At 45.7% G+C, this 71,841-nt stretch overlaps 1 protein-coding gene across 3 annotated transcripts; it reads right to left on the bottom strand.

The window, feature by feature from the left end:
- Positions 1-22,406: 22,406 nt before the first annotated feature.
- On the bottom strand, positions 22,407-59,093 carry EHF (ETS homologous factor). 3 transcript variants are annotated; one of them, XM_015537503.2, is made up of 9 exons: positions 58,938-59,093; positions 38,475-38,574; positions 34,481-34,726; positions 32,230-32,292; positions 29,555-29,623; positions 29,369-29,437; positions 24,220-24,282; positions 22,780-22,975; positions 22,407-22,690 (listed from the first exon to the last, which is right to left on the bottom strand). In XM_015537503.2, the coding sequence occupies exons 2-9, from the start codon at positions 38,569-38,571 to the stop codon at positions 22,591-22,593; spliced, it is 903 nt and encodes a 300-aa protein (XP_015392989.1). In that variant the 5' UTR covers positions 38,572-38,574; positions 58,938-59,093; the 3' UTR covers positions 22,407-22,590. The 3 variants fall into 3 exon arrangements, with proteins under 3 accessions (XP_015392989.1, XP_042814553.1, XP_042814554.1); XM_042958619.1 differs by having other exon boundaries at positions 24,220-24,279; XM_042958620.1 differs by lacking the exons at positions 38,475-38,574; positions 58,938-59,093 and adding an exon at positions 35,269-35,331.
- Positions 59,094-71,841: the final 12,748 nt, after the last annotated feature.

Raw genomic sequence — 71,841 nt, 5'->3', positions numbered from 1 at the left:
GTCTCGGAAACCAATATCTAAAATTTTCAAGGAAATTCAATAAAAGACAAGAGCCCTAATTAAGAAAAAAATAATAGGCCAAGGGTATTAAAAGGCAATTTACAGAAGAGGAAACATAAAAGGTTCCTTAGTATTTGAAAGACTCAAAATTATTAGTGACCAGAGAAAGCAATTCAAGGCAAGATATCACTTTACTTCAAATACTTATTCCCAAAGTATCGGGACATAATGGCAAGACTGGACAACGGTGGCCTTGGTGAGGCCCAGGAGCCACAAGAATTCTTTGCGCACTGTGCCATTTCTCCAGCAATTCCATTCCTAGGTATATATCTCAGACGAATTCTTTTCCCAGGCCCGTAAGAGCCCACGTATGATAATGTTCACTGCGGTGTGATTGCAGTGGTGGTAAAGCCTTGGAGACAACCAACACATCCATGAGTAGAAGAGGAGAGCAGGTCAGCCGATTGCCCCTGGGGCATTGTGTAGCAATGAGAAGCAATGGATTACGTGTAAATATGGTAACATGGAGAGGCTTTTTAAAAATGTTTTACCCAGGATTACAAGGGGAAAAAAGCAAAAAATAGAATGAGGTATATAATTTATATAACATCAAAAACATACCCACAAAAACATACAGTTGAGGAATGTATATTTAGAAAAGACCTAGAGGTGCCTGGGTGGCTCAGTTGGTTAAGCGGAAGACTTCGGCTCAGGTTATGATCTCGCGGTTTGTGGGTTCGAGCCCTGCATTCAGCTCTGTGCTGACAGCTCAGAGCCTGGAGCTTGCTTCACATTCTATGTCTCTCTCTCTCTCTCTCTCTCTCTGCCCTCCTCTGTTCTCAGTCTGTCTCTGTCTCTCTCGAAAATAAATAAATATTAAAAATATAAATAAATACATAAATAAATAAAACCAAAAAAGACCTAAATGTGTACCACAGCAACAAACACATTGAGTGGAGTAGAATGGTTGCCCATAAAAGTGGAAATGAAAATAAAACATTAATGGCACAGTTTATTCTGGAAATCTGAGCACACACTACATGAGGCATCACATCACAGATGCGGATATAGGCATTGATGGACGTGCATTAAGGGCTCTGCCTTCACCGCCATTTTCATCAGCGCTTTGCACTATGCATTGATAATTGAGGGACAGAAAGAGGAACATATTTATTGTATATAATAGCAAGAAGCCATCTGTTATGTATATCTGCCTACGTTTCTAGATTTTAAGATGACCCTGTAGAAGAACAAAGTACTGGGGGAAAAAAGGAACACTTCCCCTTCTGCCCTTTCTTCCCCCTTTCCTCAAACCCCTCCCCTGTCATCGTTGAAACACTAAAATAACAGGCATGCTCAGGGGACAATCCGGGGACAATCGAGTCAATCATTTCGCCCACCTGATAGAATCGTATAAAGTCGTGGCAATTATGTTGAAGGAGAAGAGGAAGACAGAGCACTACAGAGGACATTGATGCACCTCGGCTAGGAACACGAGTTCACAATCCAGCTCCGTTTCCCCCCCAGCGAGTTGCTTTGCTGGTATCCTAGAGATTTGTCTCATCTGCTTTGCAAGTAGCGTTTAATTTAACAAATTCCACACCTCTACTAACCCTTCGGGAGTTCAGAATGATCATGGCTGACAATGGCAGGTCACACTTGAATAAAAATATATAATAAAATATTTTTTCAAAATTGTTTGGGTGAGGGTGTAGAGATTTATAGAGGTATAGTGAGTAATCCTGGCATAGTGCAACTAAATTTCATCTATGCTAATTGATTGTAAAGTGCTCCATTATTTTATGTTTCATTAAGTAAGAAAAAACGCTGTCGATTAAACTATGACATAATGGCATCCTTTAAAAAAAAGACAACAATACGTGTTCAGCAGCCTGGCAAGCCAGGGTTTATATCCCAGCTCTTTCGGGTCCAACCGTGTGCCTGTGAACAAATGAACTAACCTCTCTAAGCTTCAGTGTCGGCTTTTGTAATAGGAACACGGTAATAGTACCCACTAAACAAGATTTATGGGGGGATTAAATGCGACTGTGAATGCTAAGCGTCCAGCATTCTATCTAGCACATGCTTGCCCTCAATACTTAAAATATATATTAGCAACTTCAGGATTAACAAAAGGTGTGTAATAACATGGAATGTTCTCGTGGTATAAGGATAATAAAAAAACCGAGATACAAAATTACTATTATTTAATCTCAACGGTCTTCAAAAGAAGTAAGGCATGGAAGAAATGCCACAAAGAAACAGACCAAAATGTTAACACGCTATTAACATATGTAACACATATTTGGGGCACACCTGTGGATTATTCTTTTCTCTTTTCTGATTTTTCTGGCTTCCTAACTTCTCTATAATAGTCATTTTAATGGAGAAAAAATATTTGATTAAGTTTTGATTTACTCCTAGATGTTTCTTTCACACTTGAAAGCTTCTTTTCACACATCTGCCAGTGAATGCATAAACAAATGTACCTGTTGTGAAGCCAAAAAATGTGTCTACAAAGCCTCTGTCCTAGGACGTCTCATTCCAGCCACAGAATGTGGCCACTGCTAATCAAGCATGACCTCCTGTGATTCTTCCCCTGAATCCTACCGGAGATTATAATCCTTCCCAATACAATCATCCAGCTCTGTCTTTCTAATCAACTAAAATAGTACAGTGGGTGAAGTGTATCGGTGGTCTCATGTGTCATTCTTCCCCAGGATATTTACATGTTAACTACAAGCATATTTCATTACTAGATCAGAACTTCAGGCGAAAGCCAAAAAAACCCAAGGTGGAATTTTAGGTGCCCAATATTTGGGAGGGGAGATTTGGAAAGAAGAGCTTTTCAATCCCAAGAACTTCATTTTCCTTTACCAAAAGATTTTAGAAGTAATGGCAGAGTTCCGTGTCTTAAACCTACCACACAATTCCAGAGTTTCCTAAACAGTCATTATGTTGAATAGTCTGCTACTTGTGCTGGTTCAGGCAATGTGTTCCAACCTTGATTTTGCCTCCAAGTGCCCATCCCTTTCTGTAATCCAGGCATCTGGCTCTTCGCAGGTTCTAAATCAGCTAGTTGTCTAATGCTCAATTTCTCTTGGCAAAGAGAAGGCCTGTTTCTTTCCCAACAAAGACATGAATTCTCCTTGCTTTCAGGCCTTCAGATCTACTCTACCAGGACGGCACAGTGCAGGCGATTTGTGCATAAACTAGTCCTCACAGCCATGTCTGAAGAGCCAGCTTCCAGGAGACAGAACAGGTGGTCAGGGCCATGCCATGCCCAGGCTTTGGAAGTGACTGGTGGGTGACTCATGCAGCTGTGTCACTGCGTTTGTTTACAGGGACCAAAGCTACATTTGTGTCCAAGCTTGTAGATCCAGAGAAGAAACAATCTCATGAAAAAAACAAAGGCTCCTATTACTCCAAATTACCTGTAAGAGAGCGACAGGCTACATGCTGGGGGACGTGGGATAGCCCTTAAAACTCCATTGAAATTCAGCTGCAGGGTTTCGTTTCCAGTATAGTGGATAGTTCACAAGGAGATGTTTCCCTATGAAAAGGTTGAAGCAACGGGGAGACTTTTGTCCTTCTCTATCCCCGGAGTGGGGATGGGAAGCAGTTTCAGGATAGCCTTTGGAGTTGTTGGTTGGTATGGCAGAAGGAACATATGACTTGGTTTAAGAAAACCTGCATTCAAGGGGCACTTGGGTGGTTCAGTCGGTTAAGCGTCCGACTTCGGCTCAGGTCATGATCTCGCAGTTTGTGAGTTCAAGCCCCACGTCAGGCTCTGTGCTAACAGCTCAGAGCCTGGAGTCCACTTCGCATTCTGTATGTGTCTCTCTCTGCCCTTCCCCCCAGGCCATACTCTCTCTCTCTCTCTCTCTCTTTCTCTCTCTCAAAAATAACCATTAACATACTAAAAAAAAAAAAATGAAAACCTGCATTCAAGTTCCACTTCTGTCACCTAATGACAGTATGATCTTGGGTGAGTCTTAATTCCCCTGAGCCTCAGTTTTATCATCTGGAAAATGGTGACCACAATGACAGGGTGTTGATAGGAACGACTGAGATATGGATCTCCTGGCATGCACTAAATGCTCAGTGAACATTTCATTCCTTATCCAGTTTTGTGAGCTATGGAAACTAGGGCTTGGAGAGATGCTACAATTCGCCAAGGGTCTCCCACATCAGTGGTGAATGACACACATTGTTCTCCATCTGGGAGGTGGGAGAATTGGGATTCGAGTCCAGTTAGATTTCTGATTTCAAATCTTCTTTTCTGAAAATTCTTTTTGCCTTCCTGTCTGTCAATGCCAGCTGGTGAGGACTTGGTTGGAACTGAGGCTAAGGAGGGGCCAAGAGGGGAGAAATCCTAATAGGATGAGCCCAGGAGCTCCGTGGCAGTGTGGCCCGCCCCAGCCAGACAGCCAGGTGGAGGCAGCACATGGGAAGGGACAGCCAGGACCATGGTGCGTGGGAGTTCACCACAGTCATCTGGTTGCTGCTGACCCAACACCATGTCACTATAAAGCAATAACCATATAATGACAGCTCCCACCAACTGATTGCTTCTCAGGTGGCCAGTCACAGGCCAAGTACCCCTACCTCACACAGTTACCATAAAGATACGATAACGTAAACTGTCTAAAACACTTAGCAGAGCTTGTGGCATACAGTAAGTGCTCAATAAATGGTAGCTGCTGACACTATACACAAGGTCTCATTTCATCTTTGCAACAACTTGAAGCGATTATCACTTCTCTCTCTGTTTTACTAGCGAGGGTACGAAGGCTTAGGGGGACAAAAGAACGTGGCCACTGTCAAACAGCTGCAATCAAAGGAAATCGGGACTCAAACTAGGTATGTTGAGTCCAAAGCCTGCACTTTCAGCCTTTAGGATATGCTGGCTCTCAGCCTGTTAGTAGAAGTTGTGACCTGCTAAATAGTTTCAATATAACGTTGTCCAGGGTTCCCCTTTCCCACGAGACCTGAGCCCTGAAACTGAGCACAGCAGGAGGGCACAGAGGCTGCATTGAGCCAAAGGAGGTCTGGCTTCATACTCTTCATTGCCAGGAGCCTGAGACTGAAGAACTGATGGCTGAGAAGGAAGGAACTGGAGTGGGTTTTTGTAGTAGGGACCTTAGAGGTTACTTAATTGTTAAGGTCAGTGGAGCCATTTGTTCCAGGTGGACTCGGTTTGCTTTGGAAAGCTTTGCTCAAATGAAATGTTATAGAAAGGCCCAAAGTGTAAAGTCAGCAAAAGTACAACCGGTCTGTTGAAAATGAGTGGAAGGCCCAGAGCCTCACCTCCTCCAAGGAGCCCTGATATAGTCACCTCATAATTCAAGATGGCGGCCACGCAGCTGGTGACTAAAGAACTATGCCGTGGGTATGTGGACAGAGACACTACGGGCAGTGGAAAGTGCATGGGGCCCTGAAGTCCCTGGTTCATATCTCATCTCTGCCCTTTCTGACGTGTGTGGTTTGGGCAAAGGAAATAATCTTTCGGAGCATATTTCCTCCTGTGTAAAATGGAGCTCTGATCCAACCCAAGAAGGTCGATGAGGGAGAAAATGCAGTAATAGATGAAAATGGCCTCAGACAGTAAACCACACGCAGAACAAGAGAAACAACTATTAGGTCTCCAGTCTGAATTGTAGTTTTGGTTTGTTTTTGTGGTTTGTTTTGTTTTGTCTTGTGAAAAGAGGAAGAAATTTTTAAGGGTTAAAATGAATAAAGAAAACATCCTAAAACCAGCACACGTAATCACCAAGGCTGAGAAATGCACATCCTTGCTTTCATTCAACATTTACCTTGTTCCTAGAAGTGGGTGGTATTGACATGGAATAAACACTGTGACTATTACCTTGCCCTGGAGGAGCTTATAGTCATGTGTATGTATAATTGTACACACACACACACACACACACACACAGGAAATTTCCAAACTCTTTTCAGTGTGGCAGATTATGACAACACAACAGCTTGGAGTCCTAGACTCTGGGAATCCCTGTCCTGGTTCTTGCTGAAGCAAGAGAAACACCAGAGGCTTCTCATATAGGTCAGGCTTTGCTAAGACCTCAACAGGCTTGTGTTTTTCCTTCATCTGGTTTGACCCTGGGATTTGTTATCAACCTCTGCCTTGATTTTGCCCACAGCCTGGTATAACGGGGTGACCTGAAAAGCCTTTTTTCTTTCCCACAAGTGCTTCTTCCACCCTAGCCTACCTTCTGGAAAGAAACATGAAGATAAGAATGGAATAATCTTAAAGTAATTTAGGAGCTCAAACATAAGCTTTCTTCGTTAATGTGTTGACATTGAATGTAATGAAAACGAGCCTGGAGGTAAGTAAGTATTCCCATAGCTTCTGGATGTATAATAAGCTCAGGATTATTTTCTCTTAAGGAAAACGGGCCCAGTCACTGCAGTGGAGAAGGACCAACCCAAGTCAAGGGACCCATAGTCTAACCAGCTTGCCCCATCTGGCTGAAGGGAGGATCTGAGCAGGAGGAAGACCAGGGGAAATACCATGATCGAGAAGCAAAAGATGACTCATTGGAAAGAAAGAGGCAAGTGTAGGATCTTGGGAAAGTTACTTAGTACACTGAATTTAGGATTAGAAACCAAATACAGGGGCGCCTGGGTGGCGCAGTCGGTTAAGCGTCCGACTTCAGCCAGGTCACGATCTCGCGGTCCGTGAGTTCGAGCCCCGCGTCAGGCTCTGGGCTGATGGCTCGGAGCCTGGAGCCTGTTTCCGATTCTGTGTCTCCCTCTCTCTCTGCCCCTCCCCCGTTCATGCTCTGTCTCTCTCTGTCCCAAAAATAAATAAAAAATGTTGAAAAAAAAAAAAATTAAAGAAACCAAATACAGTTGCATTAAATTATTCCACAAATATTAGTAAGCACAGATAAGGTGTATATTAGTATCCATTGCCACATTATTCTAAAACTCAGCATCTTAAAATAACAAGCGTTTATCTTCTCACACAGTTTCTGGGGACCAGGACTAAGAGCTGCTGAGTTGGGTAGGTCTGGCTCATAATCTGATCCTGACTGGGGCCAAAGGATTCACTTCCAAGCTCCTTGAGGTGGCCATTGTCTGGAGACCTTAGTTCCTCACCATGTGGGCCTCTCTGTGAAGCTACTCATGACATGGCGGCTGACTCCTTTTAGGCTAACTAATCTGAAAGAGAAAGAAAGAGAATGCCCAAGATGGAAGGCTTGATGTCTTCTGTAGTCCAATGTTAGAAGTGACATGCCGTTACTCTGCCATCGTCTATTGCTTCCACAGACCAAACCTGGTATGTCGGTGGAGCAGAATATGCAAAGATGTGAATCCTGGGGAGTAGGGATCACTGGGACGCCATCTTAGAGACTGGCTACCACCAGGTGATACAATCCTCAATGCCTTTGCCCTTAAGCAGTGAACCAGACTATTTCCCTCCTAATTTAGACGCTGTAGAATTCTAAGACTTTTTCGTCTTAATGAAGACATTTTTTGTTATTGTTCATCCAACAAGAGCAGAAAGGTAAAGATTTTAGATTAAATCTTGTGACATGGCAAGTATCCCTTTCATTTAGTCAGTGGTCACTCTGTGTCAGGCAATGTGCAGACTTTACACAGATTATCACTGGGCTCCAAGCATCTCAAGATCAAGGAGTTTTGTGTTCCCAGAGACAGAGGAAAGGACTGGATGGTCTTATCAGGTCCCTTCCAGACTAGGATAGTTTTGCTTCTTCCCAAAGAGCTCCTTTTAGTATTCGTTTTACTGTAGGTTTGCCGGTAGCTAATTGTATTTATTTTTCTTGGTGTGAAAAGTCATTATTTGATCTTAACATTTGAAAGATATTTTTGATGGGTACACAATTTTAATTGGGAATTTTTTTTAGAACTTTATAGAAGTTATTCCATTGTCTTCTGGCTTCCATTATTTCTTTTTTTTTTTTTCAACGTTTTTTATTTATTTTTGGGACAGAGAGAGACAGAGCATGAACGGGGGAGGGGCAGAGAGAGAGGGAGACACAGAATCGGAAGCAGGCTCCAGGCTCCGAGCCATCAGCCCAGAGCCTGACGCGGGGCTCGAACTCACGGACCGCGAGATCGTGACCTGGCTGAAGTCGGACGCTTAACCGACTGCGCCACCCAGGCGCCCCAGGCTTCCATTATTTCTTTAGAAAAGTCACATACCTAATTTTTTTCTCTGCTTACTTTTAAGGTTTTCTCTTTGTCTCTTGTCTTTGTTTTTAGAGTGTAGCAATGAAAGCCTGAGTGTGGTTTTCTTCTGTTTCTTTCTTCTCAGAGTTCACAGGAATCACTGAACAGGTGGGTTTCATCCATTTTGGAAAATTCTTGCCTGTTACCTCTTCAATGTTGCTTTGGCTCACTTTCTCTTCTCACACTCTGCCACTCCAATTATACAGTTTTTAGGCCTATTTACTGCATCCATATATATTTTCTTTTGTCTAGTTTTTTCTAGGTTTTCATTATTTGGTCCTTGTAATGTATTGAAATATGTGTAAAAAACTGTCGAGATTTTGAATAGTGTTATCTTTCTCCTGAAAAGCTTTACTCTTTCTTTTGTGAGCCAGATTAGGCACTACCAACTTCCACCAATCAAGTACTAAGCTCATTTGAAGTAGATTTGCAATTGTGGCAAGGATTTATCCCATCGAGTTTATCTCTACCTTCTGGAATTCCTAATAAAAACCTCAGGTGCTTATGGAAGATTTTTCTAACCTTTTTGGTCCTGAATCTTAATCCTTATTCTTTTGGCATTATGTTCTGCTTTTCAGAGCCTAGGTTTATTCATCTCTTGCCATAAACAGTTTCAGAGTTTGGCAAATCATGAGGGGTGGGGAATCTGATGGAGTGTTGTGACCAGTTCTCTAGCCTTCTCTTCTCATTGTTATTCTGATTCCTTAAGCATCTGCTTTTTGTCTCACCAGCCCCACAAGACTTTCAAAACCTCTATGGTGTCTCTGCTTCTTGGCTGCCTCCTACCTGGGCTTTTTACCTCAGATCCAAAATTGAAAAATGACTTGAGATTAAAAAGTCACTCAAACTGTCAACTCACCTTGCATGATTCCCTCTTTCTTGGGATTTTGTCCCCTCCAGTCCTGGTTGCCTTCAGGTCTTCCAACCTTTCTGGTCCTTCTGGTGGGAGCTACTGAATTAGAGTTGAAAGTAGAAGCCTATAGTGTTATTAAACATTTGAAGAGTTGGACCATAATTTTATTTTTTTTGAAGGGTAAGGGTAGAAATATGCAGCTAGAGTTTGATTTGTAGATCTAGTGGGAAGATTTTGAAGATGTTAATGCCCGGTGATGGCATGACTGGAGCTGCATATTACTTAGAGTTTCCTGGCAGGAGTGTATGGGATCAAATAGAGGTGAGAGAGGCAGAAAATTAAGAAACTGGCAATTTTTCCCCACTTTGTGTCCCTGCCTGAGAAATGACTCAATCTTTTAGACTCCTGTTCCTTGCTCTAGAAAAATCAGAAAAAGGTGTTCTTCCTGCAACAGTGAGCTTATGGGTGACATCCCCTCCCGGAAGTGATAAAAGGTAGTTGAGGGATAAAAATAAAGGCTTTGAAGCCAGATTGACTTTAGTTTAAACACTATCTCTGCCACTAACTAATTGTATGAATTTGGTAAGTTCACAATATTTCTTTTTTTTTTAATTTTTTTAATGTTTATTCATTTTTGAAAGACAGAGAGAGACAGAGCACAAGCAGGGGTGAGGCAGAGAGAGAGGGGGACACAGAATCTGAAGCAGACTCCAGGCTCTGAGCTGTCAGCACAGAGCCCGATGCGGGGCTCGAACTCACGAACCGCGAGATCATGACCTGAGCCGAAGTCAGACGTTCAACCGACTGAGCCACCCGGGCACCCTAGTTCGCAACATTTCTGAACCTCATCTTTTAATCTGTACAATAAGAATACTAATAGCACATAGAGTCGTTTTATAGATGAAATGGAATTTCAGGATCATGATTGAGCCAGGATTCAGACTCAAGCAATCTGACTCTGGAGCCAAGTGTTTAAGTAGTACAATATATTGCCTCTCTAAGAATCAGAGATTGTTGTTGAGTTTCCCCAAGTCAAACATTTCCAAAGGCAATATTTTCCATTGTGCAGGTGAATTTGGAGGCAATAGAAATCCCTGCATGGTCACCCACGTCCTGCAGTTGTCCTGGCTCATAGTTTCAACCAGATCAGAGATCACTGGCGCCAAAGTTGGACTCTTTCAGGAGGTTGCAAAAGAGGACTTTGACCCGTAGATAAAAAACTACAGTCAGAATTTCCGATAAAAAGTTGTCACCTTCATTAGTATGAGTTAAGGTTTCTCTTACTCAGGATTCTGTCTGTACTTGTCCCAGGACTGGACTGTAACCAATGCCTTAAAATATTCCACAAGAGAATGAAACGAGCTTCATCTAATTGCCCGGATGATTCCTTTCCCCAATTTCCCCATTCCCCCACCAAGTTCTTCTTGTCTCCTTTGCATTTTCCCAGCACCAGGTAAGACCTTCCTATGAAGAAATAACTTATACTGTGACAGGCAAGTTGTCACTCCAAGGTTCTACTCCTCTTTAACCAGAAGAAGGATGCTTGTAACCGGAGGAAAAAACTAAACTCTCAAAGAGTAAGTCATGTGCTGTCTGTTCTCTGGCCTCTTAAGCTTTGTTGATGTCATTGCCTATACAGAAATACTCTTTCCACTAGCCCTTATCAGCAGCTACCTTCACAATTGCATTAACTAGTACTCTTCACTTTATAATTAATAGAAAACTCAGAAATCTAAAATAGGGACTTGTGGTTCTTGTAACTGAAGCCCGGTGGTCAGAGGACTTCAGTTGCAACCTGATCCAGGGTACATGATGTCATCAGGGGTCCAGTGCAACTCTCTGAAATCTGGCTTGCTCTGCCCCTCCTCAGTGTACTGACTTTATCCTCAGGCTAACTTCCCCAGTGGAAGCAAAAAGAAAAAGAAAAAGAAAGTTGCATTAGTTCTATCATTCACATCCTCACGTCACACAATCGCGAGGAAGAGAATTCTAGGTCTTCACTTTCCCAGAAAAAAGTGAGCTGAGACTCATTCTGAGTACAGCAGCCTAGGTCATAAAGATAACCCTCATCAAGGATAGAGAATGCTCTGATTTGCTCAGCCTGGGTCATGTGCTCCATACCTGGAGTTCAAGTAAGAGCTAGTTTCCTCAGAACTATGTAGATTCCCTAGAGCTACTAGAGAGAAGAATGTTTTCACAGGAGGGACCTACTAGAAAGAGAGAAGAAGGTAGACACAGGAGGAATCAATGGGAACCCATTACATTATGAATCCGGACCTCTGAGAAGTGAATCCAAAGAAAGAAAGAAATACAAAATGAAGAAGCAAGGTGGAAGGTCTGGTGGCAAACACTTAACACATTGAAATTTATATCTCAGACTAAACAACTTTGGAAGCTGGGTTTTGATTTTATCAAAAATAATAAAAGTATTGAATCCTCATATTTTCATATTTTCAATGTGACTCAGTAAATGAGGAAGTGGAGTATGAGGGACAGCACATGTTAATTTTATCATCTTTCAGAACAAGGAGTCAGCCAATAGTGTCTTAAGTGGAAACATGTACCCTCAGAAAGCATAATCACCCCAATGTCAATATTCTTTATTGTCATGAGCTTAGAAGTTTCTGGTTTGAACTAATATGTTTCATATTAAGGAAACATTTATCTGAATTCCCAGATCCCTTCCATTTCTTTTTCTTCAAGTTGAGTTCAAGTCAAATTGAATGGTATGTTTTCATTGTTAAGCAGTATTTAAGGTCACAGTTTTATAAAATTCTTTCTGTCTACACACCCATTTTTTACTGAGTAGCTAATACATTAATATGGTTCAGATATAAGGTTTTACAGTGAAATCTTGCTTTCACCCGTATTCTCCACCATTTTAGTTCCAGCTCTCAATCCGTCTTTTTATTTATTTTTTATTTTTTTTATTAACTTGTTTTACTTTTCATTTTTTTAGATTTATATCCAAATTAGTTAGCATATAGTGCAACAATGATTTCAGGAGTAGATTCCTTAGTGCCCTTTACCCATTTAGCCCATCCCCCCTCCCACAATCCCTCCCGTAACCTTCCGTTTGTTCTCCATATTTATGAGTCTCTTCTGTTTCGTCCCCCTCCCTGTTTTTATATTATTTTTGTTTCCCTTCCCTTATGTTCATCTGTCTTGTCTCTTAAAGTCCTCCTATGAGTGAAGTCATACGATTTTTGTCTTTCTCCGACGAATTTCACTTAGCATAATACCCTCCAGTTCGAAGGGACACACGCACCCCCATGTTTCTAGCAGCACTATCAACAAGAGCCAAAGTATGGAAAGAGCCCAAATGTCCATCAACGGATGAATGGATAAAGAAGATGTGGTGTATATATCCACCCATCTTTTTATTATTCTAGAGACCTGGAATGGTGTCTACCAAACACGTACACTGGTTATTTTGAGTGTTGGAATTTGAGGTATGTTTTTAACTTTCTGACTATTTATATATATAAAATAATGATTAGACACTTTTTAAAGTTGTCATATTAAAAATGAAAATGCTGTCTCTCCTCCAATGGCCAGTTAAATCCCACTCTTGTAAAGGTTTTGCAGGTGGTTGGGACCAGAAATTACCTTTCTCTTCTCTATCACTCTGTATTCCTTATTTGGCACCACTCAACTCACACAGCACACACATATGCTCTGAGACCAGCACTGTCTGTGGACGTAGAACGTCTGCCTCATGCAGCAGCTCCTTGGGAGTCCAATCTGTTGTTCCACCATTAGCATTACTGGGACCCATCAGCTCGAGGAAAGGTGGTATCTCTTGTAGGTTTTGAATTTCAGACTATACTCAACGCCTCAGGGTCCTGTTTATTTTTGCACTTTTGGCAAATTTTACTTCCTGCTTCTGAGCAAGCCTACTCAAAGAAGGGACTTAGCAGTTGAAAGCTCAGGCGGTGCTTCCCTTAGTGGCTCAGGAATTTATGTGATAGAAACATCATTGCTTGCGGGATGGGTTCACGTCCTAATTCTGCCATTTGGCAAACGCTCGAATCCTTCTGATCCTCAGTTTCCTCATCCAAAGGGAAAGACGGTAATAACGATATTACCTACCTCACAGGATTAAATGAGATCTTATAAGCACAGTGTATGGGACTCTGCCCAGCATAGTAAGCACTGAATAAATATATGCCATCACTGTCGTGCATGAGCCATTTCCCCAGGGAGCAGTCTCACCAGGCGAAGACACAGTTCTTGGATCCAGAAGGATGGCTTCTGCTGAAACTGGCTGCGTAAGTCCAGGGCTCCCGACTCTCCTGCTTTGTCACCAGCCTCCCCCTACTTCCACAGTCCTACAGAACCGCCAGAGACACCTCCATATTTACTTTAGCAACCCAACTCATCCCAGGGCAGACTCAAACATTTAAATAGAATTTGGACTAGACTCAAACTTATTTTCATAAATTCCTGGAACTTTCTATTTGGAAACGACTCTGGAGATGATCTAGTCCAACCAGCCAATTAATAGAGGAAGAAGCCAAAGCAAGAGAGTTTAAGACACTTCCTGAAGGGCCATGGCTGGTCGGTGGTGGAGCCATGACCAGAACCCAGGTCTCACCTTCCTGCATTTTCCCATCTTTGATTACACTACAGTGTAATACCTGGTTATTTGGCCGTCTCCCCCGTAAAGCATAAGCTCCAGCTTAGAACTCCTGCTTGTTTATGAGGAAGCTGAGCTTCAAAGGGAGAAGTTAAGTCAATTGGCCAAGGTCATCTAGCTTGTAGGGGAAGGTATGAGATTTGGAACGGGGGTTGTTCTGACTCAAAAGCCTATGCTTTTTACTCTGTTAACCTGTTTTCCAGTCCCCATGACTCAACGATATCTCCTTCTTAAAGAAAACGTGGACATTGATGGAGACAATACAGCAAAGTAGAACCGGAAGTCAAGTGGGCTTTCACACGAATCTGCGATGTGAACTTGGACCACTTGATTTTGCCTTTAGTCAATCTGGTGCCGTGCCTGGTACCTTGGCTGTAATCATCACGGAGTTGGAAACAAGTGAAGTATTTTTTCTTCTGCACCATGCTGCCACATCCTTTAGTTCTTGCTTTCCCTCTCATGGGAAACCTCAATGGAAAGTCCAACATGGACCCAGAATCCTGTGTATTCCCATTCAGGTGAGACGTGTCCTCGGGTCAAACTTAAGAGATCACCTCTGTTTTCACAGCTTTGGCAGGGATCACCGACTCCATCAAGTGTGAATACACTGTTTGTTTTCCTTCTTCTCTTTCTATTTGCCATTGGAAAAGTCCATTAATGCTGAATGACATGACTAAACAGTCAAGGGGAGAACAGTTGATGTGTTAATAACTCTTAGGTAAATACCATTTGTTATTGTCACCAGTGAGGCTTTCAAAGAGGTGGCTCCATTCCTGGTCCAGGACTGTCCTCTTGTCAGCCCTCGATCTTTCAGCAACCTGGAAAGACAAGTTTGGAGTGGGAAGGAGTCCTAAAGGGACCGGTGAGCAAGAGGAAGGAAAGGTATGGGAAAGAAATGAAGACTCTGAAAGACACACAGAGAGTAGGAGAGAGGAAGGCGCACACACACACACACACACACACACACAGTGAAGCTTAGGAGAGAAGTCAAAAAGCTGATGATTAATTGGATCTTTTACTAGATTCTATACTGTCCCGTGCTCCTTCCTCAGTGATGCCAGGAACCTCTGAATTTCTGGTGTCTTAGCAGCTCTAACTTGGTCTCATCTGCTATTCCACTAATGTCTAGGATGTGTGGTTTTCCCTCCCAGATCTGGCTGGACTCCGGAAGGAAGATGATGTTGACCAGATTCAAAGAATCAGCATAAGAAAGTTGTCTGGCATCGCCATGGAGGCAGAGGAAAAGGAGCTTCCTTGAGGATGTCTCCGTGTTGGGGACGAAAGATCCCTGTGATTAGGAGACCCCAGGACCCGTGGGTGTAAGGATTCATGAATGGGAAAACAGGAAAACTGGCTTCCCCTCCTCGTTACAAGCTTGCATGACCTTGGGTCTGTGCATTATGCTCTCTGTGTTCTTAGTATGGGATTTTGCAGCAAATATCTTCCAGCTCTGAGTGTAGGTAGGAACGGCGACGTTTTGAACTGAAATCTGCATGACCAGACGTAGCCATCCACATGAAGCTCAAAAATGCATTTTAGGTAGCGGGAAGAGCTAAAGCAAACTCCCTGGGGCAGCAATGAGTTTGACGCTGACCCTCAAGAGAGCATTTTCGGTGACTTTATGTGACCAGACGCCAGGTCATGCTAGTTCATAGAAGAGAATTTACTTATAAGGACATAGCGAGCTGATGGGTAAACTAATGATTCAAGAAGTTAGTCCTGAAAAGAAGAAGGAAATGGTGTTAGTGTCATTTGTAGCAGACAAATGACAAATGGCTGGAGTGCCAGCAGACAAATGGCTGGAGTGCCAGCCATTCCTATTTAAGGATCTTTCGTTTCCCTGCCCATTTCAGTGATCTTCCCTCAACGCCCGTATTCTCAACCAGAAAGCCACATCCTTGGAACACTCATATGAATGACTGTAGGGTATGTGTGGGGTTTGGAGATAAGAATAATAAAATCTTCCCACTCAAAAGCTCCACTGACAGCATCTAACTTGTTTGCACTCGCAGGTACTGTCACCATTCCAGCAACTGCAGAGATATTTGCTTTGGATCTTTATTTTTATTGTTCTCTACCATTCAGGGTCACCTTTAGTTTCTAAGGCTCAACGGATCTTATTTCACCCAGGGTTAGATTTGCTCGCCACCCTTTCCACCTCTACCCGCTCCTCCTAGCGTCAGATTCTAGAGCACCGCTGTCCAATAGATCTGTCTCTGATTATGAAACTATTATTCCACATCTGCACTGTCCAGGGACCGTAGCCACTAGCCACGTGTGGCTGGGCAGCACTTGGGATGTGGGTCATGTGCTTAAGGAACTAAGCTTTCACTTTATGTCATTTTAGCTAGTTGAAACTGAAATAACCACATGTGGCCAGTGCCCATAGTTTGGGACAGATAGTTCTAAAGAGTTGACATTCATGAGGGTTCACAGTTCTCAAAGAGGACTCTCGCTCTGTGGCAGTCAGCAAGTTCTCTGTGATTGCTGAGAAATGCATCGATGCAAATGAAATAGTGCCCAGGGCAGGGAGGGAATTTTTTTCTCAATGAGAAAAAAATAGAATATATTCAAAGTGGGTCAAACGTGATGTGCATGAATATTATCAGCATACTAATTTGGCCCAAACATGAAAACACCGCTTCTTCTAAGTCAGAGAAGTCATCTTTACATAGTATCATGTTCCTGGGCATCTAAGGGTGCTGTTTTCATCAAGCCTTCTTTGATGAAAAGGGTCCATTTTATTTTATTTTTCAAATTACAAAGACCGTAATACTTTATTGAATAGTTTATTTTTTTAAATGTAGTTTATCGTCAAATTGGCGATACACTTTACAGTGTGTGAAGTGTGCTCTTGGTTTTTGGGGTAGATTCCCATGGTTCATTGATTCCATACAACACCCAGTACTCATCCCAACAAGTGCCCTCCTCAGCGCCCATCACCCACTTTCCCCTCTCCTCCAACCCCCATCAACCCTCAGTTTGTTCTCCATATTTAAGAGTCTCCTATGGTTTGCTTCCCTCCCTCTCTGTAACTATTTTTTTCCCCTTCCCTTTCCCTTTGGTTTTCTGTTCAGTTCCTCGAGATCCACATATGAGTGAAAACATAGGATATCTGTCTTTCTCTGACTGACTAATTTCACTCAGTATAATACCTTCCAGTTCCATCCATGTTTCTACAAATGGCAGGATTTCATTCTTTCTCATTGCCAAGTAGTATTCCATTGTATGTATATACCCCATCTTTATCCGTTCACCCGTTGATGGATATGTTTGGGAAATTGGGAACCCTTTTCCCCGTCTTATAGATTTACAGTGCGCACTTTCATAATAAAGATTCTAATAATTCCTACAGTAAATAAGTCTGTAGGACATTGCTTAACACAGTATTACTCCAACATATTTAACCACAAAACTGTGTGTGCGTGTGTTGTGTAATGGTAGGATCCTGATGAACTAGAGAATATTACAGCTTTACTGCTTATTACTAGCTGTGTGGCCTTAAGAAAGTCATGGAATCTTTATGATTTTCATTTCATTCCTTTGAAAACTAGAGATCATACCTATATATCAGGGACTTACAGGAGGATTAAATGTAATAATGTATATAAAGAACATATCGTCGATCTTCTCCAAATGGTCAGATATTCGTTTCATGTTATTGTTTACAGAGTTAAACCAAATGGCTGAGGCTTTCTGGGCCCCAGGAGAAACTTGTTAGGAACCTCTAGAGTTCACTTACTGGCTTGAAGTATTTGTAAGTATTGTACTGGAAGCCCGGATGTGTGATCTTTTCTGCCTCCCTTTGTTCATCCTTCAGGAAGAATGTGTGCTCAGCATTGAGTGCCTCCCTGCAATTCATTCTCAACACAACACCCAGAGGGGTTCTTTTAACCCGGAAGTGGGAACATGTCACTTCTCTATAGCTCCCCACCTCGCTCGAAAGAAAAACTGGAGCCTTCATAACATCCTCCAAGTTCTATGTCATCTAACCTGCCAGTGCCTATTTGACATCATTTCCTACTATTGCTTATTTGGCTCTGGCAAAAAGACTTCCTTGCTGCTCCTTGAACATGTCAGGAACGTATGTCAGCAACCGCAGGACCTTTGCACTTGCTGGTCCCTTCTGTAAGGTATCATTCCTCCAGTTACGTGCATCACTCCTTCCCTTACATCTTGCAGGTCTTCACTGAAATGTGAGCTAAACTTACATACATCCCGACATACACCCCAGCATTTTCCACTCCTTTTTGCTCTACATTTCTTTACTACACATCTAATATTTGCCTGTTAGCATTTTGTTTCTTGTCTGTTTCCATTCCATGAAACATGAACTTCATGAGAGTAGAGATTTGGTCCCTTTCATTCTCTACCATAGCTTAGTGTCTAGGATAGTGCCTGGCACATAGTAGATGCTCAATAAATGCTTATTAAATATATGCAAGAATTACATGCATTTTGTTGCTATGGACTAAGTGCATTTCCTCTAAGCCCAGGTTTAGATGGCTCCTTGAAGCATGAAACACACAATTACAGGCTGGTCTCGGGTTTTTATTAGTGTTTTCTGGGACCCATCAAACAAAAAACAGTACCTTGAAAAATATAATTCTTTCATAAAACAAAAATACTCAGTGTTAATTTCACATAAAGGGCAAGATTTCTGATTTAAAAAAAAAAATAGCGGCAGTAGGATTGTTTTTCACCAACTGTCAGCCCAGAAGCCAAATGGGAAGAAAAGCAAGAATTATGCAGATACCTACAGAAAGATCAATCCCAATTAAGCTAACTGTGAGGGCTTATGCATTTCAGGGGCTCATCAGGCACAGTCTCGGTGGGGTTTTACCAAGTGCTATCTTAATCCAGAAATGGAATCCTGAGACCCAAAGCTGAAGTTAATTCAGCTCTGATATCGTCGTTGTTGCGCTGTCCCTTTTTTCACACAGTATGTGTCCACGCAATAGGGTCCTATGGAACATCTGGTACATTCTGTCTAATTAAAGAAGCTCCTCACGTATATGGCTCCATGCTGTGCACTTAGTAGGCACTCAACAGTAACTATAGAAGAATAACATAATTGCCTTTCCCTCTTAGTATTTTACCTTCTCCTATATTTTATACATTTGAAAAACAGCACACTTGCACAATTAAAGTCTAACATGCATGACTAACCTTATCAAAAGATCCCTCAGCATTTTTCAAAAAGACAAAATACATATATATATATATATATTTATATATAAACCAACCCCCATATACTAAAATTCAGAACTGCTTTACACTTAAATAGCAATTTACATCGTATAAACACATTCATAATCTTCATTGGTTAAAACAGGTCAAAGGTCCATTACTGGCTTCTTGTACTAAATAAGGCTCACAGCTCCTAATAAGGCAACAGAATTCTCCTCTGATGTATGTTGGCTTGTGGAACCAAACAACTTGTCTGTTTGGTTTCATTTCAGCACAAGGAGGAAGGCAAAGTAAAAAGTCTCACAGTAGAATGAATGTTCGTCTAATAGATAACATGCCCTTGAAGTTGTGGCCATTGTGCTCCTATTCCAGTGAAGAAACGATTCACATCCCAATTATGGATATGGAGACATCTTCCAGAAGACATTCGCTCACTAAGTCAACAAATGTTTGCTGAGGACCTGTCTCATGCTAGGTGCTGGGAAATATGGGTAAGATATAGTCCCTGCCCTCAAAGAGCTTACAGTCTAGAAAGACAAGAACTTTAAGGAAGGACCGGCATGTTCAAAGGAAAACTCATCACCTGGGTCTGCCCTGGTCAGAAGGCAAGTTCAAGACGCCGCAGGTATAGGTCTCTGGGATCCAAGGCCTAGCTCAAATTTCATCAAGTCACATATCCAGGAGTCTCAGATTATCTAAGTCTGGCAAAGTCTTAGCAACACATTTCCTGCCTCGGATTCCCATGAAAATGACAAATTAGAGCCCAAGCCTTGAGAATTCAAGAGACCAGGTGTGATAACCATGTAAGCATCCAACACAGATAAGCGTCTTGAGTGAGAAGCTATGAGTCCCCAAGAGAAGGTGGGGGGGGTGGGGGTGGAGAAGGGTGCTTCACCCGATGCTGGCTTCTCTCTGGGATTTTGCTCTCCCTTGCAACACTGTGGTGGGAAGTATTCCGTTCACACCCTAAGTTGGCATGGCCCAATTGCCATGAGTTCTCCAAGTCACGAACAGCACATAGAAAATGCATCAACTCAAGCCAAGACAATAGAGAGATATGCTAAGAACTTAACGCTCCAGCCTATTTAAGCAGGAACCAGGTGCCAAGAAACCGTCACTTTGGGCAAATAACACAATCTGTTAATTATCTGCAGAACTGTTCCAGTCGGTACTCCCCAGATTTACTTACCACCTACCAGAAAGTGCTCTTGATGGAGATGGTGCAGAAAGAGCCAAGAGGAGGAGTGTGAGAAACATACAGGTTTGGGGAAGGGTGAACTCCGGGAAGGATCTAGCCACTTTAGGTGAAGAGCAGGCAAAGCCCGGGGGGGAAAGGCAGAGAGCACGTGAGCAGATGCCCCTAATGACGCCGCGTGGTTCAGATGCACACAGACGTGCAAACATCTATGCGTTTACACCAACTCAGATATTTGGATGTTTAATTCATTCCATGTGAAAAGTGCTAAAATGCTGGAAAGGCCTCACAGTTCTTTCGCTTCCCTTGGAAAAGCCCCTTGTGTTTTTTTTTTTTACGCGGGCATGTTTCAGGTCTGTGTTGCTCGTTGTTATTTCCCTCAGTTTCCTCAGTAACTGTTATTTGACAACGTACGTGCAGGTGACCGAGGCAGGCGGAAATAAAAATGGACTTGGTTGTAACTTCAGGAGATCTTCTCCCTAAGCCGGGCCTCCAAGGTCACCGTCCATAACGGCTCTCATTATAATCAGGACAAATTCTTAATTCTTACTTCCTACCTTCTGAATACATTACAAACACTTCACAACCTTCGACTATGAATCACTCGCCTTCCCTGGGTGAGACACGGTGGTAGGTGGTCCATTAGCTGATGAAACCCATTGTCTTCATCCCCACATTTTTGCTCAAGGTAGAGAGGCAAAAGGGGGGGGGGGAGAAAGCCAAGGACACGGGAAACCAAAACGAAAAGGTGCAAAAGGGATCTGAGTGCTTAAAGTCACTTCCAAAGTGTCCCCAGGCTCACGTTCCTCCCAGACTGCAGGGCCCAGTGCTGAGTCTCCAGGCACCTCTCAACAATTCCACCGAAGAAATCCCCAACTTCTTACTAACCATAACTCCGGAGCTGAGCTCTCTGTTTCCCTTCCCTCTTGCTTTCTTTTCTGTCTTTCCTTTTCAAAGCAAACAAAAATTTCCCTCTGGACACGAATCTAGGCGACATACCATTCACTTCGGGATGAGTCGAGATGAGACAAGAAAGAGATTATCCAAAAGAGGAATGATGATAAGAATTAACATGTGCAAAGATTTTCCCTGGAACCCTCTCTCTTTCTCTCTCTCTCATTTCCTCCCTTCTTCTCTCTCTCTCTCTCTCTCTCCTTCTCAGCATTTCCTTGTGCAATTTAATTTTTACTCTTCTTTTTCATTCTAGTGAAATGTCTTCTATTATAGTTCTTTGCTACATTACTATGTTTAGTTTGTCATCTGACTTTGGCTCTCATCTGGGGTTCTGAAAACTCCCTCTAGATGTCCCATTCCTGAATTCCCAACGTCCCTGACATTTTAAAAATTAAAAATTGGTTGACTTTGCAGTCTTGCTTTTACTCACTCTAGGGACTAAAAGACCTACACATAGCTTTGTTCTGAGACTAAATCACCACCTTCCTCTTGACTGGTTACATCGGTGGTTCTCAGCCAAGGACAATTTTGCCCTGCAAGGGATACCTGGCAATTTCTGAAGATGTCACAACTTTGGGGATGGGAGTGCTATTGGCAATTAGTGGCTACTGCTAAACATCCTACAATGCACAAAACAGCCCAATAACACACAACAAAGAATTACTCAGGGGCTATAGGGCTCCAACAGCAAACTCATCACCACCTCCTTTTTCCCATTTATTTTGGAGCAATTGGGATAAAAACAACCAAGGCTAGACCCTCTCTTAAATATCTAGAAGTGAGCAGAGGTGGCAATTGAAGTTTCCACCCCTCCACCCCCCCACCCCACCCCCCCACCCCCGCCAATCATCCAAGGGGGAGAGAGAAAAACAGCCTTGGCATTAGGTAAATCATTCTTGAATGAGTAGAAAGCCCCCACCATTATTCTTCTTGCTGATTTAAGCATCGCAAGTCCTGTGATTATGCGGTGATTATAGTCCACTTGGATTTCAGAAGGCTTCATGCTCCACTCACCGGCTCCCAAAGCCCAGGTTAAACTTCCCAGCATCCTCTGGTTCATCCTGTCAATCTGAGACCATCGGGGTCCATGCTAACAACCACACCCACCTCTCTTGATGAGGCCACGTGGATTCGTAAGTGCAGAAGACACATCACCTTTCCCTAATCATTTTGCACATAAAAACATTTAATGCCCTCTAATATTTTTTTCTTTCTTTTAGCAGGAAGCACAAGGCTACCAATCCTGTTCTTCTTGCCATGGAAAAGAACTTCAATAGAGGCAAAAACAAATCACGGCCGCATACAAGCCTCATATTTCACAGAAAACTGTGTACGTTTGTTCCCCATATAGGACATACTTCAAAGTAACAAAATAATTTTATCGACTGTAGTGTTCCTTGTTCCCATTAGAAGCGGATGCTGTTCCCCCTCATGGTACATAAATATCAGAGAAAAGTAGTCTTTGAAATACGCATGTGCAGGATTTCTTGGTTTGCTATTGTCTGGGGTATGTGTTGGCTTGAGTTCAAAGTGTTGGCAGATTCAGTTTTCATTTTCTCTCCATCCACGTGCATTTTTCCCAAATTTATAGACCAGTCTTCGTCCGTCTACACGCTCCAGAATTTCTCTTTTGTAGTAATATCTGTAACAAAGGACATCGCATGAGGTGGCTGGTCAGACTCAGACCGCCGAGGAAACAACCGGTCACGGTTGGGACTGGAAACTCCTCACCTCATCGCTCGGCTGAGTTTTTCGTAGGTCATGCTGTTGTTGTTCTTCTTTTTTCCCCACAGCTGAGCCACAGCCTCCGATTTCAAGAACCTGAAGATGCCCTCAGACCGGTCTTCCCACTTGATTAGCCCCGGATTCTTGTCTGGGTTCAGGAGGATGTCACGGATGAATTCCCATAAGTGAGTCCCTCGTGGATCTGAGGAGAGGTTGGAAAAGGAGTGTATTAACGGCCTAAGTCACGGCAAAGAAGGGGCAGAGGAGGCACAGAGTTGTGACATTTTCTAGCAAGTAGGACACATTCCATTTTCCCCTACCCACCAGCAAAGCCAGACACGGGACGACCAAATATCAGAACGAAACAAAAGGCATTTGAGAATGAACCAGCACAGGGCTTTAGCTTATAAATCAGGAGTCTGAGACACAGAGAATGTAAGTGACTTGACCGAGGTCACCCAATTAACCAGTGTCAAAGCTAAGACGAAGGCATAGGTCTCGGCCCTCCAATGCCAGGGAGAGTCTCTTCAAATTACTGTGGACAAATTGTTCAGGATTCATTTTAAACTGTTATTTCCCTGAAGAGCGAATTTCAACCACTTTCGTTTAGGACCTCAGCCCAAGTAGATCGCTCCCACCCAGCAACTGTGCTTTAGTCAAATGCGCATCGACGGGGCTCTGGAACTTTAACTCCTAGAATATATTGGGGCAAGGTCTTGTGGGAGTTGAGGGGGCCAATATGAAAATGAAGCAGCTCCTATAATAAGATTAGCAACCAAATCCTACTTGGACTCCCACTAGACTTGGGCCACACAATTCCTCCCGCCATTTGAGGTGCTGTGTTCATTCGATTCCGTGGAGTGATGTGGAGTACAGATAGTGAAGATGTCCGATTCCCTATCACTTGTATATTACACCGTCTTGATTTCTTTCTGTGCCCTCTCCTCCATGTCTCGGATATTTCCTGTATCTTCAAGAGGTTTGATTATTGGGGGAAATGCAACTTCCAAAGAGCTCTGCTGCATCTTAAGAGTAAACAGTCACCTCTTGGATCAATAACTTGACAGAGGTAGGAAGTCAACAGTCAACAAAAGGGAAAAAAAAATCTCAGCTGTTTCTTCCCACCCTTCTTCTCTTCCCACCCATTTTTCTGGAACGGGGGGAGTCACTAACCTCATGACTGCAAGAAGCGGTTATTCCCTTGGTATCTCAGTTTTAGAACAAATAGAGCAGCACGAGGAGGAACTCTCTGGGGGGGGGGGGTGGTCTCTATTTGAGAAACTGCTTCCCCGGGCAAGCGACATCCCTACTCTCTCGCCTACGCAGGCGGAGGTAGAAAAGTGGAGGCAACAGGCAGAGGCCATATTTGCCTAAAAATTAGCGGCCTCTAATTATGACCAACGTGAAAGGAAGGGCCAAGAGCCATCCGAAAGCCTGCCAACTTACTGTGCTTTTTGGTGTGGGACTTTGCAGGGTGGTCTTGCTCCTTTTTTATCTCGGGTGACTCTGCTAAAGGAAAAAACAAGAACTGTTTAATTTACCTCTTTCCTACAATCGTGATTTCCATTCATTCATCCACTCATTTAACCAATATTTTTTGAGCCCCTAGTACATGCCTGGCACTGTTTGTATATGCGGTATATGAGCAAAACAAAACAGAGATGATAAAAACTATCCCCCACAGATAAGGGGACCAGGAGGATGTGAGGGAAATAGTCAGCCATGCAGAGAGCTTATGGAAGAACCTGCTATGAATAAGAATAGTAAGTGCAAAGGCCCTGAGGTCAGTATGTGTTTGGTACATTCACAGAATAGAAGGAAGCCAGTGCAACTGTGACAAAGGGGTAAAGGTTCAGGCTTGATGGGACTCTTTGTGGATTTTAGCTTTTATACTCAGATAAGAAGGCATTGAAGGATTTAGGTCATTGAAGTAAGTTGAGTGTGTGTGTGTGTGTGTGTGTGTGTGTGTTTCTTTTTTTACATAATATAAAACGTAAACATTTATAACAAAGAAAATGGCTTTTAAGCCAGAGGAGTGCCCTTTTTTGGCATGCAAAGTTACATTTTAATCAGCCTGACAAAGAGACCATTGACTGGCCTGAGCTCAGTACAGAGGGCCACCAGTGGACTATGGAAACACAGATTAGTTTAACAAATGACTCATCATGGTAACCCTTGAGAGTATCGCCAAAGAGAAGACGGCAGAGGCAGATCTGTGAAACGAAACTTCTTAAAAAGAAAACTAAATGGTCTAGCAGTGCATGTATGCATGGGTATGTGGAGTGTGTGTGTGTGTGTGTGTGTGTGTGTGTGAGAGAGAGAGAGAGAGAGAGAGAGAGAGAGGAGAGAGAGATTGGGCCCCTCAGGTATTTGGAGGACCAAAGCAGATCTCACCAAAACTCTCTGAATCAGAAATCCACAATTTTAATACAGAGTAGTCTCTAAATGCAAGCCAATCTTGTTAAGGAACTGGGCCAGTAAAATGCATCTCTTCTGTGGGCATTACATCGGGGCTTCCTAAGCTAGGGTTCACTGACCCGTGTGTGGCCTTCAAGGGCATTTCAGACTGACTGAAACTGTATGCAAAGGGACAGGGTTCTTGACATTCATTTAATTGTCTAGAGTGTCATCATTCAAAGAGTTAGAATAGCCATTAGCTCCTAATTAAAATGATTGAGAAGCATAGCTACTGTTTATTGAGCACTTACTATGTACCTGTGCTAAGCTTTTTACCTTAATGACCTTATTTACTTCACTCCATGACCCTATGAGGTGGGTACTGCTATGATTCACAGATTATAGCTGTGGTGGAGCTAAGACACAGAGAGGTCAGATGCCTTGGGTAAAGTCGCACAGCCTGCGAGGGGAGTCGGGACGTGAACACAAATAGTTTGAATGCAGAGGCTTCATCTCAACCACCACCCTGTGCCATTTCCAAAGATGGTGGCACAGCACAGATTTCACAGATGTCTTCCCTGCCGAGAATCAGGGTCAGTTCTATAATGCTCTAGCTGGGGCGGAGAAGCAATTCCGACTTGAGGATTCTGTATTTTCCAGCATGCATGGACACGTCCACCTATAGGAGCACCCGGCTTGTCACGACTCAGCGTTCCGAGCAGTTTCTCTGTAAGCCATGGTGGGTGGACGGGGATCTCACCAGCTCTGGTTAGCAGAGAAGCCTCTCACTCTGGTTAAGACTCTCTCCCCAGGCGTTGCCGGCAAGAGGGCCTGCACCTGACTTGGGTTTCTCTGAAATCTGGAAGGGCAAATTCACAGGAAACGTGAGGAGACTCCACTCTCCCTCCCTGTAGGTTTCAGGGCGAGGTTGCAACATCCCATCAGGATGTGACAGTATTGCGACAGGCCTGGCACCCACCCCGGTTTCCAAGTGATACATCACTCTGACAGGGCCGCGTTGTTCTGCAGACAAAGAGTGGCATTTACCCAGGAGGCCACAAGCAAAGCTCATTTTCCAATGGCATCCAAGAGGGATATGGGGCCATTATTTCAGAGCCAGGGTTGAACTCAGAAAAACCCAAGTGTTTCTTGGCTTATTGGCCTCAATAATAATATTGGCCTAAATAATATTTAGGGGTTCCAAGCTGACATAGAGTCAATTACTTTGGGGGGAAGGTAACTTAGCGAATAAGATGGAAACCTTAGGCCCTCTCCCCAGAAAAAATGCACATATGTGTACACTCAGGGAGAATCTGTGAACAACTTTAGGGGTTTAGGCTCGCTTAGCAGTCCGTGGACTCTAGACTTAAAGACCCCAGACCAGACGGACCATGAGGGAGTTTCCTCTGTGAGATGCCAGCCATTTACCGAGACTGGACCTCTATCCAGCTTAAAGAAAAACTAAAAACAAAGAATAAAATAACTCTCCTAACAAAAGTGTTTCCACCATAAATAATACGGGGGACTGACTATACAGCCAAAGGCAAAAGGAAACTCAAGATTTCTTCCAGCCTCCTCTTCCCGTCCCTGGTGTGTGTGGACAAGCTGTGGAATCACCAACCTGCCTTAGCACTAAAGTCTTTTGATCTGAAAGCTCACTTTAATACGATGGCCTCTCCCCCTGTGTCTTCCCCTCACCCCAAAATAAAAGTCAAAACCTTTGAAGTTAGCCATGTGGTTGAGTGATTCACTCTCATAAAATAATGGCTCGCTCTGGGGAAGTTGTCCAGCTTGGCTTTCTCTTGCTCTGCTCCCAGGTACCTCAGGCCAAGGTCCAGTCTGGGCAAGGGCAGCACCAAGCCACAGGTGTGTGACGCAAGTTCCAGAGCATGACTTCAGCTAAGTCGCTTCGCAAGAAGTGAAGATTAGAAGCATTTGCATGTGATTCAGCTGTGAGCCATTTCTTTACGGGATATACAAATGTCAGTGTTATAATAGACCGTGCCACCCTAGCTCTAGGCTCAACAAGTCAGTGAATAAACACATCAAGCCCGAGTTGGCATGATTGGCTCGAGGACTATCGGGCAGATCAGGAACACTGGCAGCAGCCATTTTGTGAAATGGGCAGACGACAGAGAAATCAAAACAAAGCCTGCTTCCCCACCTGCGTTTATCACAGAGGGCATCAGTTTATGCTGGGCCTCGCCTTCGCTTGGCTTGTAACTGGCATTAAAACATAGAAAGATATTTACCTGCACCCGATTTAATGGGAACTGAAAATCTAAAGACTCAGACAAATGACAAAGGTCTTTTTACAGGGGTTCAGCAAAGACTAAACCTTTCTGGAAGGAGTGGACCCATCATACAAGGCTGTAATTCACTATCCCACTGGAGGGCCGTTCCTCCCAAGAATCTCCCAAGCCCAGACACTGAGCTGATTCTTGCTATAATGATTCTGGTAGAGGTCCCGGATTGTTTCACTGCGGTTCCATCGTAGGATAGGAACAGCGGACGGGGGAATCCAGGATCAATGGAGGTAAAGGTGTGCAGATCTGCAAAGTCCATTTATCAGGATGATTCAAAGGTGGGATAAGGGGACAGTGAGTTCCCGGTTACTGCAAATGTGAAAGCAGAAAGGGCCCCTATTGGTTCTGAGACTCTAGAAGATAAGGCAGGAGACAGAAGAGAGAAGCCTGGCCAGGCTGTGAGGGCAGGGGAGCTGTGACCTGGCTTTTATGTTTCCCAGGTGCCCGAAGACCTAACAACCTCTGAGCTTAGGAAGTGGTTTGCGCAAGTTTATTCTCAGCTGCCATCTTTCGCCATAAGCCAGAGACCCAACCGGAAGGAAGCAGGAGGTACCACCTTGCAAAGCATGAGAGGGAGTCAGAGTGAGACCGGATGGTTTCCTCAGCTCTGAAATCCTGGGTCTGGACTAGGTGGCCATGGCTGCTGCAGAAATTTCCCCCCAATTGTTTCTGTTCCCCCAGAATGGCGAACCCACTGCAGAGCCTTTCCAGTGTCTGATCTATTTCCTAAGTTACACAAATCCTTCCGGTGACACATAACCCTCTGGGCCATCAGGGGAGGGGGAAGTAGGGAAACGAATTGGCCTTCATTCTTCACTTCAGTTCCAGATGCATTTACGCCGGCTCCCAGCTCTGTTTCACTCAAGGGGTTTGACCCGAAAACAGAACCTCAAATCTTATTACTTCAGTTCTCAAACACAATGAACAAAAGCAAAAAAAAAAAAAAAAAAAAAAAAAAAAAAAAAAGGAGGGGGAGGTCAGGGGAGGAGAGGCTGTTTGATTCCAAGTTCTTCATTTAAATCCCAATTCTTAAGATGCCCCGAATTCAATTCCAGGAAAAGAGCAATTGACTCATGACAAGTCTAAGCTCCGAACCTCACAGACCCAAGCAGAGCTACGGGTTCGTACCCAGGTCAAGAGACAACGTGGAACCCTCTGTTCACCTCCCCAGTTCTCACATGGCACCTGCCAATGTCCCTGTTTGTGAGGGGAGGGAGAGATAATCTGAAAGCGCCTCTGCAGACTCCCAACAAACCAACCCCCTCAGTGGAACCTTGACCGAGAGCTAAGGGTAGCCCCCCAGTTGCATCCAATTTTAACCAAACACAACTAATGTGAACATAGTTCATATAAAGTGCAGGTGGTCTGACTAATCTGAGCCATCAGGGGCAGACTTAAAAACTGACCTGTGAAAACCAGGGTTCTAGAAATGTCCAACTGCCACCCTTCTACTCAGAGACCATCAGCAAAGGTTCGCTGATCTCTGAAGGCCACTTTTAGATAGCCTTCCCCTAAAGTCAGATATAGTTTGTTGAAAATTAGATATGGCCTTCTTCCCCCATAACTATGCCCAAGTCTGAATAGTTTTATCAGATAGTTTCCCAAGAGCAAGTCCGTGTTGAAAAGAGAGGTTTTTGTTGTCACGAGAGGGTGACTTGGTTTCACAGGAGACAAACACTTTTCCCAGAGGCTTCCCTGGTGGTCATTTTCGAGGTACAAATATTGGCTGGAAAGCAAGCCTCTTAAAAAGAGCAAGTCTTTTCCTTTCCTAGTCTTTTAACGAGAAAGACTCCATCCAGCAAAGTGGAAACCTAGGATGTTGGTGATTCTCATTCATTCTCAGTAAGGACTTGCCGGTGGCACACTTGGGCCCTGATGTCAGGACAACTTACCGACAGGAAGGTGACCGGTGGTTGTCATGGAGATCTGGGCCCGGCAGAAAGTCTTGCTGTCCAACAGATCTGCGGCAATGAAAAGACAAAGGACATTAGGCGCCCCCTCCTTACAATGTAACTTCGTGGCTGTTAGAAAACAGGGTAAAAATGTCAAAGGCCTTTAAGTGTCAGGGAGTTAGTTACCTACTGTGCTACCATAGCTGGTGTCATATAAATAGTTTTCTTCTTTCCAGGCGTTCATGACAGAAGGGTCTACAAAAGACGGAAAGTGGGAATGGTCAGCAAGCATCTTCCCCTGGGTGATGAGTTTGCCTTTTCTAACTCCCTGCTCCTCAGAGAGGGGCAGGACATAGTGGGTGGTCCTCACAGAGAAAGGGTAAGATTCTGTTTCTGCCACAAGTAACTCACTTTTCTTCCAGGGTCCTGGGGGAAATGGGCTTTATCACGGCCCCAGCCAGGTGTTCTATACCTGCTGCCTCTTTGGGGACATGAGACAAGTTACCGCAGTGAGACCCGGTCCCAGACCATCGCTTTGGCTTCCTGGGAATTTTCCCAGTCTGCACGTGGCAGGGGCTGGGCTCGGGAGCCTGGCATTGTCTTGCATTCTACTAGATAAAATTCACATTAGAAAAAGAAATTGTTGGCGACAAATAATTCCTAATTAATGAGCGTCTTTTCCTAGAAATCTCTTCCTGGGAGAATTAATGTTTCCTTGCAGGAAGTCTAGCTAGTCTTATCACGGTGTCTTTGTGGCTGAATATTGGAAGTCCCCCTCCAGTTGGATGACAGCTCCCTCCCCCCAGGATTTCTCCAATTATCTTAAGGGACAACATAAAATTCTCAAAACAAAATAGAGAGGGAGAAGAGCGTGTCACCTAATCAAGCAAACAACGTTGGAGAGTGAGGCCCCATTGCCTCATCTTGGAAAAGAAGCGTGCTTCTTCCCCCCACCCCCACCCCTGCAGGGTGCTGGGTAAGCATGTCTGACTCTTCAGATTTCAGATTTGAAGGAAACTCCCGCCCACCTACCCCAAATGGAGCCCAACTCCTACACAACCCCCACGTCTGGGCTGATCGCCAACAGAAGCATTTTCTTTCCTGGCCAAGAGCTGTGAGACCTGGCAGGAGCTCTCACCTTGTCCCCACCAGGAACGTCCTGCTTTTCCCTCTTCACCGATGGAGGCTGCCCTCAGCTCCCCTCCTGTCTGGGTTCTGAATTTCAGGGTCAGGGTGGTAAGCCACTGGCCGAGTTTCATTTTGTTTTTATAGCATAGACTCACTGGCTAAGTCGTCCTGTTTACGCCATAGGGATTTAGCTGGTATTTTAGCTAATAGCTACGTGTTTGGCCACCCCAAGCCCAGTCTCCTGGGGTCACACCCTCTCTCCTTGTTGGGTCACCTCATACACCTGTTGTTGTCTCTGAAAACAAATTGAACCGAAAAGTTTTGGGGGGTGTTGCCCCCTCTTGAGCCTCTTCTCCCCTCCTCCTAGGGTGGACCCTCTTCTCCACCCTTTGGCTTAGCTTTTCTGAACTGGCAACACAAGAATGTCTGGATGGTCAAGGAGGAATTATCAGGTTATTTGGGCCCTCTCCAATACCAGCTGGCTCCTCCAATGGGGCTGTCAGGTCCTGGTGGGAGTAGGGGCGGAACCCCAGCCTCTGGGACAAGTCCAGTGTCCGCCTCTAGGGCAATCAGGCCCAGAAGCACAGACCATCTGGGGAACCCAAGCGCTGGTCTCTGGGGGAGCAGGGGAGGGCAAGGCTAGGAAAACCTAATTAACATGCTTAACAGCCATTGTTTTCTCTTTACTAATGGGAGACTAGCCTCAAAGAGAGCATATAACTGCGAGGGGTCATTTTTAGCCCCTAGGGACTCACAAACCGCCCCAGGTCAAATCCTGTCCTCGGTGACTAGCGTTCAACCCTCAGGGAGGCCTGTGGCAAACTCATCCCACGTGGTTCACAATCTCACTGACGTGCCTGTAGGGAGTGACCCTGGAGCAGTGGCAGCCGCACGATTTTATCGTGGCCAGTAGACTTTGGGGGACTTGCATAGGTCTCCCTAGATGGAGAGGTCATAGGCCAAAGGCCAAGATGCAAGGAGATCTGATTGGTGCCAGGCTCTGGGGCGCAGTTTCTCAAGGCAGCTCCTGCCTGCCCTCTGCAAGTCCTACAGACCTGCAGAAAGTCCCCAGGAGAAAGATGTGGGACAGAGAAAGGAGGGTTGATTGGTCAGGGGAAGAACAAAAGTAAATGTAGATACTATGAGATTGCACAGCCTACTCAGAGCCTAGAATAGTGTCTTTTGTCTAAAAATGCACCTGAGGCAGGAGTTGGGTTCTGCAGCTGCTCTTAGACATCCCCCCAGGGCCTTCCAGAAGCTACAGTATCTACAAGAGCACGTCTGTATGTTCCTCCTTTTTGTGAAATATACCCCCACCTAAAGAGGAGCGGGGAGGAGACACTGGCCTTTGTCTCTTCTCTCCCCTTGCTTCTTCTAACTCGGCTCAGCCCAGTGCCCTGTCTCTCTTCCTACGAGAAGGAGGCCCACCTAGGCTCTGCATTTTTCCTTGCTCTTGGACCAGAGCCTGCATGGTGCCTTGACCAGTAGTGGGAAGCAGAGAAGTGTGGGCAGCACCAGTCTAGATCAGAAATAGATGGCAGTCACTGGTCCCAAAGGCACAGAACGAGGCTCATGGTGGAGTGGCCCGTTGGAGGCGGCCAGGGAAGAGGCATCCTTGGGTTTCCTGCCATCACACTGGATCCGTCTGCCCCCACGCTCTCCTGACTCCCTCCAACTGTCCTCCCCCGGGGCTTTGCCTACCGAGTTGGCTCCCTTTGTCTGGGGCTACTCACCAGTTTGTTCCGTCTTGACAATGACATTGTGTGTGGACTGGAACAGGTCACTGCTGCACTGGCCTGTGAAGGACAGATTGGGAAAGTCTGAGCCGGCTCACGTGGAGCCAAAACTTAAACAAGCCACAAAAGCTTAAACAAGGATAGAGCTGGCTTCTTGGAAGACGTTATGCCAGTCCTGCCACCTGTCCGCCTCTGTTGGCTTATGCGAGGGGGCTTCCCTCTCAGCACCTACAAACTTGAGCCTGGAGTCCCGGCCCAGAAAATCAGTAGCTAGGGCGTCTACATCGGATGGAATTATTTGGCCTTGTACAGGGACGCCATCCAGTATGATGGAAATAGAACTTCAGAAGTCAGCGGGCCAGTTTTCCCACTAATAGCTGCGAGGCACTTCGCCTTTCTGGGTCTTGCTTTCGTCATCTGTAAATTTAGGGGATTAAACTAGATAAAGTCACTAGATGGCCTCTAAGGTGCTTTCCCCTACTAAGATATGATACAAAATGAAAACAAAAATAGGCTAGAAACCATTTTGACTGGCTTGATTCTTCTTTGATCTTAAATGTAATGAAACCCATTTGATTAGATTCAATCTATGAGGTATGTCCACATAAATGAATACCAAAAATAAACGTACACACACACACACACACACACACACACACGTGAATGAGGTATGTGTGTCCTCTCCAGACAGATTTTAAATATCTCAAGAGAAGAGGTCATACCTTTAACCTCTCTGACCTTTGGGTTTCCCATCTGTAAAATGGGTACAATGTTTAGTTTTTGTCATAAGGTCATTAAATGAATCAATTCACTTAGAGTGTCCGGTATAAATAAACACTCAAAGAATATAAGTTAATATAATGTCTACAAAAAGGCGAACAAGGAAACAAAGGGAAGAAATCTGGTGATCAGGCACTCAGAGGCACCAACAGAATGCAGTGGGACCAGACAAGTCATAGGAGGTCAAAGATGGCCGCAGCACCTTCGCTCTCTGCCTCCCAAGCCTGTCTGCCTTAGGTTCCAATCAGGGCAAAGCTTTAAAGGAGTGGATTTAATTGCAGGTAGGGAGGTAAATATTTTTAAATCTTCAAGTGTAAGTCTGCTCCTTCTGAAGATTCCCGAGGGTTATTTATAGAGCCTTGTTTGGTCTGGTTCTAGTAAAAGAAAAATGAGCAACCGTCTGTGTGAGGTACTTGGGAAGAAGGGAGTGCCCGGGAGCTGGATGAGGTCATCCAAAATGGCCACCCCAGCTGCCAGCTTTGAGGCCAGACCCTGGGTCCTCCTCAGTGTTGGTAACGGCTGTCACAGTCTGACTCTGCTTCAGAGCCCTGGAACTGACGCCTTCCCAAAGTTACAGCTACCTGCCCAAACATAGGTTCTGCTAAGACAGACATGCCCGTTCTGATGTGGACAGGCCAGCTCGCAATTCCTACATGTTACTGCCTTCCAAGATGCCCACGGTTCTCAGAAGAGCTAGGTTTTTACTGGTATTATCAGCAGACCCTTATGTCAGTGTCAAAGACATTCTGCAAGGTGAGTTGTCTGCCCTAGCGTGTCTGACGAGCCAGTATGGAAGGTGTGTGAATAAGCTATCACTGATGCACAGTGTGCAAAAGGGTAGCCTGCCTGTGTTCTAGGCAAGGCTTCAAGAAAGACACATCTGGGGCGCTGGGGCGGCCCTAACTCCGGAAATCGCTGCAGAAACATCCCACACGTGCGCAGACCATTAGTTGTAACCCCACTTCTCCCCCTTTTTTTGAGTTTCAGATCTTTTAAGAATCTGTTGAAATACCACGAGCCATCTCGTCCCCAAAACGCAAACATAGACCTAATTCTGCATTTCTTCTTACCCCCCGTAGGTCCCATCTTAAGAGCCTAGGTCCAGAAGTTTCAAAAAAAGAAAAAGTATCCATGATGATCTTAACAAGCAAGTGATCGGGAATTAAGCTATTGAAACCTGTTTGCGAGGGAAAGAAGAAAAGGTTTTCTGATAGTGAGTCTGTGAATATCCAGTTTAAAAATTAACCATAAGGAGAAATGAAATTATCTTGGGTTTATATGGGATTAGACACACCTGGAACCCTAGACTTTGTGCCTATTCTCTCGCCTCCTTTCTCCGTCCCTCCCTCGGGACCCAGTAATTGGGAGGTGAGACCGTCCTCTGATGTCCCTGACAAGGAGCCCTGCCAGTTGCGGGGTCCCTGCTCTCTGCAGCCGGCTCCCAGAGGGGTAGACAAGAGATAGTCACCATTCCACTTGAGATGCTGCAGGTTGCTGTAGAGGAGCTGGCCCGCCGTGCCCGCCGCCCGGGTGAACTCCTGCAAACTCATGCTGCAGAGATGCTCGCCATTGACGTCAAACTCCTGGAAAGGGATGCAGCTGGCATCGAGCTGGTTGGTGTCCAGAAGGTGCTGGAGCCACTCCCACACCTGGTACTTGGTCCAGTACTGAGGATGGATTTCATGCCACTGGCCTCCGAAAAACCCACTGGAAACTGCAAAACAGGAGGCGGTCCCGTGAGCGACCCGTGGTTCTTCCCGGACATCATCTCGGACACGAGATGCACCGCCGGCTGCCAGGCGTCAGCACCGCTACAGTCACGGACGGCAGTGGCGGGGCTGGGGCACGAGATGGGCTCTGGAGAGGAGGCTCTCAGAAACCCGGTCCCTTCCTCAGTTGTGGCGGGGGCTGATCGTCAGCCTCCCTGCCAGTTCATGTCCTCCCTAGTACAACACTTACCCCTGGACACTTCGTGAGCACACAGACTTGACCTGAAGTACTCTGAGATCATGAGCTCATTCCCACCTCCAGCAAAGTGCCATGAAAGCTAAAGTGTCACCACAGTGTCAGCAACCTAATAGCCTCTTGTCCACACCCACACGGTTCCCTTCCTCTCTTTTCTCTTTCTCTCTCCCACTTTTTCCTCTCTGTTACGCACACACGTGCGCACGCACACACACACACACACACACACAAATTCAGACCATTTTCAACCAAAAATGAAGCCTGAGAATAAGGTTCTTTTCTCTCTGATACCTTTGCTTCTCCCCAGAGTGGTCCAGACTAGCCATCAGCAAACTGTGCTGATATACCCCTGCCCCCCATGGATTATTGCAGCCTCTATGATGTCACTTTCCTACTCAGCTACCCTCAGTGGCTTCCCATTATTCACTGAAATTAAGTGCAAAACTGACAAGTCCAGCACTGGGGCTCTTCAGTAACTATTCTTCGAGTGATCTATCACTTCTGAAGCTGTTCCTTCAGCCTGGTTAGTATCCTGCCAATCACTCCCTGTTGAAGTCCTACCCAGCCTGCAGATTCTGGCCACCCCATAAAAGCCATCACAGATCCCCCCAGCATACTGCAAGGGCTTGATGTCCCCTGAGTCTCCAGGAGATGTGCTTGGCATTTCTCCTGATGGCTGTTGTCATGTTCTGCTTGTCTTCACAAATCTCTAAGTTCTGTCTCATCCTTCTTTGCAAATTGTAAACTCAAGGTCATGGACTCTGTCTAACTCATCTTTGTATCTCCTACCGAAAGAGACTCAGAGACTAGGCCATCGTAGGTGGTCTCTCTCCATTTCTTTGGCGGAATTTGTTGCTGAAGAAGAAATCATGTAGGACTCCAGAAGAGTTTGAGGTGCATTCACAAGATGGTTAAATTAAATACCAGTGAAGAAGTAAAATTCATCAAAGGCAACAAATATCACTGACTTGGATGTGGGCTAACCTACCGCATCTGTGACACTCTTGTCTCACTCAAGAGAACCTCAGAAAGTCACCCCAAAGCCCTGGTCCTTGGTGGGGGGGGGTGGATGGAGAGGGTTTCTTTCTATTTCTTTGGTGGAATTTGTGCCTGGGGACATGGTAATAGGGCTGAGATCTTACAGTCCCCTTGAAAACAGAGGTCAAGGGGAGGAGCTCTCATCCAAGAAAAATGAGGGGCAGGGACAAGGGGAAAACACTGTTGTAGCCCACCAAGGTGAAGGGGGGGAGTCCGACTGAACATGGCACACAGATACTCCCACAAACTGAATGATGGACCAACATGGGAAAGCACAGTGCAAGAAAACCATCTCTAATTTGTTTCTTCAAAGGCATGCTAGGTGAGTACTTCTCGAACTTTAATATGATTGTCAATCACCAGGGAATGTTGTTCAAATGCAGATCCAAATTCCATAGATCTAGGGTGAGGCCTGAGTTTCTGCATTCCTAACAAGCTTCCACAAGATGATGATGACGATGATGATGATGGTGATGATGACGATGGTCTGTGGATACAGTTTGAGTGACAAGCAGCTAAAGAGCTCCAAGGGTTTGATTCCCTTAATGCTGTTTGCCTAGCCCTCAACCCCTCAGAAAGGCTGAAGGGGGAATGTTTCACCCCGTCTGAATTCATCCCCTGCTTCCAGACCTCAGAAGCGTTAAGAGCAAGAGATAGAGGTCATTTAGGTCCGAAGGTGACTGCCATGGGTCATATCTACACTCATAGTATGTGCTTCACTCTTTACCCGTCATGGCCAGACAAAAGCAGCCCTAAACCCTCCACTGGGGCCCTGAAGGGGAAGCCAATTGTGGTGGGGAACAAGGACAAGGATTGGAACAATCTGGTCCCAAAATTTAATTACACAGAAATATTCCCAAATATACAAACATGCAGAGCTTACACTGGCTCTTTCTACATCCCTCCAATTTTTTGGCGTCTCACAAAAACAGCTGTTTCAGGATGAGGTATATTTTTGTCACTCCCTGAGTCCTTGATCTTTTTTTCCCCAAGATAATTACTCTGCTATGACAGTATAGCTCTGAGTTTAGAAATAAGAGAAATAACTCTCAATAACCCGACAACAGGCCTCTCCATTTCCTCTCCCAACTCCTAGAATAAAGGATAGTTCCTGATATTGTATCCTGTTAGAGCCTGGGAGAACCAGAGAGTTTTGTCTAAAGATGGGTTCTCCCCATCTGCCAGGGGACTCATCCGATTCCTCAAGTTTTAGGAGAATCCCTGAAAATCCCATAAGTTCAACTCTTGTCTATTATTCAACTGACCCCTGTCAATCATGACCAGGAACTGGGACTTCTTTGGGGCCCCTAAGTTCTATGCCCTGCTAAAAACACTGCCCCAGCTTTCTCCAAAGCACACAGGAGGAATGCTGTCCTAATCCGGGGTCCAGACTGGGGATGCCAAAGACTTTCCAGGCTGAAGAAACTTCCTACCCTATTTGGAATCCTCCTTTGAGGTCCTCACGAGGAATCTGAGGCCTGCACCAATGTCACTGCCCCCAAAGCGCAGCAGTTCTGTGGACAGGTGGCCAAATGAGGGAAGGTCACCTGACCATGCTTCCCAACCCTGTTTGACTGGGGTTCCAAACTGAAAGGGGTGGAGCTGCACTTCGATCAACCTCTCATTGGAGAACGCAAGCCTTCCATTCTCCTCCTGTTCTGCTTCTCCGGCTGTGCTCGCTGCCGACAGCCCATTTCCACATCTCCGGAGGAGCAAGGGCAGCAGAATCTCTTGCAAGGAGACTAGCAGCCAGTTTGGGGCAGGAGAGGAGCCTGGAGCTCCTTAAACCCACTGCAGTCTGATGCACGGCAGTCTGCCTGAACCTAAGGCCTTCACGGTGGGGGGTGGGGCCTGATTCAGCTACGTCTTCATCCAGTTCACTTCTACAGTAAGCCCTGGGCTTGATCCCCAAACCCTCCGGAAGCCGCATCAGCAGGCCCTCCCTCTTCGAATCAATCGGCTCCAAGTGAAAGCCCCAAAGGGAGACACGTGGTCCAACAAATCTCTCCCCTTACGAAGGCTGGTCACGGAAGATGAACTAGAATAAGCTGCTGTAACCCTGTCTTCCTTAAGTTCCACGTTTCCACACAGCGCGCGCGCACGCGCGCGCGCACACACACACACACCACACACACACCCTTTCGTCTGCTATCCTATCCTGATATCCCAGCCAAACAGTGTTAAAAGCTTCCCTTTGGGCATACCTTCTACCACCCTTTCTGCCAGACTGCCTTGAATATTGCGAGGAAACAATGGAATATCTGGAGCCAGCTTCTGTCCGGAGCCCCAAGAGCCTATGGGGACCTCCAGCACGCAGTTTGCTCCATTCCCCCTCGTCCCCACACCCCTGCTGAATAAAACCTGCGTTTTTCAAACATTAAGTTGAGAAACGAAGCATAATTAAAACAGAGGAAAAAGCCCCACGGGGCGTGACACTGACGCCCACTCGGTCCCCTTACCATTGCACGTGGGGTAGCTGTCTGTCCAGGTTGGCTGCTGGTGGAGGAGATTGTTGCTGGGGTTGAGATTCATTACACCACTTCCTTCCAGAATCATGATCTGTAAGGGGATCAAACAGTTCATTCGGTCAGTGCCTCTCGGACAAACGTCATTTGGGAGCACAGATCATAGAGTTAATTCAGGAATTAAAAAAAAAGAATTTGTCCTGCCATCCACTGCCTCCAAAGCACGTTACCACAGCCCCTTCAGTAAAAGCAAAACTCACTGGCAATTAAAAATTTCCAGGTTCAACTTTCATATGCATGAGGCAAGTTTTTACAGCCACCCATTCATAAATGAATAATCTCTGATCAGGAATGAAGCAGGAGGAAAATGCAATACCTGCTCACAGGGCGAGTCTGGCCAGCAGCCATGATTTTTTTTTTTTTTTTTTTTTTTTTTTACAAAAGTGAAAATGCCAAAGAGATTTCGTGTAAAGTGAAATTGCAATCAATAAAAGTCCAAGCCGGTGGCGGCATAGACCCGGCACCTGCACAGGCCCTCGGATCTGAAATCAGACGTTCACAAGTCCCAACACAACTGAGAGGCCCTGCACTCGAACACCTAACTGACTTTCCTCAGTGTAGATACCTGCCACAGCCCATGTCCACATGTCAAAGAACTTCAGACATAGGTACTTAGAGCTCCTCCAGTATTTGGCTCCATGATTATGTCAGGAATCCCAGTAAAAATTCTGACGAGCTTTCTCTCTCCTTTTAGAGCCCTGAAGAATACCACGGGCTTGGAAACTGACCCGAAGGTGGCTCTCTCAGTCTCCTTTTCTCAGCAAAGGACACAGGAGAAGAGCCTTTCTCTCCTGGGGAACTGTTTGGGTTTTTTAAACAACATAAATATTCTACACTTTAGAACAATGCGTCTCACCCCTTCGGCATTCATAATATTCCCTATTCTCAAGTCGGACGCTCTCCTCCTTTTAGACTCAAGCCCTAGAAGTAGGTTCAGTCACTCAAAAGAAGAGCGGCCTGTTCCAGAAGGCAATTGAGCATGACCCAGGGCCTGTAAAGATAACTTGCTCTTTCTAAAATGTTGGGGTGAGGAGAGAAGGTAGCCTCATAGCAGCGACTCATGGAAATTTTTCTGCCTGTTTTAGGGAAATCATATCCTTGGGTGTCACCAATGTCCCCCAGATTGAAATCGCTCCAGTAGAGAGCTTCCAGCCCCCAAACCCCTTCCTCCAACTTAGCTCCTACTCCTCTGGTCCTAGGTAGGGCTTCAGAGGGGAGAAGAGGGGTCTGGAAGAGGCATAAAAATTTCATTCGCATATTGATTCACTCAACAAATATTTACCAGCCATACAATGGGCTGGGTACTATTCCAGGTACCAGGGACAGAGCTGTGACTAGGAGTCAAGCTAGGCCAAACAGGAACATTCGTGATGATTATTAACATCATCATGGCTGTTTGGTAAATAATTAGGCCTGAATCCAGCCTAAGTAGAAGGTAGCAAAAGAAATACAGAAGAGAATGGTGAGCACCACAGTAGACCAGGGGCCGGGAGGTGGGCAGAGCCGGGATCTGTGTGGTGGCACCATATATGTGAGGTTCAAAGCCAGAAGGAACAGGCTTGATTCCAAGCTCTACCCCTTACCGGCCGGTTAGTATTAACTCAGACAAGTCACTGCCCTCTCGGAACCTGTTTCCTCACATGCAGAACGCAGATCACCAGACCTACTATGTGCGCTGGCTGGAGATTAAGTGAGTTTCTATACCTGGAGCGGTTGGCACAAATTAAGACACGGCTATATGGCAGGTGTTATGAGGAGGAGAGTCACTCCCCCTCTGGTAACCCAAACCAGAAACAGTCTTGGGTCTCAGTTTCCCTGTGCAAAAATTTTAGAAAGGTGACTAAATCGATTCTTACGTCCCCTTCCAGAAACCTCTTTGCTTCTCTCTCTCAGAGAAGGCAAGCCCTCTTCTTTTCCCATTGAGCTTTCTAGAGCAGTTGCCCTCAGCTAAGAAATCCAATGGGCGACTTCAGGGCAAAAGAAACCTGCAGGCCCCCAAAGGGGCAGCTGGGGGAGGGAAGGGGCACGGCCAGGTCTCCTGTTTGCTCAAGGCTGGGCTTGTTCCTCACCAGCATTTGCTCAACCACAAGCAGTAGAAAGGTTACTGTTTAACCCTGAAAGAGCCGAAGCTCAGGGCCCAGCCCATCTGCATGGAGGGATGGGCCCTGCAGGGCTGGGGTGGGGGAAGTCTTCCCTGAAATTCTTTCACAAGGGTTTGCCTGCAGGTCTGTTTCAAAGTGGCTGTTCCGTGGGACCCAGATGTGCCCTGAGCCAATCACCAGCTAGCTACTTCTCAGCCAGCTCAGGGTTTCTGTTCACCACTTACTTCCCCCAAATCTAGAAGGCAGATTGATGTGAGGGCTAAGCAACCGGGCTTTAGATCTGGGGAGAGTTGGGCTCAGATCCCAGGTCCCCTGCTGTGTGGGACTTTGAGCAAGTTCCACGTCTGTCTAGCCAGAAACTTTCTGATCTTCACTTTCCCCACCTATAAATTGAGAACAGTTGCAAACTCACAGGGCTGAGAGAATCAAATGAGGTTGTGCATGTGGAAAGCTTAGCAATTAGTAAAAAGGAATCCCATAAATACCACAGTTCTCCACTTGTGACCAAGTGCCCACGGCCCCTTTCCTTGGGACAGGCATCTTTTCTGTCTGCAATCCCCTGACTGCATCCAGAACTATTCAACCCACAGGGAAGCCTTTAGGATAAGGAGGCCACAGCTGCCCCATTACCACCTGCCCCCCTCCCGCCCCAAGAGGCTCCTCTACCCATGAGCACTGCTGTTCCTTGCTGGTACCCCCTTTGCTAGGGAAAGCAGCCAGAACAGAAAGGGGCCCCCTTTTTTTTTTTTTTTTTACGGGGCACAGTAAATGGTTACTACTCATAAAAGAGTTTATGTGTCTTAACCCTTACTGAGTCAGAGTTCACTTGAGCTCACCCAGGCTTATGAGGGAAGAAGGTCAGCGTCTCCAACCCACCATGGCACGCTGCCTGGGCAGTGCCCAGGAGGTGGGCACAGAGGGCCCGGGGCTAGCATAGCTGAAGGACTTTCCCCAAGTTCTATTCCCTCTGAGGCCCAGTTCCTCGGGTGGAAAATGAGGACATTTGCCCCCCACCGACAGCCTCCCAAGAGTCTTGAGAAGATCAAATGAGATAATAGATAATAAACGTGTCTTGAGAATTGTAAAAAAGCATTATTATAACCAACTCACCCACACTCCCATATACTAATATAGACTTTCTATGGTACATGGTGATTACTTTATGGGGTATAAAAAGAAATCCTTTTAATTACAAAGTAGGGGGATTATTTAATGCTCCTCTTTAAGCTTCCCAGTTTACCTTCAGCATAGCTTTTATTATTTGTTTAAGAAAATGTATCATGTAGATACAGGTAGAGACTCTGGAACCTTGGAGGTGTGGGTTAGAATCCAGACTCCCCATCCGAGGCCATGTGATCTTGAGTATGCTAACCTTTCCAAACTCAATTTCTTCTCTGGCCTCAAAGGCGGCATGGAGGGGAATGCTGATGTCCTGTGTTGAAGGATGTATAACCCAATGGATTTAAAGCTGTCCGGTCTAGCACAGTACACGTGGCCTCAATGAAAAATCAGTTTCTTTCCCCTTCTTTAAGTATCAGTTCTGAAGATGTTTCTCGAACATAGTTAACTTCTTCCAAGGTTGGAAAAAGTAAATTCAGAGCCTAAATAAGAATGACTCCACCTTTCAAGTCAAAAGCACGTGGAGAACAGAACCCACCTCTCTTCATCTCCAGCTCAAGGTGGGGGATTCCAGCAACTATCCTCAGCCGAGTGCTCTGGGTGAAAAGCAGATTTTCTCAAGTCTGCCTGACTGACATCCTGGGCTAGGAGTGTTCTATGGCTGCCCTGGGCATTGTAGGGTGTTGGCTGCATCCCTGGACTGTAGCCACTAGATGCCAGATGCAACCCCTTCAGCCTCCCCCCACCCCACCCGCCCCCACTCTCAAAATATCCCCTGGGGCCAAATAACCCCCAGTTGAGAACACTACTTAAAAGCGAGCCCGTGGAGGCCAGCCGCATCTCAGGCTTTGATCATGCTGGTGTGGCGACCTTGGGCTGTCCCCTAGCTTTTATGAACTGCTGTGCCCTCTCCTGGGAAAAAGGCCTGGCATTTGTACCTGCAGCACAGGTTTGCTAGAGGATTAAAAAAGATAAGGGGCTTTAAAGCCCCCAGGGCAGTGCTTGGTACAAATAAAGAGTAATTACCTCATATACACACACACACACACACGCACGCACGCACGCCTGCACGCGCAAGCACACAACCTGTGAATTCTATTTCAAACCCAAAGTGGAATGAAATGCGGATTACCCAGAGGGTTTTTCCATCTGCATTCTCTTATCCCTCCCTTCGTGAGCAACAATGACTGGAGAGAATGGTATTTGACTCTGTGCCCCAGTGATTGCCCAGACTTCCACATCTACCCAAGAAATCACCCTCTGTACAGCAGCTCCTTTCTTTCTTCTTTTCTCTTTTTCTTCCTTCCCTTCCCTTCCTTCCTTCCTCTTCCTTCCTTCTTCCTTTCCCTTCTCCTTCCTTCCTTCTTTCCCTCTCCCTCCCTCTCTTTCTTTCTCTCCTTCTAAAATGTTTTTATTTTTAAGTAATCTCTACACCCAACACAGGTCTCAAACTCACAACCCCGAGATCAAGAGTTGCATGCTCCACCCACTGAGCCAGCCCGGCGCCCCCTGTGCAGCATTTTCTAAGACTGACACTTCTGGAGACAGAAGTCCGCTCTCTATTTGAAGAGGAAGAGCCAGGCACGTTACCCAGTAGACCATTGTACAGATGAGTACTTCATGCCAGGCTTGCAGCCCGGACCTATTCAACCTTAGGCATCAACTGCCCTGTAAATGATGAGCCACTCGCATTTGGTCAATCCAAAACCCATTTCTGCAGATAGATAACACTGCACTGTGCCGGGGTGGCCACAGCCCACATTGATGGGGGAGAGACAGGCCACTTTCTCCTTCCCACTTTGTCAATGGGAAGATGCAGGTGAAACGCAAACCCCCACTGTGCCCCAGTTGCTAAGGACTAGGACCACTTCTGTGCCAGTCAGATGTGCAGACAAGCCACTATCTTCCCCCAGTCCTCCTCCAGGTTTTCATCAAAGGCTAAGTTCCTATCTGGTACCAGCTTGACTGATGTGTGGGTTAAATGAGAATGTTTGCAAAGTTCTCACATATTATCTCGCACATGGCAAGTGCCCCCCAAAATGTCAGCTATTGTTATAAGTTCTGCCCATGAGTCTCTCGTTAAACTGTGTTGATCGCCTTCGAGGACATTCTTGGGGTCAGGGTAGATCCTTCAGAGGCAGGATAGTGTAATGGTTGGGAGCTCTCATCTCTGGAGTCAGACAAACGTGGTTCGAATCCTGGCTTTGCCAATTTACTAATGGGGCAAATTTGGACAAGTTATTCAGCTTCTTTGGGCCCTAATTTTCTCATTTATAAAATGAGATGATATGAAAAGGGTTGTTGAAAGACAAAATGAGATGATGCCTGTAAAATCCTTGGAAAAGTGTTTGACACATAGTAAGTACTCGATAGATGTCAGGTGGTGTTTATAATTATTATTATTATTCTTTATCATGTGATTACTGTTATTTTACTGCATCTCCAAGGAGGAAATTGAGAGCCAAGTTCATTTCAAGCAAGGCTTGTAACTTCTACCATCCATACAATGCTTTGCAATCCCAGGTTGCCAGCATAGTCAAGTCTAGGCTGGATCTCCGGCCTCCCCACCTCCCATTTTGGACTGCTCTATGGATGTGCCATCAGGCTGAGCTATGACAAGCATCTCTCAGCCCCTGCTCACAGAAGCTGTGCTCTGACCCTCCAGGCATGGTCCCTGCTCAGGGACTAAAAGCCATCCCTCCTGTTCCCCCTTCCTCCTACCAGACACACCATGCTGCCAGGAGCAGTGGGACAGTACAACGCCACCAGCTCTTCGTTACTGCCTTGGCATCGTACTTTCACACACCAGTTGGTTTGCAGGTGCAGAGGAGAAGGGCAAGAGCTCCTGGAAGACTGTGGCCAGAGGGCTTTTCTATCCTACGGGGTCCCTTGGCCCAAGGAATGCTCAATTACTGCAAATCTAGGATTTGAGTCTCATAAGGACAGAAAAGCAAGGGGAAGGAGGCACCGCTGGGACTCTGGCAGGGAGCTGGAGCCATATACCTTAGAACCTAGAAGGTTCTGCCCAGTCTTGGGGCTCCTAAGAAGACCAAGTACTGCTCAACTGATTTCTCTTCCTTTTGTTTTCTTACATGTTTATTATTTATTTTGAGAGAGAGAGAGAGAGAGAGAGAGAGAGAGAGAGAGAGAGAGAGAATCCTAACCAGGCTCCATGCTGTGAGTGCAGAGCCTGACGTGGGGCTCAATCTCACGAAACGTGAGATCATGACCTGAGCTGAAATCAAGAGTGGGGTGCTCAACTGACTGAGCTGCTCAGGTGCCACTCTCTCTTCTTAAATATACAGAGAGAACCTGCTAGCAGAGACAAACATGACCTAGTTTGGGCATGCTCATCTGGAGGGATGTAGGTCTTTCGATCCATGGTGTGGCTACTGAGATCTCGGACCGAACACTGTAAAATAAATAAATAAATAAATAAATAAATAACAACAACAACTATACTATAGCCCTTAGGGCTTAGTGAACATTTAAAATGTGCCAACTCTATGATGATAGTCTTAAATGCGTTATCTCAGTCAGTACTCACAATAACTCTATAAGGTATTATGTCACCTAACAGATGGCCTATCTGAGGCTCAGAGAGGTCAGGTAACTTGTTCATGGTCACACAGTTTAGCAAGAATTGGATCCAAAAGAGAATGGAAACTCGGACCATCCAGCAATAAATCTCTGGGAACTTAGCCACTTTCTGCTGAGAAGCACGTGTTTGGCCAGAAGACAGAGTTGCTTTCAACCCCTCCTCAGCCCTACCCGCTTTCCATACAGAGTCACAGCATTCTCCCTGTGCCATCTGGGGCCTCACACCTTTACTGAGCTTCTCCAAGGTTATAAAATTCTCTGGTCCATCCAATCATGCCAGGACCCCCAGTGAGTCTCTGTCTTCTCTCTTGCCAGTATATCAGAGAGCCTTCAGAATGAAAGAATAGAAAGCTGCTTTCATTTTGCCACTTCTACAAGATGCTCAGGTAGGAATGTGTTAGTAGCCTGAAAACTGGGCCATGATAGCCCTATAGCCATTAAAACAGATCTATGTATATATACGTATCTATACGCACACGTACGTGTATATATGTGGATATGTATGCCATGTATATGAACATGTATACACATATAATATAAATACTCTTTCTATGACTCAGTAAAGTAATTTGTATTTTATATTTTGGAAATAAACTAGCCCATAATTAGTTTCTTGCTCTGAATGAGACCTCAGGACAAAAAACATGGTTTGCTCCTGCCGTGAGGGTGAAAACACACTGGGAACAATCAGAGTCACAGAGTAGATCTGAAGCAGGGCTCAGCCTGCATTCCCTGTCCCCAGCCCCAGAGGACTGAAGAGTCAAAGTCATGGTCTGCCCTCTTCCCAACTCCTTTATTCATTCAACCACATCATCCCCGAACTGCCACAGAATTGGCTGCCTCGTGGGTATTTTTACTCCTCAAGCCAGAGGAGCAATTAGGCATTTTAAATAATTACTTTTGTGATGACGGCGATATTCAGACCATTCTCGGTCCTTAATCAAAGTTACCAGCAGGTGAATTCACAGCATTTGCCCTGAGGATATTCCACCAGCTTCCTGACTTCCTGTTTCAATATGACTGTCATTTCAAAAGAACTGCTCCCAAAGAGGAGAAAAGAAAATTCATGTACGTGTGAAATTTAACTGAATGTAAGACAGGCAATAATTCATGTTTTCCAAATGAATCAAAATGTGAATCAAGCTTGGGGAATGTATTTGATCCTCTTGGGATTACATCACAGGTAATTTCATACCCTCATAATGTGTTTTGAAATAGACATTTCACGTTCCCAGGGGCAATATCTGAAGCATTATTCCTGTGCTTTCAAGCGTTTTCATGAGTGATGATGCAGTGTTGGGAAGCCAAGTGTTGATCCATTATAGATACACTTTACTGACTGTAAGCCATTTGGAAATATACATATCATGCTGATCTTTATCATTCTTGGTGCCAGACTCATACAAGACGCAGATACTGACAGAGGACAGGCACCAAAGTTGATTAAAAAATTGCTTTATATGACCTCCAGGGGCTTTATCCCTTTCAGATATGACAAACTAAGAATAGGGCAAGTTTTGAATCTTCAAAGGTCATAGAGCCTTTGGAAACTAGGGCTCTCTTCTCCCAAAAATGCACATTCACACCTTGCTTTGCATATATTTTTGTGGGCCCCAGGCCCTCTAAAGACCACTGACTCCTACAGATCCCTGTATACTATGGATCTTTAAGAAATCTCTCTTACACTCATGGTAGATTGAAATTTAAAGAAACCTTTGTAGTGGAGTCGGGGCCGGGAGACATAAGTTTATTCTGACACATGAGAGAAAGCCTGAGAGACTCTATTCTTCCCCTGTTACTTGGCACGGACGTTACCCTGTTTCCCTACGGTGATAACAGGAAGAGCCCCACCAACCCCCTCCATCGGCAGTTGAAGTAGGAACAAGGCTTCATTCATTCTGGACCTCTGTTTGGCAATGCAGTAAAGAATTCACCATTTTCCCCACACCCTGAACATCAGTATCTGTCTCCCTGCTAATCCCCTTTCTCCAGTCTAAAACCAAATAATCATAAAATAGAGAGGAAACTGTATAGCAGAAGAAAAACAGGCCTCACTTCCTATTACAACCACAGGTGTCTACAGGTCTTTGGAAAGACCCAGGTGTGGAGACTAGAGCATCCAGGGCTACTCCTAGGATGCTTATTTTCCAACCAGGCTGAAGAGGTCACACAGGTGTCCCTCAAAGTTTGGTCTATAGACCACCCGTACCATCATCACCTAAGGAGGGCTTAAACTTAAAGTTTTCTTGGGTCCCACCCCAAACCTCTGAATCAGGATCTTCCTTTTTAAGAAGCTCCCTTCACCAATCTTTAAGCAATATTACGGTTTAGAACTTCTGGTCCTAGACTCACCTACTTGTCTCCCCTCAAATTTTCACAACAAGATAGCTAACTCCGGGAGATATTATCCTTGAAGGGAACACCTCGGAGTGGAAATCCTCTCAAAGTCAGAGATAACACCTGCAGTCCAGAGAACTCAAGCTCCAAGCCATCTGTGGAGAGCCTATCACATTATTTGCTAACTGGAAATAAAGCAGGCCCTAGTGCTCAGTCCTACTGAATTGTTAAATTCAACAGTGCTCAGCTATTCACAGCTATGAGTCTTTGAAGACCTCAACCAACAAACCTTGCCTCAGAACATAGCCTTTGCAGAGGATTTAGATGACGATCGCTTCCATCACAAAATCTCATGGCTAGCTTACCCAACCCACTCCCCATCTTAGGCTTTCAAAAGATTACTCAACCACCCTAGATTTGAGGCTTCATACCCAAGAAAATTGCTGTCTTAGCCTTCAGTGGCAAGAAATGGTCATCAAGAAATGCTTGTCTTGCTAATATACATATTTACTCATCCCCTTCAGTTAATATACATTTATGGAATGTCTGCTAGATGCTGGGCACTCTGCTAGGTGCTGGGGACACAAAAATGAACAGAACATAGACGCTGCCCTCCCCTGATGGACTATTCAGCAAAGACACCACTTCCGAAACAATGGTAGCTCTTTCCAAAGTCGTCTGAGCTCATTCCCCACCTCCTGATGGGGAGAGAGTGAAGCCAGAGCAGAGGGAGCCAGGCAGCCTGCTGGCGTTTGGAAACAACCAACCTTGGAAAGAACTGTGACTACATTTAAAAGCAGGACGGATTCTCTCTGGCAACCCCATGCCCTTGCCTTCACAGGAAACCCATACTAAGATATCGAACTGGCAGACAGGATAATGCCCTGTCTGTCACAAAGCAGCCTCGGCCAAAACCGATCTCCACTCAGGAGAGAATAAGGTAGTCAGTTGTCTGGCTGGCTGATTGTCCGTCCCCAAGACAATGGCACGTTTCTGTGTGGGAGGGTTAGGAGCAAGCTGTTAACATAAAACCCACCGTAAACAGAGCTGTTAATTCAGTTGCTGGCAGGGTCTTCTGTTATCTTCTGAATACCTCCCAGAGGGTATAAGCCCTACCTTTTCATTTGAGTTGGCAGCAGAGTTATTTTTTTGCACCTGTTGCTCTGCTCCAATAACAACGCAGTTAAGCATTGATTTGTTGGAAAATAAACAGAAAAAGGCAAAGAAAGGCATCTGCCCGAACAGCCTGAGCTGGTTTGACTGAGCATTCATGCCAATTTGTTTTTCCTATAAAAACCAAAGAAAAACCTGTGCTTTCAGTTTGGATGCTCCCTTCCCACTCCCTCAGAAGAAAAGGAGGTATCGAATAGACTGGCCAGAGCTGGCAGGGCCACGAAGCCAGAAGACTGGCTTCCAGTCTTTTTTTTTTTTCATTGGCTGGCTCTGCGAAGGCACTGAGGGGTGTCCAAGATCTGCAGAATGACACGGCCTGCCTCCAGTCAGCCCAGGTTAAGATCATGAATCAGATTAAGAGGGGCAGAGAAGGGGCTGCCAGGATACGATCAAAACCCAAACCCCGCTCTTCCCAATGGTTGACTTCCGAAAGTCAACACGGCTCAGGGAGGAGGTGTGGTCTCCAGGTTACCTCCTAAAGCCGAGACTCAGCGTGTCGAGTCTCAGTCCAGCCTCTCCCACAGATTTCCTCGGTCCAGCCCTGGGCAATAAGCAGAATGTGAAAACCTCTGGTCCCTGGACCATAGTTTTTCCACCAGGGAAACGAGGCTATCCATACCTACCTCGAAGGTGGGCTGTGTAGACTCACTCATGTCCCGCCAAGTGACTTGAGGTCCCACGTCCAATGTGGAAAGGACCCGAGACGTTGAGGATGTGATTTCCGCATTAATTCAAGCATGATTGCACTCCCATTTCTCATCACTCTGTCAATATCACATGATGAGCTCAAGCCCAAAAGGGCCACAAAGAGCTAAACAAATCACTCAAATGTAGATCACAACAACACTAATTAAGCAATGGCATCACTACCCAGCCTTCAACGTACACAATCAGGGAAAGCCTCTCAGTGTCTCTTTCGAAGCCTTGAGAAGCAAGCACAGGACGTGGGCAATGTGTGATGTTCCCCTTGATTACCACCTACCCCCGGCTTTCTCTCAGCCATTCGGTCTTCATCATCACCAGACCACCGGCTCAATGGGGGAGTCACGGCAGCAGGTGGGGCCTCAGAAATGCCGCTTCTCAGGGAGCGTTAAGAACTGGGTGTTCTGACAGGGGAGGGACATGGCTGGCTGAGCATTCCCCAGCATTCTTGTCATGAGCAGGGCGGGAGTGGAGTGCCTCCGAACCAAACTGGGCAGCCAGAAAAATAAAAGATTTAACAACACCCTCAGTTGACTGAAGAAAAAAAAAAAAAAAAAGAAAAAGAAAAAGAAAAAAAAGAAGAAGACCGACTGTGCAGGAATGCGGGAAGGGTGGAGAGAGGTAAGAGGTGGGGATTGGAGCCAGGGAGGGGTTGGGATGTACTGGAACAATGGATTTGACCGTGTCGAGATTCGAGTTTCTTTCCAGGAAAAAACCAAGATGCTGCAGCCAAAGGAAGATCGATAGCCACTAAATGGAGTCTCTCAGACTAATGACAAAACAACAACCAAAACTATGATAGCAACGATAGTTTCTATTTATCGAGCAGTCCTGACGTGCTAGGAGTTGAGCTAGACTTTAAATGATCTCGTTCAATCCTTGCCATAACCCCGGACGTTGGTACTAATAATTATCCCCATTTTACAGCTGAGGAGGCACAAGAGGGTAGGCAACTTGCCCGGGGACACAGAGCTAGTAAATGGGGGACTGGATATATTTCAATAAATGTACGGGGCCGGGAGCGGGGTTCTGGGAACGACAGGAAATGCAACAGAATTCTCTGTAACTTTGAAAACGGATCCTTTGTATTTCTGAAGCGGAAGAGGGTGTCTTTTAGGACCTCATGCTTTTATTTTGGAAATTGAGATTCTTTAAGGACAGCTCCCATAATTTTTCCCCTAAATGTGGATAGGAGGCACACCAATCAGCCTGGTGGCATACTACGAAACGTGCCTTTGGTGTCCATCAGCCCAGATACTACAGACACAGTAGCACATGGCCCCTCAAACCCATCTGTCAAACTTTAGTCTGGCTTCTCGTCGAAAGCCCCCCATTGACCCAGGGGTTGGGCTTGGCTGCTCGAAGCCACCTCAGACTTATTAGCCATGATAAAAGAGCGGTCATAACAACAAGGAAAAAAACACTGTTGAAAAATTAAGGGGAAATTATGGCTCCTTTGGAAGAGCACCTTATGCCTGAGCCGTCACACATAGGTCCTGATGACAGACCTGCTGTGTTGTAGACATCACACCAATGAAAGAAAGGACGTGGATGTGTCATTTAGAGCCTGAATCCAATCACTCTGACAAACGAATCTAGGAAAGGTCCCCCATCTTCCACCAGGTCCATGATCCTGGGACAGTTTGTAAAAACAGAGCTGTAAAATGCAGACAGAACCTCATAAAGCTTATTCCATGATCATCTTTGAACTTGAGAAGCAAATGCTATTTGAATTTCCTCACAGACTAGGGGATCTCCTCTTTAGAAGTAGGGCTTTCTTTTCCCACAGATAACCATTAAATGACAGTGGGCAAGAAAGCCAAGTTCATTCATAGCACCTTCCTACAAGAATGACAGGCTCTCGGCACACCGGGGCTCATTTTCCCTTGCAGAGCACACTTTGGAAAATAAAAAAATGAAGACAACTCATCAGCAAACCTAGGCAGCTCCCTACCAGAAAGGTAGGGAACCAGGTGCCTTCCAGCCTGTTACTCAGACATTCCTCCAGTTGCTTCAGAGGAAAGAAATCTTTGATGTTCAAAAAGAAAAAAAAAAAAAAAAGAAAAAAATCATAAAACTCACCAACTCAGAAACTACAGCCTCCCTCTGTGACAGGCCTCAGCTTTCCACCAAAGGTCAGCTAGATGAGTAAGGAGGAACAGGGGGATCTCCACAGTAGAGTCCCAGCTTCCGGGTATCAGGAGTTGTCACACATGACAACATCGTCACATCCAGAGACGGACCAAGCTACATAATTCACAGGGCTTGGCGCAAAAGGAAAACGCAGAGCCCCTTGTTCAAACTGTGTGAATTTCAGAGCATGAAACCAAGCACAGAACCTTTCTAAATGTGGAGCCCTGCGTTACTGCACAGGTTGTATACTGAGGACATTGGCCCTGTCGGGGGGTCAGTCCCATCCCCTGTCTTCACCTGCATCAATACTCAATCAACATGGGGAGAAGAGGGAAATCTTTTGTCATTGCCCCAGGAATGATCTCCTGGAGCATTTGGTAGTATTAAGTAAAATATGACATTGAACATGCCTTAATAACACCTAGCTTATGGCAGGCACCCAACAAATGTTAGCTGTTATTACTATTACTATTATTATTATTATTAATTATGATTAATCATTATTTTCATTATGCCGAGGTCCCTCCACAACTCCAAAGCTACCCATAGGCAAAAGCAAAGAGTGGGAAGAACATATACCCCTGTTTTTACAGAGACCATCTATTAGCTGAAGTCATTCAGAAATCATTTCACAGGCCCTGTGCAAGAGAATGATCTAAATTAAGGGTTCCTAGCCTTTTACTTATATACATAGACCCATTTTTCAGTCTGGTATTGACCTACGGACCCTTCCTCAAAATAATGCTTTTAAATGACAAACTAAAATAGCAAGATTAGAAAGGAAGCTTATATTGAAATACAACGATCGACTTTTTAAAGACTTTTACAATTAATGTGATATAATAATAATATATATGCTTCTTAACACATTAAATAAGAATATCTAGTACAGGTCAAACAACCTCCATGGCATCAAAATCATGATGAACATCAATATTTTGAGGCATCTGCAACAGGTGTAATGTATATAAAAATGTCTGTAATTTCTCTTGGTGATAGTCAACTACAGCTAACACTACTGTAGAATTTTGCCTACATTTACATTGAAAGAAAAGGTCAGATTTTAGTTAGATGATTAAAAACAAAAATATCATTTTTTTTTCCACATCCAGGTTGACAAACTACCTGTATTTTCTCCATGTACACCAGGAGCCTCTTGGATCCCAGGTTAGAGTCTTGCTGTTTTATTAACAGCAAACACTTCTTGTTCAACTCAAATAGCCTCTAGATACCGTTTCCACATGACTACAAGTGTCATCTGAACAATTTACCAAGAGGCAGACCCCTGTTGGGTCTGGCAATGGTATCTTGGCAATTGTTTTCAAAGCCTCCAGAACACCCAGGGTGGCGGTTAGTACACATCTGGAGGTAATATCAAGAATTTTAGGGGCGGGCAATGGTCTATGAGGTTGCAGCTAGTCAAGTGAACTGCCTTGTGGGGGATCAGCTTTTTCTGGAGGCCCCTTCTATGGCAGGTATCAAGACACATGGATAGGAACATGCTGTGTGCCCGCACCAAGCCTTGCTTGGAACTCCCATAGGCGGTGGCGTGCAGCCAGCTTAGGACAAGCTCCATCTGGAAGCCCCCCATTAACATGGTTCATTCCATGTCCCTGCTGCCTGCCTTCTCCAGTGAAAACCTTATGGCATTTATTTTCATGGGCTAAGTGCAAAACCAATGTTGATCACTTTGAAAACAAAATCCCGGAATTATCCATCCACTCTCACCCAGTCAAGAGTCTTTGAGAACACCCCTATTGAGGACTTAGCCTCAATTTCCATTCCACAAATTACTAATTATTTACTTACAAGCATTTGTCCAGGTGTTTTTAGATTGGGGGGGGTGGTGGCTCTAATTTAATCCTCACAATAGCCATGTGCAGATGTTATTAACCTCATTTTCCAGAAAGGAAACTTAGAGTCTAGAGCTTGCATAACTCACCCAGAGTCCCTCAGCTACTCAGTGGCAGGGTCACATTTGAACCCAGGTACTCTGACTCTACACCTGGTGTTCTCTGTGCCACATTCCAGCTGCTTCCAGGCAACGAAAAACTCACAGCCTCCTGCCCGTTCTGATACACAAGTGGTCAAAGTCTACTCTTCATCAGTGTTCCTCAACCCACAGCCTTCTGGCTGGTGGAGTTAAGTTGGGTGAAAGATGAGCTAAGTGCTGTCTGAGTTTCTAGGGGACACAATTGAGACAGAGGCTGAACTTGGGGCCGAATCTAAAGCCCCTTTCAAAGACAAAACAAGTCTTGTGAGTAGTCACCACGAAGACAGTGCCGAAAATAGCCTTCACCTTCCAGATCTCACTTACCATGTCCACCAAAATATATCATTTGCCCTATTGAGGGAGGTTTGTTTTGAAAGGTTCCTAAGAGGGATCCCAAAATAATCTCCACAAGACAGTCATATTCTCCAAGCTCCATGGTCATACACAAAAAATGGAAGACCCCCTTCGTATTCCAAGAAAGAGCCAATACACTGTTAGAAGAAATTTGTATCAAGCTGAGAAAGGGCTGGCAGGGTGATGGAAATTTCTCATATCACGGTTGGGCCAATAAGGGCCCAGCCCCCAAGATTGTTCATTTTGTGTTCATGACATAGAGTGAGGTGGAAGGGACAAAAGATGCAATTTTAAGGTCACCACAATCACATCAACTTCAAAAAAAAAGTGCATCGAGACAAGGCCATACAAAAGTAAAAATACATAGCTATGTTAAAATAACGGGCTTAATCAGGTGGTCTATTAAGCATAATAATCCAAATATTATAGAAGGCACTTCATTCTCTTTTTATTTTTGGCTTCGTTTTCCTCAGACAACATGTTCAAATGCCCCCATGCTGGCCATATTTTAAATAAACAGGCAGATACTCTTAATAGTGTTGAAGATGCTTCTGAGAAGGACAGAGAAGGAGGCTCTAAGGACAAGGGTGTGTGGAAAGACCGGAAGAGAAGAGGTAATGTGAATCCGATGAACCAGAACAGGGGGCCCAGCCCATAAAACAAACCAAAGACAGAGTGTGGTTAGGTGCTAGTGAAATCAATTTTCAAAGGGGTGTTTTACAGGGTGTCTCTTTTAAAACAAGGCCAATTAGAACCCCTGGAGCCTCTTTAAATGGGCCACTCCGCTTGACCCTGTTGTAAGCTCTGGCTGCTCCAGAGTCATGCTGAGGCCCTCTGAGAGCACCAAGTCTCCAGGTTGGCTGCCCGGGGGCTGGGCCAGCCACACTCCCCTTCTGATTACCTCTTGGGTCTTCCTCTAGAACGAGTGAGTCCATATCCATCCAATCTACCCAATCATCCATGGGCAATCAGTCAAGCAAGCTGATCAGCACCACGCAAATGGAGTAGACTCCACGGGTGCCTGAATGTTCGCCTTTCAGCGGGCCACTTTGGTGTTTTACGGAAGATATCATTAGAGTCCCTGCTTGTGTCCACTGGCTGCCACAAAACACCTGGTTTTCATCCACTTCTATACTTCCACCAACTTTGGACACATGAGGCGAATCGATAAAGACGGGACGTTGCCACGGGAACAGATACTAACACCCTTCATAAAGACTCCAGGAATCTGATCTTAATACCTCCACCAGGTATATCCCTCAGCCAAAGTTCTGAAGACCTTAAGGAAGCCATTGAAGGGCTCCTACTGCCTTCCTTTCCCATCTCATCCTTAGGAGGGCAGCTCCCACCCCTTCTCAGCTGCTGCCACTCAAGCTAAACCAGCTGACCACTAGGCTTACCTGCTTTCTCCCGGTCATCAGAATCTGAGGGTGGAAATGCATCTTAAAGATAATCGGGTTCAAACTCCTTTGTTTGAATGAGGAAATGGAAGCCCAGAAAGCTGGAGCGTGCTGGTCTGGGCACACAGCTTTGCCAGGACTGGACAACCAGGTCTCCTGACTTCCAGTCCCGTATACTGCCTTGTACACACTGTGCCCCAATCATTCAAAAGCGTAAGTCTGAAATTCTTCAGGGAAGATTCTTAAAGAAATATCCTATCCGCGCCCACTCCCCCCCCCCCCCCGCCCCCGCCGAAGTCCAATAAACTTTTTGTCAAATAACTCTGAGGGATCTGTGGACATTTCTATTCCAGCACATCTCGGCTTCCTGACATCAATGCCATTTGGCCTGAACATACCTCTCATCCTAATATTAGCTGCTGCGGGAGCCATTCTCCCCACTGCACTGTTTCCTGCATAACCTAAGAGTCTGGCCCTTTAAAACCCTGTTCAATTGAAACAAACAGAATAGTCACCTATTTCTAGCAAGAGCCTGCACCTTAAAACAGATCATATAATTTAAAATCATACTATTAAAAATTAGAGGGGCGCCTCGGTGGCTCAGTCGGTTAAGCGGCCGACTTCGGCTCAGGTCATGATCTCACAGTTTGTGAGTTCGAGCCCCGCGTCGGGCTCTGTGCTGACAGCTCAGAGCCTGGACCCTGCTTCAGGTTCTGTGTCTCCCTCTCTCTCTGCCCCTCCCCTGCTCATGCTCTGTCTCTCTCTGTCTCAAAAAATAAATAAACATTAAAAAAATTTTTTTTAAATTAGATAAGAAAACATTAAGAAAAATTTAGTATCTTCCTCATCTCCTCAGTTATTCAGCAACAGATTTAAGAGAACACTGGCAAGATATGGCTGCCTTCCTGCCTCTGTCTTCAGATGACAATCCCCCCCACCACGTACTCAGTTTACCCAAGCCGAAAGCCACCGCACTTCATCGGTTACTCAGGAACAAAGCCAGGGTGAGAACTCGTGGTCTCTAAACAGAGAGCCTGAAGTGGAGTCAATGCCTCCCCACCAGGGCCCCACCCACAACAGAAATGACTGTCGCTTCAATTTTACCAGAAAGAGCTGTCAACAAAAGAAACAGGCTGAAACAGCAGCAAAAAGGTGTCACTGAAAATCAGGTTCCAAGTTTGTATTTGGTCCCTTAAAATTGTGGCACTGCTTCTCAAGTGTGCTGGCAGGTTCTGCCGTGGCATTCTTGGTATCCACCCCACCCCATCTCCCACAGGTCTTTGAAAATCACATCTGTTAGAAAGGGTGTGGGGATGCCTCCGTCTGGAGAAAGGGGAACAGACTGGCTTTTTACTGATTTGTATAAACCTCTCCGTCTATGCTTGCTGTTTCACATCAGGCAAGGTTCTTACACTGGGCTTTCAGAAGAGCGAGGGGGTCTGAAAAACACAGCCCAGTGCTAAAATTCCCTAATTTAGGGGATCGGGGAAGGACGAGGAGGAAATAAAATATTGCAAGATTGCAGAGAGCTAAATTGTCCTTCCTGAAAGTGAACTTTGGCCCAGAGCACTCACGTTTGGACCTAGGACCTGATAGGAGTTCCTTCCAGTTTCCAATGAGTTGATTGGATGCATTATCTCAGCCTCTCAAGGGGTCAAAAAGATATTGAAAGAGGATCTGGGTAAATTGACGGGGGCATAAACACAGAACTATAAGTGTGAGTGTAGGACTTTTCAGAGGTTCAGAAAGGCCCCAGACGTTTCCATTTGGGGAGCTCACGATATATTAAAAAATGGAAAAAAATAATGAAAACAACATTGTTTGAATTTAACAAATAGATGCTTTTCAACACAAAAGAACAAATATAATTGAATTTTAGATCTTCCATACATACGAGGCCTGTATCAAATTCATTGCCCTGCCCACGGTCACCCTAGAAAGGGCCTGGCTAACACTGCCATCTTGAACAACAACGCGAGAGAACTCCCAGCAGAGTTACTCCCTCCAAGTTACCTTCTTTTAAAATGCCTCCGCAAAATACTTCGGAAACATGCAGAAGGATTGTCTCCATTATATTTGTAAATTTTTTCAAATGTGATCACAGACTTCCAAAAGACCCTCATTTCATGTTCCCATTGTTTTTAAAAGCTGTCCACATCAGCCATTAGCAGTTGGTGTAGAAAAGATGTGACCCTACACAACTTTGTGTTATAAGAACACGGAATGGATGAATTATTTCACAGCCTCGGAATTCTAGATCTCATAAAGAGGACAAGCGAAGAAGCCTTCCGCAACTCCAAATACAGTTATTAAAATTATTCTTGAAATCTTTTAAGAGCCTTTTTCTGGTAGGGTCTCTAGCCCACGAAACGTTTCCTAATGACTTCGTCTTTCCTATTGGAAATTAGCGCTTCCCTCGACCTCGTGGAATTAGCGCATGACCACTCGTGATCCCCGGCTACCCGTTTACACACAGAAAGGCTCTATCTGAACACATCCTCACACCCATGCCTACAGAACCATTTCCTGAATTAGACCTTCCATCGGAAAGTTCTCAATCCGGTCACTTACTTACACTTCCACCGGGAATATACTAAATCCACTCAAAGACAGATGGTGAAAATGTTACTTCCCAACACCATGTTGTCATGTACCAACAAGATTAATTCCCCATTGTTCCCAGTTCCATCCACACTGAGGCCAACACTTCTCCATGGTGTCCAAACAATATTAAAAGAGTCCCTGTTTTGGAAGGCATTTGGTGCTGCTGACTCACAACTGCCTGTCTGGTCTCAGTAGCCCATTATGGCACAAACAAAGGGTTAATCTGTCCCCTTGCAATATGGCAAAACTCTTTGCCAATTTTTTTTTTTTTTCTGTACAGAGCCATTTTTAGGTGTACATTTCTCCCCAGTGCCCTTGCCTACCTGGACCGCCCGACCACTTTCTCCAGTGTGGATGCGTGCGCCATTGCCCGTTCCCAGCCATTTTCCAACAACAGAACGTATTACAGACCAATCTGCCTTCCCCTACAACCAATGAGTCAGAAAAATTACCGACAGAAGACCTCTCTCGAAAGTGAGGATGCGTGCTCCGAGCCCCAACAGCTATTTAACCAACCAGCTTTTCATTGAGCTATATCAGGGTCACCTGTCCCTAGCTTCCTTTTTGTTTCAGAACTCAGCCCAGGGAAATGGCTTTGTCACGCAGAGGGAACCCAAGGGGCTTTTAAATCCACAGTGATTGGAAGTCCGAACTCAATGCAGCCAGTTCACAGATAATATCCAAAGAAGCCCGGCTGCCTTCCAAAATAAAATTCTAATAAGACCCAGTGAGGTGAGCGCAGGTGAGGCGAGCTTCACTTCCTGCCAGCTGCCTCCGGGAGTCTGTTTTATTTTCATCTGTCTGCTTCAAGGCAGGCTTCTCTTTCCACTCAGGTGTTTGAACTCCAGATTCAAAAGAAGGTTTAAAAATAAAGACTTACCTCATTTACCTAACGATTCTGGGTGGGAAATCCAATAGCTGTGGCTAATGGAGGGGAGGCAGCATGTAGCACTCACACCAGCTCCTACAGGGATAGGGAACCAGGGGTGATATCACGTCTGAGCCCTCATCAGAGTGGAGATAAATGCATATGACAATAATTTTAAATCATTTTGTAGGATGTTAAGCAATAAGCCACCAACCGGGAATTCCCTAAGTCACTTCCCCCTCTGCTGATTGGCCGCCGGGCTCTTGAAAAAAATAAAATAAAGGATTACAAACATTGGCTCATTTGCATTTGGCCAACTCACACGTTAGTGTTCAAACAAAACAGGTCTAACCAGGTTATGCCTGTGTCTCAAGAACAGAGAGACAACCTGTTAATGGATGAGGAATTGATTTGGTGGTGACTGTTCTTTTCAGCTTAGAGGCTGTTTCAGGTGAAAAGCACCGTGCTGGCTCCCCCAGAACACCATCAGGAAGGGTGCACGTAAAAGCAAACTAAGCAGAAGTTCAAATCTGGAGGAAATGATGGGGGGGGGGCCCTTAAACACCTGTCTTGTGTACTAATCTGTATTTAGTCCACTCTCCTTTGGCATCAAGATCAGTGCCCTGGCTGTGCAGGTACCAGATTCTGAAGCGGCTCTCTCCAGGTGCCATGATTGTCTCTTTGACAGTGACCCTTGGCAATTTCCATGGACTTTGAAAAACCAATCTCTCCCCTGGCCCCAGATAAGAGCTTTGGGAAGTTTGAAGGGAGAGTCCTGAGAGAGAGGGTTGAATCTGAGTTGTTCAGGTGGAACAGTCAACTCTCAACAATGCAAGAGCTGACTATCCAGTTGGTGGCTTATCCAGGTTCTTATTCTTTCTTGATACTTACATGGTCTTTTTTTACTATATTATTGATGCTCCCTGGATGTCTCCCTAGGAGCTAGAGAGAAAAAGACCAAGATGCTGAAACTGGAAATAAAAGAGAGCAATTTGGACAAGAAAAAGTGGAAGCCCGGAGAGGAGCTATGGATTTCAAGTGTCCTTGCGGCCCTGTCTCCCTGGGCCAAGGGCCTGCTTCACTGGGTCACAAATGTACTTCCACTGTGTAAGTGAGTGATGGCCCCTGGCAAGGAAAAATACCATCCCCTAACCATTAACTTTCTCTCCTGAGCCTTCCTGGACACTGACCTGGCATGAGCTAAGCGTCCAAGCAAATTTCTTCAACTCATCAGAACACCCCTTTGTGAGAAAGAAAAGGGAAATTGAGTTTTGGCAAAGACACAAAGATTTTGTGATCAAAACCAAGAAGTTCCTTGTATAAAAAAGAAAGTCTGCACGTGGGCAAAGACAGAATAGAACAAAAAGTACGCGGTTGTCCTATTCAGGTGAAATGGTGAGTGAGTGGTAGTCATATTCCTTTCTTGCCCATGTTCCTAGGTCACATAACACGAACGCAGAGGTTTTTGAATATGGGAAAAACTCAGTGGGAGAGCAGGGGTGGATTGGGGAGGGTCGTGGAACTCAGGCGGGTCTCGAAGGTCTTAAAGGTTTGGGGAGTGCAATTTAGGCAGGCCCTGAAAAGCCCCTTGGCCTCCTAGCCTTCACCAAACTTGCCACTGTCCCCTATTGTCAACCTGTGCGTTTCCCAAGGGCCCTGTTAAAATTCAAATGTCTGATAAAAACAGTAAATGTCATTACTGCCCATTATCACATTAGCCCCAATTAGTCTAATCAGCTCCAGATCTGAGAGCAGGGCCCTGAGGGAATAGGCTGGTGACGTTTTGCTTGAGAGATGAATCAGGAGCAGTCTGAAGTAACACCACCACCCACTACAGGGTATTTGCATGGGTGCCTCTGTGTGTGTGTGTGTGTGTGTGTGTGTGTGTGTGCGCGCGCGCGCGCGCACATTAGGGGAGGTGGTTACCATGGGCTGTTATTAGTACCAGTGTGATTCCAGGAAGTAAACTTGGCCTTCTTTACAATTTTGCCTGAGATTAACCTGAGACAGTGGTGGGGTAGGTGGCAGGCAGAGGTTGTGTGGTCAAGAGGTGGTGGCACATTTCAAAAGCAACCCCCAAAATGATGTGGCTCTCCGGTCCAGTCCCAACTACTTAGAATTTACAGTCCCTTTCGTTTCTGGCTGAAGAGTTCCGGTTACGTCTCCATTCCTTTATCCACTCTTCTGCCTATTTTAGATCAAAGGACTGCTCCATTAAGGCATTCCTGACCAGGGTCGTTTGGGAATGGCAGTGGAAGGGGATGGAGAGATGTCACTTCATACTCACAAGCCATTTTATTTGTGGAGTCTTTATGTATATAAAGTACCTAACAACGTGTCTGGGACTTAGTGGGTTCTTATTAAGTATTGGTTCTTTTCTTTACTTGGGTCTTAGTCAAAACTTCTAGAAGAAAAACAAAAACAAAAACAACACCTCCCCTCTCAAAAAAAAAAAAAAAAAGAAAAAAGAAAAAAGAAAAAAGAAAAAGAAAAAGAAAAGAAGGGAAGCTAGATTTTTAGGTATGTTAAGTCCACAGAGAAATTTCTTCAATCTATGGTCAGCTTCAACAAGACAGCACTTGCATCAAAGAAGATGAATGATAGATGATGATTGATGATTAGATAGATAGATAGATGAATGATAGATAGATAGAAAAAAATGATAGAAGTCCCGATTTTTAACTGAGAATGCTAAAAATTGGATTTAATGCTGAGACCTTCTATTCCAACAGTTTCAAACATATCGAGCATGTCTCTCACAGACAAGAAATTTAAAAGTGTAAACACAAAACATCAAGTGCACCAGAGCTCTTATATGGATACATCATTTCTTTCCTAAAAGTCATAACCTTCTTGAGGAAGAATCAGCCAAGGGTCTCACTGTCACGTCAGACCTTCAATCCTAGCACAAATTCCATTCATTCTGTGCTCCCGGGACTCCCTGGGAGACTGACAAAGACGTGGGGATGTGAATGAAGTGATGAGGGAGAGCTGTTTGCCTGGGATTTACAGAGTGTTTCTCTCACATAAGAGAAAGTGAGGCAACACAGGCTGCCCTCAGGTCAAGATCAAGATAATTTTGGGAACAGGAACCAGCCCTACAGACCCAATTATTCTTCCTGGTCTCCCCTGCAGGCCAAGGCCCTATCCCTGTCCCAGATCTGCACAAAGACGCTTGAATCAAGTCCCAATGCTGGTTCCCGCAGAGGAAAAGACCACATCGTGTGCGATAGCACAGCGACCCTGAGTTCCGTTGGGTTGTCTACTAGAAGACTCACCTCTTGTCGTAGACACAGAACCAAAGAACCTCAAGGGACCTTACTTCCTAAATCAAGGCCAAGACAAAGAATCTCTCTGAGCCAAGTATCAAGCCCTCAGGGGTCTGAGTCTTAATACCAACACGGGCTGTGGTTATGAGGTTAATGAGAGTTCTGTGCTTGCTTTGCAAGAAACAGGATGCTTGCTTACTTTACACAGCACCTTTTAACTAGAGGCCCCCTGTATTTATTTTTGAAAGCAAGTGTGTGTTTGTATATGTTTCCGTCCATCATCCCCTCTTGATGACATGGAGTTACCTTCAGGGCAGAACCTGACAACTATTTAGCGAGAGCCACACAAGAGCATTACTATAGGACTGACCGCAATGAGAACCCCTGTCTGGTGGTGGAGAGGAGGTTCCAGAGAGCAGAACATTACCATCAATTACCTTGGCTGGTGTCAAATAAGGAACTAGGATTAATAAATGCCATCTTCCCTCTTACCCTATGCTCCTCTAAACGCCACGTTTCCAAAATCCTTACTTTTTGACTTAGATTAGATACCTGGAGAATCTTCAAATCCCCTGAGGAGAAGCTTTCTGGGCTCTGAAGGTGGCCTCTGAGTTCTATGTGGGAGGTCTGGCACTGACAGCTGTCCTAACCGATTTGCGTGGCACCCCTGATCATGCCCTTTGCCATCACATCTGTGCCTGCGTGCTGAGCAAATCCTACACCAATGGCACCTACCACTGAACTGCTTGAGGTGGCGGACAGGTGTCGTGCTGGAGTGGGGGAGGGCGGCTCACCATTTCTGGAAAGAAGGACCCATTTCATAGATGCATGCACGTGCGCGCGCACACACAGATACCCCTCGGGCATCAGAATATGTCCCCAGTCTCAGCTATGCACCGACAATGAGGTTTCAGAACTCCCCTTTCATATTTGATTATTCTCAAGCCCGTCTTGCCTAACTTAAATCACCCTGCTCTGTTTCTTCACTGTATCGTGCTTATCATGCCTTATCTTTCCTCACAAATTGCTCTACACTCAGTGCCAACTTTACTGTGGAGATAGGCACTTTGGTTCTTGAACCAAACTGCTTTAGTGTCTAAACAGTCCTCTCAGCGGGGTCTTCGAAAAGGCACATTTCTCAGTCTCAGAGCAGGAGAGAAGACAAGGCAAACGTTGGCCCCTTCCAGGAAACCTTCCGGCAGCCAGTATTTTCTTCTTTTTTGTCTGGAGAAGTTTCTTATAATTATAGCAGGTGTGTTTACATATTAGTTTATTATTGTAGCATGATAACTCATTTTCCACTCCCACGGAGCCCCCAAACAGAACACAGAACGAAGAGATACTGTTGTGTGTGGGTTGGGGGTGACAGAGCTGGCGCCTCCCCTAATCCGTTGCCCTTCCCGACATCCACCTGACGCACAGCTCTCTCCACTAGACCCTCGTTCTGACTCTGCTCTTTGCTCTAAGCCAATGGAGCATCAGAACCACCCTCCCAACTCAGCGGTTCCTCCCCACACCTACCAAATCGGGTAGGTGGGTGGGTGATAGCAGAGACAATAATCGGCTCTTCATTCATCATGATCTATTCATGTTTTGTAGGCTCCCATATTATTCTACGGATGGTAAACCAGAAGACTGGGTTTCTACCATTTAAGGGACATTTTGATGGAGCCAACCTCCGGTGAAGGTCTCGGTGCCTGGTCTCTTTCACCCAGGGACCACGAGAGACAGCCAACTCTCAGACCCAAGGAGAAACGTAGAAAATCACCATCTAAATGCCTACTTATTTGGGAGAGCCTGTGGCTTTGGAAGACTGGGAGTGCTCAGAACCTGTTCTCTTACCCTAGAAAAACAAGATGGCTCAGCTTCCTCGGGAGCAGCCTGGTGTGATAGAGAGGGAGCGAGGACAACCTTACCACATCTATTTAAACTTTTGGTCTCAGTTGCCCTGTCTGTGTTATTGGGAATATTAACTTCTCAGCGAGCTATAGGGGATTAAGTGAGAAACTGTATAAGGCATTAGCAAAGTGGGCTCTCAGGAAATGTTTACTGTCTCCTCGAAGTATGAAGCTTGAATCTTAAGCGATCCCCTTAGTGACACAGGAGGTCGCACACAGTGGCCAGAAAATGAACTCTCCATGTTTCAAAAGACAAAAGAGGAGAAGGGAGTGAAACTGGAAAAGTCTTAGGAAAGACAGAGTAAAAATGACTACTCACCTTTACGAAGTTTTAGCCATGTCCTATCCTAGTCACTGGCCTAAGAGTTTAATTTGCACCTCCTCGTTTAATCCTCATGAAATTCCATCAGGAAAGGGCTATTACTATTCTTCCTTTACAGATTAGGAAAACTAAGCCTCATAAGCCTGAAAAGCAATTTGACCAAGGTCACACAGTAAAACCAATGACGGGAGCTCAGGCCAAAGTCAGTGTCATTCCAAAACAAGATCTCCTAACCACAACCCTCTGCCAAAAAAGAGAAGCTTAACCGCTTGTTGAAATTTGGACTATAACACCTTACTTAGGCATGGAAAACTGAGCTCCTTTCTGGAAGGTTGTTGGAAATGTGACTGTTTCTTGGAAGATTGGGATGGTAAAGTTGAAGTGAAAGAACTATAAAATAGACAGACAGGTCTGGATCTTAATATGACAATCTTCTGCCCCTGCCCTTCAATGTCAAATACTTAAAGAGCTAAATGCTCAGAATAAGAGTTGAGGGGAAACCCACTGGAAAGGTTGTGAGTTGGTCTTGCCTGGGAAATCATGAGATTCTTTTGATAGAAAGGTCACTCTTCCACCCACCAGGCTTAATAGCCCTGGGCAGGCTCCATACCACAGCGAGAGGATCGTAGGCATCTGGGTCCAGCAATGGTAGAGGGATAGATCAAAGAGTCAGTGTGATGATAAAGGCATCAAATGTGAAGATTGAGTGGAATCTAGTTGAGGGTACAAATTGCCATCAATTTCTAGTTTCTTCCATCCCCGTTCTTCATAAGCAATTGAGAGCGTCTCAAGGTTACACGAAATGCTAATCCACCAGATTCTGCCCCTAAATGTATTTCAGATAGAAAGTAAGGATTCTGGATCTGGTCACGCCTCTGGAAAGAGCATATCAAGACACCCCCTGGAAACAATATCTGAGAGATGACATGCGCATCCGTTGGAACTGTGCAAAAGACATATTTGCATAAAGAAATTATCCATTCGGTCCACTCAAAACATGTGCATCCACACGTTGGTGGAATGTCAAGAGAGAAGCCCTTGGAATTATTTCTGAATAATTCCATATTTGGGGGAAATCCAGATGAAATTTTCCCTCATGTATCATGGCATATCTGTGATTTTTCTCCCCTATTTCTCCCCCACCCCCATTCTTAGCAACTACATGTGAGTTCAGGGTTTGAAATTAGTCAATCTGTCTTCCTGGACAAGGACAGCATAGCAAACAGTCATATTTTGAGACCTAGTTTCTTTTATGACGGTGCCCCAGGAAAGTTTTATGAGAATCCTGATTTAAGGTTGGAGGTTAATGGCTCTGAAATTCTGAGAACCAAAAAATATTATGTAGGTGGGTGCACAGTAAAACTGAAATAAGGAACTCCTTCTTTGCAAACTGAACCAAAAATCTGCACTGTCGGTTCATCTGAAAACTTCTCTGTCAGGGAGGACAGCCCTGCTGTGAAAGGGACCAGCCACAGTCTACCCACTTCCTTACAGTGGAAAACGTGGAGGCCACGGAGTTCTGTTATGCTAGAAAGAATGGGATACGGAGGCCCAGGGACAGGAACCACTCCCGACAAGACAACTGTGTGAGAAAGTCACGGTCATCTTGCTGGCGACGTTCTCCGTCAATAGCAAAGATTGGTGTTGATGGACTTCTTCCAGAAGACTTCAAAGTCTCCGCAAGGTTCATAGTCCTCTAACTCACCAGTCTGTGCTTCTCCGAGTTGCCAAAGCCACCAGAGCAGAAAGACTCAGGGAGGCCAACCCTAGGTCTCACAATTGTGTGTGGTTGTGGTGGAGGAGGGGTAGCCTTGGCAAATGTCTAATTTTTGCTGATACGTTTTCTTTCCAGCTTGGCAGGTCACCTTAACTTGGAAGCTAAATGCACAGCTAGGGAAAATAAGCCTGTTAGGGGATGGGTCAATGCTCTGTGAACTTGAGCCCTGGCTGGGGGAAACATTCTTTGAACAGCCAGGTAAGACAAGGCTAGGAAGCCACAACACTGTGGATACAATCAAGAGGTATCCGGACCCCCCGCGGGTCATGGCACGGCCCACAGCCCCCCTCGGAGTGGACCATCCGCTCCTCCAACTGTGCTCCTTCTCCAGCCCCCAGAGCTGTTAGCAGCGAGCATTAGGCAGGAGGGCTGAGTTGCTAGGAAAAAAGGGTGGCACGAGAAAGAAAGAGGCAGAGAGCAGGTCCTGCGTGTTTTATCCTAGTGCCCATACAGAGCTGTGAAATTCCCCAGAAACTCACCTTGGTACTACTTCTTACCGTTTCAGTCACAACCGTACCAGAATTTTATACACACACTCCCATTCTTTATGTTTGCAGCCTTCTCAGAAAGCCACTAGATCGTTGCCGTATTCAAAAATCTTTGCCAGTTCTGCAGTCCCTAGAGGTGCTCCTCGGAGGGCAGTGCACCTACAGAGGGTAGGAAGCAAGACGACAAATAGGCGGGTACACAGACATGGCGAAAATAGTGTTCAGGACATGTAGGTGACTGAAATTTGAGAAACGATGGCTTAAAGACGGGTAGTCCTAACTCCCTGAGGGCAGGCCAGTTACCAGCCCTCCATGGTCTCCACCCATGCCTTAAGTCCCCTGGTCCCCGACCATACTTCACGGGGTGCATCCCAGACACGGTGGACCCACCTCACGTCCACATACGTGTGTCACGTGCTTCCCAGCTTCCCGCTTGCCCCGCCACTCGGACCACCCTTCCCCGTCTTTGCCCGGTGAAACGCAACTCATTTTCCCCATTCCGCTTTCCACAGCTGCTTCATCAAAATTGAAATCTCCCAGAACAGTTTGTACGGATGGTCCCCAAGTTACCGTGGTTCGACCTAGCTATTCGACCTAACTTCATGATGGTGCAAAAGTGGTACACGTTCAGTAGAAACCATACATACTTTGAATTCTGAATTCAGGTCTCCTCCGGGGCTAGTGACACGGGGTGCCATCCTCTCGTGAGGCTGGGCAGCCGCAGCTCCCCGTCAGCCACGCGATCACGAGGGTCAACAACCCATACACTCACAACCCTTCTGCACCCACACAGCCATCCCCGCTTGTCACTTTCAGTACAGTAATCAATGAATTACATGAAATATCCCATACTCTGTTATAAAACTAGACTTGTGTTAGATGATTGTGTCCAACTGTGGGCTAATATAAGTGTCCTGAGCACATTTAAGGTGGGCTAGGCTAAGCTAGGATGTTTGGCAGGTCAGGCTGCCAAAACAGTGCGTTATTGACTTAATATTTTCAATTTACAATAGGTTTACCCGGATGTAACCCCCACAGTACGCTGAAGAAGAGCTATACTTGGAACCATTTGATAGTTGACACTGAGCTTCTCCCATGTCCCAGGCTCTGTGCTAGGCAACGGGGATTCAGCCATAAGAGGAGGAAAAGGCAACATTCCCGCCATCACAGAATGGACATTCTAATGAAGCAAGATGGCAGCATGTTTCCTATTCTGCCATGTGGGGCCACTTTGGGGTACTGCCTTTCCCCTTCTCCAGCCAGCCTGGGGAACCCAGGCATACAGTGTCTTCATTGACCTATTCCCAGAAAGGCCTGACATGACTCCCCTCTCAAGGAGCGGGACGTTGAATTGGCCATTCCCAGAGGTTGAAACCCCAGAGCTGAGTCTCACGTGTCTAGAAGCAGTGGCCTAACCCACACACCCTGTGTATCTGGTGGTTTAGAAACTCGTACCTCCGTGTATCTCCTAAGATCCTCCCAGCATCACATGTGATGCACACAAAATAGTCGAATTGATGACCCCATCAGGCTCAGCATCTCTCCAGAAGTCATTCAGTGCATGGCAGGCAGGGGCCTGAGGTCAGGTACACGGGTCCCGGGGGGCTCCTCCTGCCATCGCAACTGCTCTCCTCAAGCCTCAGAGAGGGACACCTCTGGACACAGGCCACTCTAATCCCCACTGGAAATCAAATCCCCAGAAGCTATTGAGTCCCTCTGTGCAAAGTTCAGTAGCAACTGCGGGGAAGGAGGACCCCAGAGAACACTGTCAGGAGCAGGAAAAGCCCTGGACATCTTTCCAGAAACAGTGCAGAGTTCCTGCTGCCTTTCTCTCCCTGCATCTCTCTCTTCTCCTCTCTCTCACGCCCACCTCTTTTCCAGAACCACTGCCAAGCCTTGACAGGGAGGCTGTGGCTAAGCTAACCAACCCATCCCAGACTTCCCAGACTTCCCAGACTTCCTCAGGGTTAGCACTGAAACCCCGTGATCCAAACAACCCACGAAGGTTGGTCAATCTACCTGAAGGTGACAAAGATTGTGCTCCAATCTGCTCTTCTCTAACAGCTGTGTCCTTGGGCAACTACCACCATCTCTGAGTCCCTATTTTCTCATCTGCAAATGGAGATGATGTTACGCCCCAGGGCTGAGGCGGGGATTGAAGAAGTAATGTAGGAGGTCTAGGGGGCCACCAGTGCACCATAAATGGTTGCCGTTAGTAACTTTGGAGATGGCAGAGTAAAAAGGGGTTGCTGCAGGGGAGGCCAAAGGACCTGTGAGCTGGTTGATGCCCACTGAGTGGATCTCTTTTGGAGACCGATGTGCCAAGGCTCTTGTGGCCAAAACAGACAGTCTCACCAGGGTCTCTGAATGGGCAGGAAACAAGACACTTGCTAGCAAAGCACTGTAAAAAACCTGGCATCTACTCAGCTCTGCCTTGTTCTTTTTATTAAGCACTTACTAAGTGCCCGATACTAAGCACTTTATTTACCAGCAATTTCTCACTTAAGCCTCACACAGCCGCTCATTGTAATCCCCTATTTTAAGGACGAAGAAACGAGCCGAGAGAGGGTTAGTAACGGGCCCAAGGTCACACTTCTGGAAAGGACAGACAAAAACCAAGGCTGCCTGACCTCAGAACCTAGATTCCTAACCACCACCTACCCCTATGTAGGAAGCATCCTCTCCCCGTGCCTCGGCAGGAGCTGACTGCTGTTCTCCCCACCACACATAGAAGGAAACTGGCATTTGACTGGGCACAGAGCAATCTGATCAGCCTTGGAGAGAAAGAGAATTGGCATGTGAGCCCTTGCTTGCTGGGGGATGGCTTACCCTGAACCCTGTTGGGTTTCCCCAAACCCCGAATAGATATTTACATAATCTCATTACATTCTCCCAGCTTCAGACCGAGGAGAGGACATAGAACCAACCCACGCCAATGAGCCACTGTAGTTCGGACAGATTGTTTTTCAGTCCTCAATACACAGACCCCTTCCTGCAGGCTGTCCATCACAGAGGCAAGGGTTCCTGACTTAGACAATTTTCATCCCAACTCTACCACTTACTAGCTATGCCACTTGGGACAACCTGAGGCTCAGTTCTCCCATCTGTAAAATGGGTGTGAATTTCGTCCCAGCATCATCAGCCGATGCATCACCCCTCACGGAATACCCATACTAAGCTAAGCATGATACTTACATCTTTGTAACAACTTTTCCCAAAAACTCTTCGGTGAAGTCCCTATTTGTCTTTTTTGAGAGAGAGAGAGAGCCTGCGAGCAGGGGAGAGGGACCGAGGGAGAGAGAGAGAACCTTAAGCAGTTTCCACTCCCAGCTTGGAGGCCAACTCGGGGCTCAATTCCATGCCCCTGGGATCATGATCTGTGCCAAAATCAGGAATCGGACACTCAACCGACTGAGCCACCCAGACCACCGATGAGGTCACTATTTTAATCTGTTTTACGGTTGAGGAGATAGAGGCTTGGAGAACTTAGGAAATTGGGCTGAAGTCACACAGCTAGCAAGTGACAGAGCCTGGGTCTGAACCCAGGCTGTCCAGGAACCTTGCCCTCCCCCTCTCTCTCCCTCCTCACCCCTGTCCGCTGTCTCCTACAGCACGTACTGCACAGCTTTCCATGGGATGACACACGTGAACGTGCCCAACTCACAGCCTCCCTGTGGTCGCGTCCTCCCTCCCACCGTTCTCAGCCCCACCGTTCCTGAAATGTGCCTGGAAAGAGGGGCCATCCCCTCACGCGGGAGGGCCCTCGCGGTGGGAGCACGTTCCCGTGGGAGCACTTCCTCCTCTCTTAACTGCATTGTCCTCCCAGATGATAGCGAGGGGTTCCCCACTCCTGATAAGCACACGTGAGCCCGAGAGTGACAGGGATCCCCAGGGACTAAGGAAAGAGCATCTCCCTGCTGAACAGCAACCTGTGGCGGAGATAATTACAGCCTGGAGAGGCAACATGAAGGCCAAGGGCTGACTAGTTTATAGAGCAGTGGGTCATAACCTCAAAGACTTGGAGGCCTGGGCGCCTGGGTGGCTCAGTCGGTTAAGCGCCAACTCTTGATTTCGGCTCACAGTTGGTGAGATCGAGCCCCCAGCCGGGCTCCGTGCTGACAGTGCAGAGCCTGCTTGGGATTCTCTGTCTCCTTCTCTCTCTTTGCCCCTCCCCTGCTTGTATGTGCATGTGCGCATGCTCTCTCTCTCTCAAAATAAATAAACTTACAAAAAAAAAAAAAAGACTTGGAGATCTAGAGCCTCCACCAGGCCACCGGGGACCCAATTAGAATTTTAAAAGTAAAAACCTCCCCCATCCCGACCAGCACAGCACCCAACCTTCTTACCTCTCTTCCCTCCGAAGTCCATGCCAAAGACCCCAATGCTGTTCCCCACCATTAACCCAATATTCTCAAAAAAGGTGGGAGGAGGGCTCTGATCACACTGTTGGGAGTGTAATAGAAAGTCAAATATACAAAAATCAGCCATGTGGTTGAAAAACGGAACTTGTGGGTCTTCGTGTTGCCCTACAAGGGGACAGAAATAGATCCTTTTTCAAGACAGAAAATGAAAACCGACCTCTATCATATCCAGCAATCCATGACAGCATCCTCCACCCCCAAGGTGAGCCCGGCCCTGCCGAAGCAGGTTCTACTCAGCATTTTGGTCGTAAGTCAGCGAGACGTCAGTTTTCGTTCCATATGTCACTTGCAGTTGCGTGACTTTGGCCGAGTGACTTGACCTCTCTGAGCTTTCACTTCCTCATTTGTTAAATGCGGACTAGAACAGTACTAACTGTGATGGGTAATGAAGGGGATTAAGTTAGATAACACATGTAAAGGGCTACTTTTGCCAGTCATTTTACGCATGATTCCCACAATGCTGAATTCTGCCTCCTTGTTCCCCAGGACTTAGCCATCTGTCTTTCACGACTTCCACTGATCACCATCTCCCTATTCCATTGGGCTTGACTCCCCGCAAAATGCTTATGGGAATTTTAAAACAGAGCCAGTTGAATTGGGGATCAACCCGGTCTCGGGTTCCTGAGACATGCCAGCAGTGGGGATTGTCGGTAATCCAGTCCTGGAAATTTCCAGTGGCCCATTGTTTTAGGTATCACAGGCTAAAGATGCCCCCCTCCCTCCCCACTCTCACCCTCCTTC

This window comes from Panthera tigris, chromosome D1, assembly GCF_018350195.1.
Source record: "Panthera tigris isolate Pti1 chromosome D1, P.tigris_Pti1_mat1.1, whole genome shotgun sequence".
Lineage (NCBI taxonomy): Eukaryota > Metazoa > Chordata > Mammalia > Carnivora > Felidae > Panthera > Panthera tigris.
The sequence above is the reverse complement of the archived record's forward strand: the minus strand, read 5'-3'. Positions and strand labels throughout refer to the sequence as shown.

Bases quoted from the DNA above. Each gene is read 5' to 3' on its own strand.
- EHF (XM_015537503.2), bottom strand. From the start codon at position 38,571: ATGATTCTGGAAGGAAGTGGTGTAATGAATCTCAACCCCAGCAACAAT. The intron at 32,293-34,480 runs GTGACTATCTCT...TGTCCTTCACAG, and splicing joins GCAGCATCTCAAGTGGAATG to GCCAGTGCAGCAGTGACCTG. The intron at 24,283-29,368 runs GTAAGTTGTCCT...TTTTTCCTTTAG, and splicing joins CACCGGTCACCTTCCTGTCG to CAGAGTCACCCGAGATAAAA.